Source organism: Bubalus bubalis, chromosome 13 (genome assembly GCF_019923935.1).
Source record: "Bubalus bubalis isolate 160015118507 breed Murrah chromosome 13, NDDB_SH_1, whole genome shotgun sequence".
Taxonomy (NCBI): domain Eukaryota; kingdom Metazoa; phylum Chordata; class Mammalia; order Artiodactyla; family Bovidae; genus Bubalus; species Bubalus bubalis.
In genome coordinates, this window is record NC_059169.1 from 50,553,383 (window position 1) to 50,625,471 (window position 72,089).

Here is a 72,089-nt window from a genome sequence, read left to right on the forward strand (position 1 = left end):
ATGAAGACCTACAAGACCTTTTAGAACTAACACACAAAAAAAGATGTCCTTTTCATTATAGGGGACTTGAATGCAAAAGTAGGAAGTCAAGAAACACCTGGAATAAGAGGCAAACTTGGCCTTGGAGTATGGAATGAAGCAGGGCAAAGGTTAATAGAGTTTTGCCAAGAGAACGGACTGGTCATAGAAACACACTCTTCCAACAACACAAGAGAAGACTACACATGGACATAACCAGATGGTCAACACCGAAATCACATAGATTATATTCTTTTCAGCTAAAGATGGAGAAGCTCTATACAGTCAGCAAAAACAAGACTGGAAGTTGACTGTGGCTCAGATCATCAACTCCTTATTACCAAATTCAGACTTAAATTGAAGAAAGTAGGGAAAACCACTAGACCATTCAGGTATGACCTGAATCAACTCCCTTATGATTATACAGTGGAAGTGAGAAATAGATTTAAGGGACTGGATCTGATATACAGAGTGCCTGATGAACTATGGACGGAGGTTCATGACATTGTACAGGAGACAGGGATCAAGACAATTCCTACGGAAAAGAAATGCAAAAAAGAAAATGGCTGTCGGAGGAAGCCTTACAAATAGCTGTGAAAAGAAGAGAAGTGAAAAGCAAAGGAGAAAATGAACGATATTCCCATTTGAATGCAGAGTTCCAAAGAATAGCAAGGAGAGATAAGAAAGCCTTCCTAAGTGGTCAATGCAAAGAAATAGAGGAAAACAACAGAATGGGAAAGACTAGAGATCTCTTCAAGAAAATTAGAGATAGCAAGGGAACATTTCATGCAAAGATGGGCTCGATAAAGGACAGAAATGGTATGGACCTAACAGAAGCAGAAGATATTAAGAAGAGGCAGCAGGAATACACAGAAGAACTGTATCAAAAAAGTCTTCACGTCCCAGATAATCACAATGGTGTGATCACTGACATACAGCAAGACATCCTGGAATGTGAAGTCAAGTGGGCCTTAGAAAGCATCACTATGAACAAAGCTAGTGGAGGTGATGGAATTCCAGTTGAGCTATTTCAAATCCTGAAAGATGATGCTGTGAAAGTGCTGCACTCAATATGCCAGCAAATTTGGAAAACTCAGCAGTGGCCACAGGACTGGAAAAGGCCAGTTTTCATTCCAATCCCAAAGAAAGGCAATGCCAAAGAATGCTCAAGCTACCACACAATTGCACCCATCTCACACGCTAGTCAAGTAATGCTCAAAATTCTCCAAGCCAGGCTTCAGCAATATTTGAACTGTGAACTTACAGATGTTCAAGCTTGTTTTAGAAAAGGCAGAGGAACCAGAGATCAAATTGCCAACATCTGCTGGATCATGGAAAAAGCAAGAGAGTTCCAGAAAAACATCTATTTCTGCTTTATTGACTATGCCAAAGCCTTTGACTGTGTGGATCACAATAAACTGTGGAAAATTCTGAAATAGATAGGAATCCAAGACCATCTGACCTGCCTCTTCAGAAACCTATATGCAGGTCAGGAAGCAACAGTTAGAACTGGACATGGAACAACAGACTGGTTCCAAATAGGAAAAGGAGTACGTCAAGGCTGTATATTGTCATCCTGCTTATTTAACTTATATGCAGAGTACATCATGAGAAAGACTGGGATGGAAGAAGCACAAGCTGGAATCAAGATTGCTGGGAGAAATATTAATAACCTCAAATATGCAGATAATACCACCCTTATGGCAGAAAGTGAAGAGGAACTAATAAGCCTCTTGATGAAAGTGAAGGAGGAGAGTGAAAAATTTGGCTTAAACTCAACATTAAGAAAACTAAGATCATGGCATATGGTCCCATCACTTCATGGGAAATAGATGTGGAAAGAGTGGAAACAGTGTCAGACTTTATTTTTTGGTCTCCAAAATCACTGCAGATGGTGATTGCAGCCATGAAATTAAAAGACGCTTACTCCTTGGAAGGAAAGTTATGACCAACCTGAATAGCATATTTAAAAGCAGAGACATTACTTTGCCAACAAAGGTCCATCTAGTCAAGGCTATGATTTTTCCAGTAGTCATGTATGGATGTGAGAATTGGACAGTGAAGAAAACTGAGTGCCAAAGAATTGATGCTTTTGAACTGTGGTGTTGGATAAGACTCTTGAGAGTCCCTTGGACTGCAAGAAGATTCTACCAGGTCATCCTAATGAAGATAAATCCTGGGTGTTCATTAGAAGGACTGATGATGAAGCTGAAACTCCAGTACTTTTGCCACCCATACGTGAATTGACTCATTGGAAAAGACCCTGATGCTGTGAAGGATTGGGGGCAGGAGGAGAAGGGGATGACAGAGGATGAGAAGGCTGGATGGTATCACTGACTAGATGAATATGGGTTTGGGTAGACTCCAGGTGTTGGTGATGGACAGGGAGGCCTGGTGTGCTGTCATTCATGGGTCGCAGAGTTGGACACGACTGAACGACTGAACTGAACTGAACTGACTGAACCTATTTCTTAAGGTGGTACAAAATACTACTTAATCAAACAAACGAATATTCCCTGTTATAACATAATGTTAGCCCTTATCAACATGTCCTCTCTGCATAGCTTACTTATTTATATATGCTATACAAGAAGAAATTGATAACAAGGAGGATAAACAGGCTCTTTGGGTGGCTTGGGGAGTGAAGGTGGAAAGGGAGAAACTAACTCTGCTAACTATCAATGAAGTTAAGCGAAAGCAATGATAACATGACTTTGTGTACAATGACATTTTCTAAAAGTCAAAGCTGTTTAAAAGATAAAAAAATGAGACAGTTTGTCAGGCCACTATTGAGGTATTCCTCTGACTTTTCTGGTCTTTAAACAAAGGCTAGATAAACACTTTTAGGGATGGTATTGAGCTAAGTGGCAGAATTAGATGATCTTAAAAAAAAAAAAAAAAAAACTGCATTCTTATATGTAACCTGCACCTGCCTGCATGTAACACTTCCCTCCAAGTTTCATCATAAATTATCTCAAAGGCAGCTAAAATATATATAACCCAACTACAATATTTTCCCTGCTTCAGTCCAAGTTTCATATTGATACCAGAATAATAATTATTCTGGCTAGGACTTTTCAGTACTATATTAAATAGAAAAAGGAAATGCATACTTTGTTGTTTTGTCTTTGATCTTAGAGAGAAAATTTCAGTTTTTCATCATTTAGTTTTATGTTAGTTTGTAGCTTTTAATTTATGAAGCCACTTGGTCCTAGGCTTTTCTTTGTTGGGAAGTTTTTGACTATTGATTCAATTTCCCTGCCAGTGATTGCTCTGTTCACATTTTCTATTTCTTCAGGAATCGGTCTTAGCAGCTTGTATGCTTCTAGAAATTTCTTTCAAGTTATCAAATTTGTTGACATATAGTTGTTCAATGTAGTCTTTAACAATCCTTTTTATTTCAGGGGTATCAATCATAATGTCTCCTCTTTAACTTATAATTTTATTTATTTAGGTCCTCTCTCTTTCTTTCTTGAATAGTCTAACCAACAGTATGTCTACTTTATCTTTTCAAAGACGCAGTGCTTAATTTTATTTATCTTTTCTGCTGTCTTTTTAGTCTCTTTTTCATTTATCTTCACTTTGATCTTTGTTATTTCCTTCTACTAACTTTGGATTTAGTTTGTTTTTCTTTTTCTAGTTCCTTGAGGTACAAAGTTAGGTTGATTATTCGAAATATATCTTCATTTTTAATGTAGGTATTTATTGCTATGAATTTCAGTCCTAATACTGCTTTTGCTGCATCATTAAGTTTTGATACAATGTTTCACTTTGATACAATGTTCTGCTTAGATAAACCATCTTAGGATTCTTGCACTCTGTTTTAAATGGCTAACCAGTCCATTCTAAAGGAGATCAGTCCTGAATGTTTATTGGAAGGACTGATGTTGAAGCTGAAACTCCAGTACTTTGGCCACCTGGTGTGAAGAACTGACTCATTCGAAAAGACCCTGATGCTGGGAAAGATTGAAGGTGGGAGAAGAGGATGACAGGATGAGATGGCTAGATGGTATCACCAACTCAATGAACATGAGTTTGGGTGAACTCCAGGAGTCGGTGATGGACAGGGAGGCCTGGTGTGCTGCAGTCCATGGGGTAGCAAAGAGTCGGACATAACTGAGTGACTGAAAACTGAACTGAACTGAACAGTATTAACTATGTACATAAACTACATTTTACATCTTTCTCCTCCACATTTCATACTATGATGTCACAGGTTGCATATATTTGTACTGTGCCTTCATTAGCAGTTTTACCTATGGGTATTTTTAATTCCTTTGTCTTTTAACTTTACATCACACGTAAGAGTACTCTACACACTTTGTTACAAATAGGTGGGGAAACAGTGGAAACAGTGAGAAACTTTATTTTCCTGGACATGGAGGTCCAAGGGATTGCAAAGAATCAGACACCACTGAGCAACTGAACTGACTGAACACAGCATCATTACAACAGTATAATATTCTGTATTTTTCTGTATGTTTACCTTTACCAATGAGTTTTACACATTCTCATGCTGTCATGTTGCTGTTTAGTACTCTTTCATTTCAACTTGAAATAACTCCCTTTAGCATGTATTATAAACTCCACAAAATTTTAATTATCTGGGAAAGTCTTTATCTCTCCTTCATTTTATTCTTTAACTTTTTATTTTATATTGGAGTATAGTTGATTAACAATGTTGTGTTAGTTTTAGGTGTACAGCAAAGGGATTCAGTTATACATACAAATGTATCAATACTTGTACAATTATTTTTATATCTATGTTGCTACATAATACAGAGCAGAGTTCCTTGTGCTATAAGTAGGCCCTTGCTTTATCTATTTTAAATATAGCAGTGTATAAGGATCTGGGAAGTGACTGTTAGGGTGTTTAGGATTGACATGTGCAACCTTCTACATTTTTAAAGAACAATTTACCAGTTACTTTATTCTTAGTTGGTAGGATTTTTCTTTCAGCATTTTGAATACATCATCCTATTCCCCCGTGGAAAAGTGTGCTGAGAATTTTATGAGTTTCTCTTTTGTATAAAAGCCACTTATATCTTGTTGCTTTCAAAGTTCTCTCTTTGAATTTTTGATCGTAATATCTCAGTGTGTATCTCTTTGGGTTCATCTTGTTTTTGTTTTTGTTTTCTTTTTTTGAGCTTCTTGGATCTGGATGTCCATTTCCTTCCTCAATATTTGAAACTTTAAGGCTATTGTTTCCTTGAAAGCTTCCTGGTTCTTTCCTTCCAGGCTCCTCCGTCCATGGGATTTTCCAGGCAAGAGTACTGGAGTGGGGTGCCATTGCCTTCTCCCTCCTGGTTCTTTATCTGTTCCTTTTCCTTCTGAAGCTCCAGTAATTGTCCCTGATGGTATATCATAATTCCCTTAGGCTTTCTTCAGCTTTTTTCATTTTCCCTTTATCTGAATAATTCCCAATGACATGTCTTTGAGTTTGATGATCTTTTCTTCTGCCTAATTTAGTCTGCTGTTGAATTTCTGTAGTCATTTCCCTTATTATAGTCTTTAGCTCCATTATCTCCATTTGGTACTATTTAAATTATCTACCTCTTTATTGAAATTCTCGCTTTTTCATGCATCATTCTCCTGACCACAGTGACAATTTTTGTGATGGTTATTTTGGAATGTCTGTCAAGTAAATGACAGAGCTTCACTTCATTAAATTGGTTTCTGGAGATTATCTTGGGTTTCTTTTTTAATTTTTTTTTTAGAATATATTAATCTGCTTGTTAATTTTTTTAACTCTGTATTGATGCCTCTGCATTATAGAAAAGAGACAGGATACAAAATTTTTGCACAAAATTCAGTTTTGTTTTTATGCACTAACAATGAACTATCAAAAAAAAAGAAATTTAAAAGACAATTCCATTTACAATTGCACACACACACTTTATAATGTTTAACAAAGGAGGTAAAATATCTGTATTTGAAAACTGCAAGATGTTAAGAAAGAAATTGAATATGACACAAATAAATGGAAAGATACTTCATCCTCACAGATTGGAAGAATTAATACTGTTAAAAAGTTCATACTACTCAAAACAGTCTACAGGTTCAATAAAATGCTTATCAAAACCTACTGAAAATTTTCACACAAATATCAGAAACAATAAAAAAAATATGTGTGTGTATGTCTACATGTGCTCAGTCATGTCCGACTCTTTGCAACCCCATGGACTGTGGCCCTCCAGGCTCCTCTCTCCATGGGACTCTCCAGGCAAGAATCCTTGAGTAGGTTGCCATTTCCTACTCCAGGGGAGCTTCAAAACCCAGGGATTAAACCTGCATCTCTTGCATCTTCTTCATTGGCAGGAAGATTCTTTATCACTGTGTCATCTGGGAAACCCCTTAAAATGTGTATGAAACCAAAAAAGCACAAATAATAAAAATAACCCTGAGAAAGAAGAACAAAGCTGGTGGCTTGCTGCTAAGTCGCTTCAGTCGTGTCCAACTCTGTGTGACCTCATAGACGGCAGTCCGCCAGGCTCCGCTGTCCCTGGGATTCTCCAGGCAAGAACACCGGAGTGGGTTGCCATTTCCTTCTCCAATGCATGAAAATGAAAGGTGAAAGTGAACTTGCTCAGTCGTGTCCAACTCTTAGCGACCCCATGGACTGCAGCCTACCAGGCTCCTCCGTCCATGGGATTTTCCAAGCAAGAGTACTGGAGTGGGGTGCCATGGCCTTCTCCGAAGCTGGTGGCTTAATGCTTCCCAATTTGAAACTGTAACACAAAGCTATAATAATCAGAACAGGCACATAGATCAATTAAACAGAATTATGAGCCTGGGAGTAAATCCGTGCATGTATGGTCAATTCATTCAGAGCAAAAGAACCAATACTGTGGCATGGGGAAAATACAGTCTCTTTAATAAATGATGTTGGAAAAATTAAACAGCCACATGCAAAAGTATAAAACTGGACCATTATCTCACATCATACACAGAAGTTAACTCAAAATAGATTAAAACTAGAATGTAAGACCTAAACCCATAAAATGTCTAGAAGAAATCATAGGCAGTGAACTCTTTAACTTAGGTCTTGTCAATTTTTTTAATCTGACACTAAAATCAAAAGCAACAAAAGCAAAATAACAACAACCAAAAAAAAAAAAAAAAGAAAGAACAAAAAATTAAAGATGCTATATCAAACTAAAAAGCTTCTGCATAGCATTTGAAACCACCAACAAAATGAAAAGATAACCTACTGAATGAAAAAAAAATATTTGCAAATTATATATCTGATCAGTTTTTAATATCCAAAGTATATAAAGAACTTGTACAAATCGACAGCAAAAAGCAAGCCAACCTGATTTTAAATTGGGAGGAAAATTTAAATAGACATTTTTGCAAAGACATAAAAAAGCTTAACACATACATGAAAAGATGATCTACACCATTAATCATCAGGGAACAACAAATCAAAACTGCAGTGAGATTCACTTCATACCTGTTAGAATGGCTATTTTAAAAAATACTAGAAATAAATGTTGGTGAGGATGTGGAACAAAGATAACTCACATATTGCTATTGGGAAAATATACTAGTATGGCTACTATGTAAAACAACATAAAGATTTCTTTAAACAATAAAAATACAAATACCACATGATCAAACAGTTCCATATCTGGGCATTTATCTGAAGATTATAAAAAAAAAAACCACTAGTTGCAAAAGATATATACACCCTATGCTCATTGCAGCATTATTTACAATAGCCAAGATATGGAAACAACATAAAAAAATCCATGAATAGATGGAGGGATAAAGAAATAGTGGAATGTATATAAAATGGAATATATTCATCCATCAAAAGAATGAAATATTGCCCCTTGTGATGACATGGATGGACCTCAAGGGATTATTCAAAGTGAAATGAGTCAAACAGAAAGAAAAATATCTTAGACCTCTCTTATATATGGAATCTAAATATCAGGTTGACCAAAAAGTCTGTTTGGGCTTTTACATAAGATGTTATGGTGTGGAATAAACTAATGCATTGTTTTTAGTTTAAATTAAATCTTCCTTCAAACCTCGTATGTTTTGTAAGTAAGAAAGATTTATTCCAATAGAATAGAGGTTCTTCTACATTTCCTTCTAACATGATTCTGTCTCTTTTATTTCAGCTGAGATAACTGGGGGAATTTGAGTCACACGTCTAATTTCTTCTACGATCACTCTCTGTGATTGAATGCTGTGAGCCTTATTTGTTTCTGAGACAAAAGTTATCTAGTCACATTATTGGTTTTCACTCTGGAGCATGAGGGTTTCACAGAGAATCTCCTCATTTCAGTGCCTTTTGCAAACTGCATAGGCTGAAAATACCCTAAAACACCAAGATACCCAAACACCAAGGGCCTGGTTTCTTTTTGCTTTATTTCTTCCTTCAGTTTATCTCTGCCTCCCCTCATTTGACTATAAGCAGTAAGAAGAAATCAAGACAGCACTTCCACACTTTGCTCCAAGTACACTGATTACAGCTTCTGTTTTCCAAATAACTGAGGACCCAATTCAGCTATGTTTTTTGGCCACAATCGAACAAGTATTTCCTTTCCTCCAATTTTCAGCAATTTGCTCTTAATTATGTTCTAAATCATCAGCATTAGCAATTTTAATGTGTATATTTTTATATTATTTATGATATATTTATTAGAGACAGCATTCTCTAATAAATTTTTCTCCATATCATGTATCCCACTTTGTTCTCATTCTCATCAAGAGGACTTTAATGCCTGTATTTCTAGCAACATTCCAATTTGGCTCAGACAGTAAAGCATCTGTCTGCAATGCAAAAGACCTGGGTTCGATCCCTGGGTTGGGAAGATCCCCTGGAGAAGGAAATGGCAGCCCACTCCAGTATTCTTCCCTGGAAAATCCCATGAATCACGGAGCCTGGTAGGCTACCGTCCATGGGGTTGCAAAGAGTTAGACATGACTGAGCGACTTCACTTCAAGGACAATGTAGAATTTCTCTGCTATATTCCTCACTTTCTGAAACTTCATCTGCAGAATATTTAATACCCTTATTTCTACTAACAGTCCATTCAAGGTATTTAATTTTTCAACCTTTACTCAATAACCAACTCCAAAGCCACTTCCACATTTTTAGGTTATTACTATTGTAACATCCCAATTCTAGGTACCAAAACCTGTATTCATTTCCTATTTGCTGCTATAATAGATAACCACAAACTTAGTTGCTCAAAACAACACAAATGTATTATCCTACAGTTATATTGACCAGTGGTATAATGGTTTCAAGTGTCACATTCCTTCTACAGGTTCTAGAAAAGAGTACATTTCCTTGCCTTTAAAATTTCTATAGTCTGCCTACTTTCCTTGGCTTGTTGCCCCTTCTTCAGTCTTAAAAGTCAGCAGTACAAGATCTTCCCTTTCTCTTTGTTTTCCATTATCACATGATGTTCCCTTTTATTTTTCTTCCTCTAGTATCCTTCTTATAAATGCTCTTGTGATTACATTGAGCCTATTCATATCAGTATCCTTAAGTATATTGGCAAAAAAATCTCTTTTACCATCTATGACAACATATTCACAGGTTTAAGGTATTTGGACATGGGCAACTTTGGGAATCCATTATTCATCTTGCCACAAGAGGATTAATTGTGATTACCTTGTCTCTATTTTACCACTATATTGAAAGTGGGGCTGGACAGCAGTGAGGATGGAGACTGATTAACTTTTTTTACTTGCTAGATTTCTAGATAATAATCTACACTTAAAAGAGAAGTAGTTTCATTGGCTAGATATTCTGAACAATGAAATAAATTCATTGAGTTCAGTAGTACTTGAAGTTTTTTCTAATTTTTTTTCCTTAAGAATGAAACTGGTGAATTCTACATATAAAATAAAGGAAAAAATAAATATCAATCCCCACCAACAAGATTATTAATGAAAAATCTAGTAGATGACTAGGAATCCTTTTAGTCTTTCTGGGTATTTAGTAAAATTAAAATTGTAAGATTTTGATGTAACATATGTTACTTCCAGTTTTGTTCTTGAACAATAACAGCATTGCTCTTCCTATTTGTTCATTGTCTGAAACAATTTGGAAATTCAGCAGAGAATTCTGAGGAAGTCCTAGAATGGGATGATGCATGTTTGAAAAGGAGGTAGGGTCAATAAATACATCTTGCAAGAAAGTATCATGGATCACCCAATAGAATTATTATCATTGAAAAAAAAAATCAATATTCAGCCAGTAAGATTTTGGGTCTTCATTATTACAGAAGTTAACATTACCTTGTTGCTATTATTCAGTCTCTAAGTCATGCCCAACTCTGAAACCCTATGGACTGTAACACACCAAGTTCCTCTGTCCTCCACTGTTTCAGAATTTGCTCAAGTTATGTCCACTGAATTGGTGATGTTATCTAACCATGTCATCCTCTGCTGCCCTCTTCTCCTTTTGTCTTCAACCTTTCCCAATATCAGGGTCTTTTCCAATGAGTCAACTCTTCTCATCAGGTGGCCAAAGTATTGAAGCTTCAGCTTCAGCATCAGTCCTTCCAGTGAACATCAGGGTTGATTTCCTTTAGGAGTGAATGGTTTGATCTCCTTGCTGTCCAAGGAACTCAAAAAAGTCTTCTCCAACACCACAATTCAAAACACATCAATTTTTCAGTTCTCAGCCTTCTTTATATCTAATCTCACATACATATATCACTACTGGAAAAAACCATAGCTATGATTAGATGGATCTTTGTCGGCAAAGTGATGTCTCTGCTTTTAAATATGTTGTCTAGGTTTGTTATAGCTTTCCTTCTAAATAGCAAGCCTCTTTTAATTTCATGGCTGGAATCACCATCCACAGTGAATATAATATGCTATGCAGCACTTAAATTTGTATCAATTTTTTTTTATGTTCATACATAAAATATTACTAATTTTTACTCTAATTCTAATAATTAGGTGTAAAATACTTTATAATTTCTAAGGCAGCCACATACTGGGGATAATGACAGCTTCGGTTCTTTTCAATGCTTCTTCCTTTCACTTTTATTTCTCACCTTGCTTTGCTGAGTAGGCACACCAGAATAATGTTGAATAGGTGTTCTGAGTAATGGGAGTAGTATCAGTTCAGTTCAGTCACTCAGTCATGTCCAGCTCTTTGCGATCTCATGGAGTGCAGTATGCCAGGCTTCCCTGTCCATCACCATCTCTTGGAGCTTGTTCAGATTCATGCCCATTGATTCGGTGAAGCCATCCAATCATCTCATCCTCTGTTGTGCCCTTCTCATCCTGCCTTAAATCTTTCCCAGTATCAGGGTCTTTTCCAAGGAGTCAGTTTTTCATATCAGATGGCCCAAGTATTGGAGTATCAGCTTCAGTCTCAGTCTTCCAATGAATATTCAAGACTGATTTCCTTTAGGATTGACTGGTTGGATCTCCTTGCAGTCCAAGGGACTCTCAAGAGTCTTCCCCAACACCACAGTTCAAAAGCATCAATTCTTCAACACTCAGCTTTCTTTACGGTACAACTCTCACATCCATACATGACTACTGGAAAACCCATAGCTTTGACTAGATGGACCTTTGTTGGCAAAGTAATGTCTCTACCTTTTAATATGCTTTGTAGGTTGGTCATAGCTTTTCTTCCAAGGAGAAAAAGTCTTTTAATTTCAAGGCTGCAGTCACCATCTGCAGTATTTTGAAACCCCTCAAAATAAAGTCTCTCATTATTTCCCTATTTGCCATGAAGTGAATGGGACAGGATGCCATGATCTTAGTTTTCTGAATACTGAGTTTTAAGCCATCTTTTTCACTCTCCTCTCTCACTTTCATCAAGAGACTCTTTATTGCTTCTTCACTTTCTGCCATATCTGTGGTGTCTTCTGTATATCTGAGGTTATTGATATTTCTCCTGACAATCTTGATTCCAGCTTGTGCTTCATCTAGCCCAGTGTTTCTCATGATGTACTCTGCATATAAGTTAAATAATCAGGGTGACAATAAATAGCCTTGATGTACTCCTTTCCCAATTTTGAACCTGTCTGTTGCTCCATGTCTGGTTCTAACTGTTGCTTCTTCACCTACATACAGGCTTATTTCTGAGGTTAAATATATATATGATATCTGAATTAATGATTATTTACCCCCTGCTCTAATAAGTTTTTTTTTTTCAGAAAAAGTCCCTTTTTAATTCTAGATTTATAAAAAAAAACTTTCAAAATAATGAATATGTATATATATATGTGTATTCATATACAGTGAGAGAGAGTGAGAGAGAGTTCTACTTTTTTTCTTTAGCATGTTTTGATATAATCATATGTTTCTTCTTTTGTTGTACTAAATTGCATTCAGTGATCTAATGTTTATTCAACCAACCCCTGGAATAAACTTAACTGGATTACAACATATTGTTTTTCAAATATTCCTGGATTTTATTTGCTCATATTTTCTGTATTTTTCTAGGAAAATATGATAACACATTTATAGATACTTGAAAAACGCAGAGCAAAGTTACATATAGTTCCACTATGTATTACAATTATATTTTAAGTCAATAAATTGAAATTTTTAGTTGAAGTTTCAATGTCAAACTCTCAAAAATTAGTAGAATGAATAGACAGAAGACTAAAATGATATAATTGATTTTAAAAGCCATATGAAACCAATACATCATAATTAAGATTTATATAATTTTTACACAACAGTAGGATAAATGTGTTATTCAGGTTCCCTCAGACTATAAACCAGGAGATACTAGAATGTGTCCATGGACATAAAACAAGGATCGAAATTTTCATGGTCTCTGGGTACTGAAATCATACTGAGTAGGTTATCTTATCAGTGTGGAATTATATTAGAAATCATATCAAAAGATAATTAAAAGGAACCCACATATTTTCAAGTGAAATGTGACATTTACTCAGAGAGATCTTCGACTTAGCCATTACATACCTCAATAAAATTAAAAGACTGAAAAAGCACAGAGGATGATTTGCAGAGAAGAAAGCATTTAAATGAATTTGTTCAAGTTTAATTTAAATTTTTTGCACTCAGTGTCATGAGTGTTTTAAATTAGTAGCATCATTTTTTTCATAGAATTTTCTTTTTAATGCTCTGAGGAAGCTGGTTATATTCCTTTTGCTCCTTGTATCCTATTATTAAATTTTTTTAAAGTCTGGAGCATCTGAGTTGTATCTTGTGTTTTACTTCTAGTACTCTTTTTGTGTGCCTACTATTTTTTTTTTTTTTTCTTCATCAATCTCACCAGAAGCTTGTCAGTTTTATTAGACTTTTCAAGGAAACAACTTAGGCTTTTTTTGACAGCAGCCATGTGTTTGATTTCTGTTTTATTACTTTCTACTCTTATCTTGACTCTTTTCTTTAGATTTGCTTTACGGGTCTTTTATCAATTTCCTAGGAAGTATACTCTGCTAAGGTCATTATTTTTCTTTTCTATATACACATTTAAGTCAAAGGTCAATAAACATTTTCTTATAAATGAGCAGATAGTGAATATTTGAAATTATATGTGCCACACACAGATTTTTGAAAATAGAAATATCTTTGTATTTTTTCACAATCTTTTAAAAGTCTATCAAAAAGATTCTTAATACTTGTATAAAAAGAATAGTATACTGCATATGTTGACACCTGATTTGTCACATTTCCTTCTAAATATTACTAATAGATTCAGCTAACAAGTTTTAAAATACTATATTAATTTCAGTTTGTTTCCAATTTCCTGTAGGTCTGTGAATTTGATTCATGAGTATTTGAAAACCTTTTTCTTAACTTCTTAACATTTTTTTTTTGGTTATCATTGATTTTTAATTTTTAACTTATTCACTTTCTGTGTGATGTTAACTGTAACAAACTTCCAAATCTTTGCTACTTGTGGCATCCTTTGAACAAGTGAAAATTTAATGTATATTTAAAAGGAGAAAAAAAAAATAAAAGGAGAGTGTTTCCTCTAGTTGGATTCAGTGTGCTGTAGAATATTATAGAGCTATCATAATATTATATATCTATAGATTAACCTTTTAAATTTTTAATCTAAGTTTCTATATATTTATCTAAATCTTTCACTATTTGTTTTATCAATTCTTAAGCAATGGTTTAAAGTACTCTCGTATGTTCATATATCTTTCTATGCTTCTGGTTTCTAAAAAAATTTGAGGCTGTGCTACTTTTGTGTGTAAACTAAATTTAGCTTTCATGAGTAATTGAAATTTTCATCCTTATGAAGTAATTTTATTTATTTCTGGTAATTTTGGTTTTTAAAAAATTTTTATTTTTGTTTTGTTTTTTGCTGCCTGCCTGCTACTGATATTAGCAGACTTCCCAGGTAGCACAGTGATAAAAATTCCACCTGCTAATACAAGTGACACAGGAGATGCAGGTTCAGTTCCTGGGTTAGAAAGATACCCTGAAGCAGCAAATGGCAACCCATTCTAGTATTCCTGGATGGAAAACTCCATGGATAGAAGAGCCTGGAGGGCTACAGTTCAGATTAAAAAGAGATATGACAAAGCGCACACACACACACACACACACACCAGTATTACCAAAACAGCTTTTTTTGTTGTTTATAGCATCATCATGCATCACTTTACTTTTTGTATTTTAATTTTCCTGCATCCCTATTTTATATCGTTTCTCCTGAAAATAACATATTTCTAACTGCATTCTTTTATCCAATGTCATATTATTTCAGAATTTAGTAAATTTACATTTATTTTAATTACTAAGGTATATTATATATGGTATCTTATATATTATTCATTTGTTGGTCTTTTTCATTTAGTTATTTCTTGGTGTAGATTTATTCTACTTTATACCTCTTGGAATATGTAGCTTGGTGTTTTCATCAGTTCTGGAATTTTTCAGTCATTATCTCTTCAAAGAAATTTTTGGAGCATAATGAATAAGAGTATAAATAAAACTAAATTAAATATGAGCTAATTTTTAAACTAGATAATCAATAAATGAGTCTATATCTGTATATAAAATAACTCCTCACTCATACATCGTATAAACACAGTCAGATACAAAAACTTAATTTTATAGCTCAATGCATTTTACAAACAACACATCCATGTAAACTGGATTAAACACTCCAGAAATGTCCCCTCTGCTGCCCCTTATATATATTAGATCAAACCTTTCTGAGGGTAACCACTGTCTTGACCTCTACTATAGAACTGCTTTGTTTGATTTTATATTTATTTAAAATGAGTCATGAAGAATGTACTCTTTTTATTTTTAGATTCTTTAGGTCAACATGTTTGGATTTGAATTATTGATTTTAGTAATTATATTTTTAATTTCTAGAATTCTTTTTCAAATGTTTACTCTGTACTAATGCTTTACTTATATCTTTTATTTATTGAAATATTTTTTGTACTAGTTATACTCTCCTACAGATTGTTGCAATGTGGAGAGGTTTTATGGTTTTTGCTTTCATTATCTCTTTATTCTGTTGATTTTAATTCATGTTACCTTATTTGTGTGTGTGCGTGTTTAGTCATATTTATTTATTTATTAATTATATATAGTTTATTTCCTAGAAAATTTTAACTATGGGAATATGCAAAATGTGGGATAAATTTGGATCACTGAAGGAAAAAAAATTACATTTATTTCTGTAAGACACAAAAAAGAAATATTATTCTGTGACTTAGGACAACATTCTGGAATTTAGATTTCTCTGGCCACTCAGTCACAGTGAATTTGAGAAATATCCTTTGTGAAGTCTAGCTCTCTCTCTCTCTCTTTTTTTTTCTTTTCTTTTTTTTTTTACAAATTCTCATGTTGTATTCATTTATAGGTACTGGTTGGAGGTGGTGACACTATTTTTAGTTTAGCCTTAAACTAAGGGCATGAATATTTGAGATGCTATCTCTTGGTCTCTGTTGGGCTATATCTGTTCCATAAGTCTTAGGTAGCTAAAAAAACATATACTTATGTTCACTAAGTTTGGAAAATTCCCTCAAGGAAAATTTGATTTTCATAATCTACTTACTTTTCTAAGTTCCTGCCTTCATGTCTTTTTGTCTGAGGGATTTTTTGTATTTTTTTTTCTGCTAGCACATGGTTACATAAAAAGATGTTTTGTTTTTTTTTTATGATAGAGATGATATTGAACTTTTTTTTTTTAATATTAAGAGACTCAGTCTAGCCATCTAGTGCACCATGTTTATGAAAATGGAAGTCAACATAAATATTTCATAAGGTGTTTTGATCCTTATAGCGAGTTTTCCACTGAAATATCTACTTATATATTATTTCTAGTTTTACTTAGAGAAAATATGACATTTAGTCCAAAAAGAGTCCATATTTCTACTTCTTTTAAATTACTGATTTTTGTGACATAAGTGTAATCGTTTCATAACACATCCATTGCTATAATCTGCTCTGAGATTTAATACATTGAATACACACATGTTAAATGTATACAATTTCCTTAATTATGATTTCCAGGCTTATAGGCTCACACATTTTGTTTTATGCAACATCTATTGCCTTCATTCAGTTCACAAGAAATTGAATTATCTTACTTTTGAGATACATACAAATGTAAATTGGTAAAAAGAAAAAATATTTCCTTTTGCTACAGTTTTGTCATCTTCAGTTTCTACTTTCTTCTCTGATCTTTGCCCTGTGTGTCTCCAGATTTTTGAGTAACCTGATGAACATGAAATCTCAAAGCTGCATGAGGTAAATTAAATATTTAATATCTATAATAGCCAAATACATCCATTTTATCATAGAACTTTCCACACCAATGGTACTGAAAAAATTGTATTAATAGCAAATTGTCAAAAGCTTCTCCCACAAATGTTTTGGAAATGCTTTCAGCCTTCATTTAATACTTACACAATTATTTTTTAAAAATCAGACTTACCAATATTGTACCATCTGAAGTTCAGCTTGAGATTTCTGATTGATTTTTTAAATATATCTCCTAATGTCTTTTTTCCAGCAGATAATTATGGACACTTCTTATTTCCTTCGTGTGATTTTTAATAGTTTTTAACAACTTGTGTTAACCTCATCAAAATTTTATTAAAACTTATTCCAAGGCATGTTAGTATATATTTAACTGGTAAAGTGGAAAATTATAATATATCCAATTATAATTTATCACACTAAGATGTTACATTGCAAAAGTAATTTGTTGTTTAAGATTGGTTTCCAGGGGGAGGAGCCAAGATTGCAGAGGAGTAGGACGGGGAGAACACTTTCTCCCCCACAAATTCATCAAAAGAGCATTTAAACGTCGAGTAAATTCCACAAAACAACTTCTGAATGCCGGCAGAGGACATCAGGCACCCAGAAAAGCAACACAACTCTTCGAAAGGAGAGAGAAGAAATACAGATCCATCCACCAGAACATCGACACAAGCTTCCCTAACCAGGAAACCTTGACAAGCCACCTGTACAAACCCACACACAGTGAGGAAACACCACAATAAAAAGAACTCCACAAACTGCCAGAATACAGAAAGGACACCCCAAACTCAGCAATTTAAACAAGATGAAGAGACAGAGGAATATCCAGCAGATAAAGGAACAGGATAAATGCCCACCAAATCAAACAAAAGAGGAAGAGATAGGGAAACTACCTGATAAAGAATTCCGAATAATGATAGTGAAATTGATCCAAAATCTTGAAATTAAAATAGAATCACAGATAAATAGCCTGGAGGCAAGGATTGAGACGATGCAAGAAAGGTTTAACAAGGACTTAGAAGAAATAAAAAAGAGTCAATATATAATGAATAATGCAATAAGTGAAATTAAAAACACTCTGGAGGCAACAAATAGTAGAATAACAGAGGCAGAAGACAGGATTAGTGAATTAGAAGATAGAATGGTAGAAATAAATGAATCAGAGAGGATAAAAGAAAAACGAATTAAAAGAAATGAGGACAATCTCAGAGACCTCCAGGACAATATTAAACGCTACAACATTCGAATCATAGGGGGTCCCAGAAGAAGAAGACAAAAAGAAAGACCATGAGAAAATACTTGATGAGATAATAGTTGAAAACTTCCCTAAAATGGGGAAGGAAATAATCACCCAAGTCCAAGAAACCCAGAGAGTCCCAAACAGGATAAACCCAAGGCGAAACACGCCAAGACACATATTAATCAAACTAACAAAGATCAAACACAAAGAACAAATATTAAAAGCAGCAAGGGAAAAACAACAAATAACACACAAGGGAATTCCCATAAGGATAACAGCCGATCTTTCAATAGAAACTCTTCAAGCCAGGAGGGAATGGCAAGACATACTTAAAATGATGAAAGAAAATAACCTACAGCCCAGATTACTGTACCCAGCAAGGATCTCATTCAAGTATGAAGGAGAAATCAAAAGCTTTTCAGACAAGCAAAAGCTGAGAGAATTCTGCACCACCAAACCAGCTCTCCAACAAATACTAAAGGATATTGTCTAGACGGGAAACACAAAAACGGTGTATAAATTCAAACCCAAAACAATAAAGTAAATGGCAACGGGATCATACTTATCAGTAATTACCTTAAACGTAAATGGGTTGAATGCCCCAACCAAAAGACAAAGACTGGCTGAATGGATACAAAAACAAGACCCCTACATATGCTGTCTACAAGAGACCCACCTCAAAACGGGGGACACATACAGGCTGAAAGTGAAGGGCTGGAAAAAGATTTTCCATGCAAATAGGGACCAAAAGAAAGCAGGAGTAGCAATACTCATATCAGATAAACTAGACTTTAAAACAAAGACTGTGAAAAGAGACAAAGATGGTCACTACATAATGATCAAAGGATCAATCCAAGAAGAAGATATAACAATTATAAATATATATGCACCCAACACGGGAGCACCGCAGTATGTAAGACAAATGCTAACAAGTATGAAAGGAGAAATTAACAATAATACAATAACAGTGGGAGACTTTAATACCCCACTCACACCTATGGATAGATCAACTAAACAGAAAATTAACAAGGAAACACAAACTTTAAATGATACAATAGACCAGTTAGACCTAATTGATATCTATAGGACATTTCATCCCAAAACAATGAATTTCACCTTTTTCTAAAGTGCACATGGAACCTTCTCCAGGATAGATCACATCCTGGGCCATAAAGCTAGCCTTGGTAAATTCAAAAAAATAGAAATCATTCCAAGCATCTTTTCTGACCACAATGCAGTAAGATTAGATCTCAACTACAAGAGAAAAACTATTAAAAATTCCAACATATGGAGGCTGAACAACACGCTGCTGAATAACCAACAAATCACAGAAGAAATCAAAAAAAGAAATCAAAATTTGCATAGAAACGGATGAAAATGAAAACAGAACAACCCAAAACCTGTGGGACACGGTAAAAGCAGTCCTAAGGGGAAAGTTCATAGCAATACAGGCACACCTCAAGAAACAAGAAAAAAGTCAAATAAATAACCTAACTCTACACCTAAAGCAACTAGAAAAGGAAGAAATGAAGAACCCCAGGGTTAGTAGAAGGAAAGAAATCTTAAAACTTAGAGCAGAAATAAATGCAAAAGAAACAAAAGAGATCATAGCAAAAATCAACAAAACCAAAAGCTGGTTTTTTGAAAGGATAAATAAAATTGACAAACCATTAGCCAGACTCATCAAGAAACAAAGGGAGAAAAATCAAATCAATAAAATTAGAAACAAAAATGGAGAGATCACAACAGACAACACAGAAATACAAAGGATCATAAGAGAGTACTATCAACAATTATATGCCAATAAAATGGACAACGTGGAAGAAATGGACAAATTCTTAGAAAAGTACAACTTTCCAAAACTCGACCAGGAAGAAATAGAAAATCTTAACAGACCCATCACAAGCACGGAAATTGAAACTGTAATCAAAAATCTTTCCAAACAAAAGCCCAGGTCCAGACGGCTTCACAGCTGAATTCTACCAAAAATTTAGAGAAGAGCTAACACCTATCCTGCTCAATCTCTTCCAGAAAATTGCAGAGGATGGTAAACTTCCAAACTCATTCTATGAGGCCACCATCACCCTAATACCAAAACCTGACAAAGATCCCACAAAAAAAGAAAACTACAGGCCAATATCACTGATGAACATAGATGCAAAAATCCTTAACAAAATTCTAGCAATCAGAATCCAACAACACATTAAAAAGATCATACACCATGACCAAGTGGGCTTTATCCCAGGGATGCAAGGATTCTTCAATATCCGCAAATCAATCAATGTAATACCCCACATTAACAAATTGAAAAATAAAAACCATATGATTATCTCAATAGATGCAGAGAAAGCGTTTGACAAAATTCAACATCCATTTATGATAAAAACTCTCCAGAAAGCAGGAATAGAAGGAACATACCTCAACATAATCAAAGCTATATATGACAAACCCACAGCAAACATTATCCTCAATGGTGAAAAATTGAAAGCATTTCCTCTAAAGTCAGGAACAAGACAAGGGTGCCCACTTTCACCATTACTATTCAACATAGTTTTGGAAGTTTTGGCCACAGCAATCAGAGCAGAAAAAGAAATAAAAGGAATCCAAATTGGAAAAGAAGAAGTAAAGCTCTCACTGTTTGCAGATGACATGATCCTCTACATAGAAAACCCTAAAGACTCCACCAGAAAATTACTAGAACTAATCAATGACTATAGTAAAGTTGCAGGATATAAAATCAACACCCAGAAATCCCTTGCATTCCTATACACTAATAATGAGAAAACAGAAAGAGAAATTAAGGAAACAATTCCATTCACCATTGCAACGGAAAGAATAAAATACTTAGGAATATATCTACCTAAAGAAACTAAAGACCTATATATAGAAAACTATAAAACACTGGTGAAAGAAATCAAAGAGGACACTAACAGATGGAGAAATATACCATGTTCATGGATTGGAAGAATCAATATAGTGAAAATGAGTATACTACCCAAAGCAATCTATAGATTCAATGCAATCCCTATCAAGCTACCAACAGCATTCTTCACAGAGCTAGAGCAAATAATTTCACAATTTGTATGGAAATACAAAAAACCTAGAATAGCGAAAGCGATCTTGAGAAAGAAGAATGGAACTGGAGGAAGCAACCTACCTGACTTCAGGCTCTACTACAAAGCCACAGTTATCAAGACAGTATGGTACTGGCGCAAAGATAGAAATATAGATCAATGGAACAAAATAGAAAGCCCAGAGATAAATCCATGCACATATGGACACCTTATCTTTGACAAAGGAGGCAAGAATATACAATGGATTAAAGACAATCTCTTTAACAAGTGGTGCTGGGAAATCTGGTCAACCACTTGTAAAAGAATGAAACTAGAACACTTTCTAACACCATACACAAAAATAAACTCAAAATGGATTAAATATCTAAATGTAAGACCAGAAACTATAAAACTCCTAGAGGAGAACATAGGCAAAACACTCTCTGACATACATCACAGCAGGATCCTCTATGACCCACCTCCCAGAATATTGGAAATAAAAGCAAAAATAAACAAATGGGACCTAATTAACCTTACAAGCTTCTGCACATCAAAGGAAACTATTAGCAAGGTGAAAAGACAGCCTTCAGAATGGGAGAAGATAATAGCAAATGAAGCAACTGACAAACAACTAATCTCGAGAATATACAAGCAACTCCTACAGCTCAACTCCAGAAAAATAAATGACCCAATCAAAAGATGGGCCAAACAACTAAATAGACATTTCTCCAAAGAAGACATACAGATGGCTAACAAACACATGAAAAGATGCTCAACATCACTCATTATCAGAGAAATGCAAATCAAAACCACTATGAGGTACCATTTCACACCAGTCAGAATGGCTGCGATCCAAAAGTCTACAAGTAATAAATGCTGGAGAGGGCATGGAGAAAAGGCAACCCTCTTACACTGTTGGTGGGAATGCAAACTAGTACAGCCACTATGGAGAACAGTGTGGAGATTCCTTAAAAAACTTGAAATAGAACTGCCTTATGACCCAGCAATCCCACTGCTGGGCATACACACTGAGGAAACCAGAAGGGAAAGAGACACGTGTACCCCAATGTTCATCGCAGCACTGTTTATAATAGCCAGGACATGGAAGCAACCTAGAGGTCCATCAGCAGATGAATGGATAAGCAAGCTGTGGTACGTATACACAATGGAGTATTACTCAGCCATTAAAAAGAATACATTAGAATCAGTTCTAATGAGGTGGATGAAACTGGAGCCTATTATACAGAGTGAAGTAAGCCAGAAAGAAAAACACCAATACAGTATACTAACACATATATATGGAATTTAGAAAAATGGTAACAATAACCCTGTGTACGAGACAGCAAAAGAGACCTTGATGTATAGAACAGTCTTACATACTCTGAGAGAGAGGGAGAGGGTGGGAAGATTTGGGAGAATGGCATTGAAACTTGTAAAATATCATGTATGAAATGAGTTGCCAGTCCAGGTTTGATGCACGATACTGGATGCTTGGGGCTGGTGCACTGGGACGACCCAGAGGGATGGAATGGGGAGGGAGGAGGGAGGAGGGTTCAGGATGGTGAACACATGTATACCTGTGGCGGATTCATTTTGAAATTTGGCAAAACTAATACAATTATGTAAGTTTAAAAACAAAATAAAATTAAAAAAAAAAAAAAGATTGGTTTCCAAACATAGTGGCTCAGAAATACATTGTGTGGGTAAGCTTGATGAGGGTGAAAAAAGAGAGTGAAAAATTGGCTTAAAATTCAACATTCCAAAGGTTCCATCACTTCATGGAAAACAGAAGGGGGGAAAAGTGTAAGTAGTAACAGATTTTATTCTCTTGGTTTGCAAAATCTCTGTAGATGGTAACAGCAGTCATGGTATTAAAAGACACTCCTTGGAAGGAAAGCCATAGCAAACTTAGATAGTGTATTAATAAGTAGAGGCATCACTCTGCAAACAAAGATCCATATAGTCAAACTATGGTATTTCCAGCAGTCATGTACAGATCTGAGAGTTGGACCTTAAAGAAGGCTGAATGCCAAAGAATTATTGTTTTCAAATTTTGGTGCAAGAGTCGACTCTTACGAGTCCCTTGGACTGCAAGGAGATCAAATCAGTCAATTCTAAAGGAAATCTATCAACCCTGAATATTCATTGGAAGAACTGATGCTGACATTGAAGCTTCAATATTTTGGCAACCTAATGTGAAGAGACGATTCACTGGAAAATACTCTGATGCTGGGAATGATTGAAGGCAAAAGAAGTGAGTGGCAGAGGATGAGATGGTTAGATACCATCATCAACTCAATGAATATAAATTTGATAAAACTCTGGGAAATAGTGAAGGACAGGGGAGCCTGGCATGCTGCAGTTCATGGGATCTCAAAGAGTCTGATACAAATTAGCGACTGAAAAACAACAAAAAGCTTGAAAAATATTGATGTTACAGAGGGGCTAAAAAAGCCTTTGTCAATAATGTTCCAATATTTCCTATCTGCCATGTTTCTTGGAGAAAGGTTATGAGTATACATGATGCCCAGCTCAAGTGGCACAGTCCTATAGCTGAACCTACTCGGGACTATCAGAAATTAGTTACAATGTAACTTTCTTCCAGTGTCAAACAAACACAGAGGAAAAAGTCCCAAACAGTTAAACTTTACAAGTAGCTCCATTTTTTAATTTTTCTTGCCAATTGTAACATGACTCTCAGGTACCCCAACAAAGTTTGTCTGGCAAGAGTTTAATTCTGAAATATCTCTCTTCATAAGAGAGACAGGTCATTTTTAATTCTGACAACTTGACTATAAACATAGTTTCTAGGCTGGTTTACAGCAGTTTCAGGAATGCCACCCTAAAGCATTTCACTTCCCTTGGAATCTCATTTAGCAAAATACAAACACAGGAACATTTACTTTAAAAATAATTCTACTGAAAAATGGATATTGGTTTCCCAAGTTTCACATGTATCTATATCCACTTGAATACTGTGGATGGAGGAGACCAGTACTAAGTAAGTACAATAGTACAATACAATAGTAATAGTACAATACTAAGGAAGGGAGAAATTTCATATTCTCCATGTTCACATGCCCTGCACTAATGACCATCTTTCAGAACTGACAAAATATAAAAAAAAAATAAAAGAAGACAGTAAGCAGAAAAAAAATATAGAAAGCAAACAAACAAAAATTTGTTAAAAGATAAATAAATTAAAATAAACCTTAGCGAAGTTAAAAAAACAAAAACTGCCATATAACTTTCTCCTAGACTACCAAGCAAGTCACCTATAGTAATTCTGTTTCTTGACTTTTCATTTAAATATGCCAAAGTTCGCATTAATATAAGTAAGATTAGAGAGGTTAAACAAAAGTGTTAGTGGTACATGAGTCTGGAAAAGAAATAAGCAAATGTTATGGAGGTCCTTTAGAGATCTGGAATTTTCCATACTAGTTCTAGATAATAAATGCTGTATCAGTTCAGCAAAATAGTCATATCCAATAATAATTGTAAGATTATCTCTTATTTCAATTATAATGATCATAATTTTTCTACTATTAGTTCTTGGAGACTACACAACTTTCATCATCAATATTTGGATTCTACACTTAACTCCTTTCTATGTTTAACAAGTTTATTGATAGCTCTGTAAAAAGCATGCCTAAAAAATACTACTGTCTACCTTGGAGTTAATGCCTTTGGTAATTCTAGCCATTCAAGTAAATGAAAATTAAAGAGGAACATTACTTCCTTATGCATAGGTTTGTGATAGAAATAATGCCATTGAACCATTACTGATACTTTAGTTAGTAACAATAGTAAGCAAACACTTATTGAGCACCCATGGTTGCTAGACACAATTCTAAGTGCTTTATTTTAATTGTTTTTTAACTTATTAATTAATTAATTTTTTAACATGGAAGTAGAGCTAATTTGAACCCAGGTCTCCTGCATTGCAGGTAGACTCTTTACCATCTGAGTTACCAGGGAAGCCCCATAATTAATTTGCAACACAGTGTTAATTTCTGCTGTAAAGCAAAGTTATTCAGTTATATTTGTATACATACATACATACATCTTTTTTATATTCTTTTCCATTATGGCTTATCTCAGGATATTGCAGGTAGTTCCCTGTGCTATACAGTAGGACTTTGTTGCTTATCCATTCTATATATGAGTGTGTATAAGTGTTTTGTTTTTAATATTCACAAAAATCCTGTTAAGAACTACTGTTATAAAATTTTACACATTAGGAATTTGGTCATTAGGTGTTTAGATAACTTGCTCACAGTCACACAGCTAAAAGATTAAGCTGAGAAATTAAACCAGAGTTTTTGAACCTACAGGCTTTACACCTTACTGCACAGTGAAAATCTCTGACACCCATCATTATTATTTCTGAAAGCAATTTTCTAAGTAGAAATACCATATGATTTTTCACATATAATAAATGTTTTTATTTAGCACAGTAATTTAGTCTCAACAGAAAGTAGTTGTAATTAATTTCAAGGCAATAAGTGGCATCAAATTTTAAATTTGTATCTACTGCATTTCACCATTTCAAGCAATAACTATGAAACATGCTTTAGGAAAAGTATCATTTCTGTATCTGACTATGAATACAGTACAATTCTTCTCCTGACCATTAAGTTTCTTGCTTTTAGATGGCCCTTTTACCATTTGATTTTATTTACTTTCAAAGTGACATTTCAACAGAGGCATCCACTCTCATTTCCATGCTCCTTTGACATTTCTGTGACTTAGAGTGCAAGAAAGTGCTTGCCAAAGACTTGCTAGATTGATGTTGGGAGGAAAGAAAGAAAAATTCTGCACATAGCAGATGTTTCTTTTCTACTTGTTGTGCCTATTACTTCGAAAAACTGACATTACTTAAAAACAGATTTCAGATGTTCTATCTTTTTGGCAGCAAGAGTGAATGTGTGTTGCCCAACTAGAAGTGTGAATATTGTTTAAAGAGGCAAACTGAAGATGGATGATGAAGCAATGAATAAATTCTCAGGAATGCTTTGCTTTTTATCCTTCAATAAGCAGTTTAATACAAGAAAACCCTAAGTTGACTGGGCGAGTAACTTAGTTATGCAACTCACTTTGACCTTGTCAATATATGGCTACTACTCTTAATAATACTTAACTGATCTATTTTCATTCTTTTCTATCTAATTTAATAAACTGCCCATAGGAATATTTCAGATGTTACATACAACTGCTTAGAAATTGTGTGTGTGTGTGTGTGTGTGTGTGTGTGTGTGTGTGTGTGTATAGCACATTTTCAAAGTCATAGATGAATAATTTAGCCAAAAGCCATTGTGAAATTGTCACTATCTTCACAAGTTTCTGTTAAAACATAAGGCATCTTAAACAAATTATTACAAACATGCACCTCTCTGCAGGTAGACTAATTTGAAAAAAATTTTGCTCTAGGGGAATCAAATTATTAAAGGACATGTGTTTCCAGGATAAATGCAACCTTATTCAGAGCCTTGAACAACTGAGCTTGAATTGGCTTGAATTCCATACTTGCGCCCTAACACATGTATTTGGACAGGGAACAGAATACTCAACTGAACTATTTTTTAAATTTTTATTGAAGCATAGCTGATTTACAATGATGTTTCAGGTATACAAAATAGTTTCAGGTATACAAAAAAGTGCATCAATTATACATATATTCACACTTTTTTTAGATTACTTTCCTATATAGGTTATTACAAAGTACTGAGTAGAATTTCCTGTGCTATGCAGTATATTGTTATTATTTATCTGTTTTATATATAGTAGTGTGTATATGTCCATCCCAGCCTCCCCATTTTTCCCTCCCTTCCTTTCCTACCTGGTAACCATGAGTTTGCTCTCTATATCTGTGACTCTATTTCTGTTTTATAAATAAGTTTATTTATATCATGTTTTTTAGATTCCACGTTTAATTATATCATATGATATTTGTCTTGCTTTGTTTGAATTACTTTACTTAGTATGATGATTTTTAGGCCTATCCATGTTGCTGTGCATGACAATATTTCATTCTTTCTTTTTTAAGGCATGTGTGTGTATATATATATATATATATATATATATATATATATATCACAACTTCTCTATTCATTTATATATCAATGGACATTTAAGTTACTTCCATGTCCTGAATATTGTAAATAGTGCTACAATGAACATTGCAGTGCATTCATCTTTCAAAATAGAGTTTTTCAAATATATGGCCAAAGTGGGATTGCTGGACCATTTGTTGTTGTTGTTCAGTCACTGTCAGTCTGACCCTTTGAGACCCAATGACTTAGTCTGCCAAGCTCCTCTGTCCATGGGGCTCTCCAGGCAAGAATGCTAGAGTGGATTGCCATTTCCTTCTCAAGGGCATCTTCCCAACCCAGGGATTGAACCTGTCTACTGCGCTGGCAGGCAGATTCTTTACCATTGACCATCAAGGAGGCCCACTGGATCATACAGCAGCTCTATATTTAGTTTTTAAAGGAACCTCCGTATTTTCTCCATAATAGCTCTACCAACTTACATTCCCACCAGCAGTGTAAGAATGTTCTCTTTTTCTCCACACCCTCCCTAGCATTTATTGCATGTAGATTTGTTTACCCCCTTAATGTATCACTGCCTTCTCATGGCAAAGGGTTGTGCATAACTCAATGAAGCTTTGAGCTATGCCATGCAGGGCCAGCCAAGATGGACTAGTCATAGTGGAGAATTTTGGAAAAAAATGTGATCCACTGGAGGCAGGAATGGCAAACCACTCCAGTATTCTTGCCACAAATATCCCAAGAACAGTATAAAAATGCAAAAGGATAGACACTGAAAGACATCCCAGACTGAAAGTTGTCCAAAATGTTACTGGGGAAAAGCAGAGAGCAATTCTAATAGCTCCATAAATAATGAAGTTGCTAGAACAAAGCTGAAAAATGCTCAGTTGTGAATATGTCTGGTGGTGAAAGTAAAATCTGATGATGTAAAGAAAAATATTTCATAGGAACCTGGAATATTAGGTTCATCATGATGTCTAGTTACTCAATCATGTCCAGCTCTTTGTGACCCCATGGACTTAGCCTACCAAGCTCCTATGTTCATGGGATTTCCCAGACAAGAATACTGTAGTGCATTGCCATTTCCTTCTCCAGGGGATCTCCCCAACCCAGGGATTGAACCCAAGTATCCTGTGCCTCCTTCATTGGCAGGTGGATACTTTACCACTGAGCCACCAGGGAAGGCAAGTTGGATGTGGTCAAGCAGAAAATGGCAAGAATAAACATCAATATCCTAGGAATGAGTGAACTAAAATAGATGAGAACAGGTGAATTTAATTCAGATGACTATTATATATACTACTGTTTGGAAAAATCTCATAGAAGAAGCAAAGTTGTCCACATAACCAACAAAAGAGTCCAAAATGCAGTACTTGTGTGCAATCTCAAACATGACAGTATGAGATCCATTAATTTCCAAGGCAAACCATTCAACATCACAGTAATCCAAGTTTATGCTTCAACAACTGATACCGAAGAAGCTGAACAGTTCTATAAGACTTTCCAGGACTAACAACAACAAAAAAAAGATATTGTTTTCATCATAGGGGATTGAAATGCAAAAGTAGGAGATCAATAGATACGTGGAATAACAGGCAAGTTTGGCCTTGGAGTACAAAATGAAGCAGGACAAAGGCTAATAGAGTTTTGCCAAGAGAATGCACTGGTCATAGTAAACATCCATTTCCAACAACACAAGTGATGACTACACATGGGCAGCACCAAATGGTCAATACGAAAATCAGATTGATTATATTATTTGCAGCTGAAGATGGAGAAAATCTATACTCAGCCAAAACAAGACCTGGAGCTGACTGTGGTTCAGATCATCTGCTAAGGAAGATTCAGGCTTAAACTGAAGAAAGTTGTGAAAAACACTAGGCCACTCTGGTATGTCCTAAATCAAATCCCATATGATTATATAGTGGAGGTAATGATTCAAGACATACAATCTGGTAGACAGCATGCTTTTAACTCATCCAGCATTTCACATTTTTTTTGGACTACAGAGAAAGCAAAGGAATTCCAGAAAAAAAAAAAAAAAAAAACAAAAAACAAAAAACATCTATTTCTACTTCAATAACTAAGTTAAAGCTTTTAATGTGTGGATTATAGTTTCACAACAAACTGTGGAAAATTCTTAAAGACATGGGAATACCACACCACCCTATCTGTCTCCTGAGGAACCTGTATGTGGGTCTAGAAGCAGCAGTTATAACTGGACATGGAACAATGAACTGATTCAAAATTGGGAAAGGAGTCTTTCAAGGCTCTATATTATCACCCTGCTTATTTAATTTGCAGAGTATATCAGGTGAAGTGCTAGGTGAGTTACAAGGTGGAAGAACTCTGTCTACCAGACTCAAGGCATGAGATCTGGTAGACAGAGTACTGGAAGAACTATGGACAAAGGTTCATAACAGTATATAGGAGGCAGTTACTAACACCATTCCAAAGAAAAATAAATGCAAAAAGGCAAGTGGTCGTCTGAGGAAGCTTCACAAATAGCTGAGGAAAGAAGAAAAGTGAAAAGCAAGGGACAAAGGGAAAGATATGCCCAACTGAATGTAGAGTTCCAGAGAATAGCAAGGAGAGATAAGAAGGACATTTGGCAAAACTAATACAATTATGTAAAGTTTAAAAATAAAATAAAATTAAAAAAAAAAAAAGAAGGACTTCGTCAATGAACAGTGCAAAGAAATACAGGAATACAAGAGAATGGGGAAGACTAAAGATCTCCTCAAGAAAATTGGAGATTTCAAAGGAATATCTCATGGAAAGATGGGCATGATAAAGGACAGAAATTATAAGGACCTAACAGAGGCAGAAAGGATTAAGAACAGGTGGCAAGAATACACAGAAGAGCTATACAAAAAGATCTCAATGATCGAGATAACTGCTATGGTATGGCCACTCACCTAGAGCTAGACATTCTGGAGTGTGATGTCAAGTGGAATTTAGGAAAAATTACTATAAAGCTAGTAGAGGTGATGAATTCCAGCTGAGATCTTTAAAATTCTAAAAGATGATGGTATGAAAATGCTGCACTTAATATGTCAGCAAATTTGAAAAGCCCAGCTGTGGCCACAGAACTGAAAAAGATGAGTGTTCCTCCCAATCCCACCAAAGGGAAGTGCTAAAGAATGTTCTAATTATTGGACAATAGCACTCATTTCCCATGCTAGTAAGATAATACTCAAAATCCTTCAAGCTCGACTTTAGAAGTACTGGAATTGAGAATTTTCAGACGTACAAGCTGGGTTTAGAAAATGCAGAGGAACCAGAGATCAAATTGCCAACATTTTATAGAGAAAGCAAGGGAATTTCAGGAAAAAAAACAAACACACACACACACACACACACACACAAACACATCTATTTCTGCTTCAATGACTAAGCTGAACCCTTTTCCTGTGAGGATCACAACAAACTGTGGAAAATTCTTAAAGACATGGGAATACCAGACCACCTTACCTGTCTCCTGAGGAACATGTATGCAGGTCCAGAAGCAACAACTACAACTGGACATAGAACAATGAACTGATTCAAAATTGGGAAAGGAGTACTTCAAGGCTGTATATTACCACCCTACTTACTTAACTTATATGCAGAGTACATCACGTGAAGTGCTGGGTGAGTTACAAGCTGGAATCAACATTGCCAGGAGAAATAACAACCTCAGATATGCAGATAATATCATACAAATGACAGAAAGAGAAGGGGAACTAAAGAGCCTCTTGATGAGGGTCAAAGAGGAGAGTGAAAAAATGGCTTAAAACTGAACATTCAAAACACTAAGATCATGGCATCTGGTCCCATTCAGTTCAGTTCAGTGGATAAGTCATGTCTGACTCTTTGCATTCCCTGATTCGCAGCACGCCAGGCCTCCCTGTCCATCACCATCTCCTGGAGTTCACTCAAACTCACGTCCATCAAGTCAGTGATGCCATCCAGCCATCTCATCCTCTGTTGTCCCCTTTTCCTCCCGCCCCCAAACCCTCCCAGCATCAGACTCTTTTCCAATGAGTCAACTCTTCGTGTGAGGTGGCCAAAGTACTGGAGTTTCAGCTTTAGCATCATTCCTTCCAAAGAACGCCCAGGGCTGATCTCCTTTAGAATGGACTGGTTGGATCTCCTTGAAGTCCAAGGGACTCTCAAGAGTCGTCTCCAACACCACAGTTCAAAAGCATCTGTTCTTTGGTGCTCAGCTTTCTTTACAGTCCAACTTTCACAGCCATACATGACCACTGGAAAAACCATAGCCTTGACTAGATGGACCTTTGTTGGCAAAGTAATGTCTCTGCTTTTGAATATGCTATCTAGGTAGGTCATAACTTTTCTTCCAAGGAGTAAGCATATTTTAATTTCATGGCTGCAATCACCATCTTCAGTGATTTTGGAGTCTCCCCCTCAAAAAAAAAAAAAAAAAAAAAAAAAGTCGGACACTGTTTCCACTGTTTCCCCATGTGTTTCCCATGAAGTGATGGCACCAGATACCATGATTTTTGTTTTCTGAATGTTGAGCTTTAAGCCAACTTTTTCACTATTCACTTTCACTTTTATCAAGAGGCTTTTTAGTTCCTCTTCACTTTCTGCCATAAGGGTGGTGTCATCTGCATATCTGAGGTTAGTGATATTTCTCCCCAGCAATCTTGATTCCAGCTTGTGCTTCTTCCAGCCTAGCATTTCTCATGATGTACTCTGCATAGAAGTTAAATAGCAGGGTGACAATATACAGCCTTGACGGACTCTTTTACTATTTGGAACCAGTCTGTTTTTCTATGGCGAGTTCTACCTGTTGCTTCCTGACCTGCATATAGTTTTCTCAAGAGGCAGGTCAGGTGGTCTGGGATTCCCATCTCTTTCAGAATTTTCCACAGTTTATTGTGATCCATACAGTCAAACGCTTTGGCATAGTCAATAAAGCAGAAATAGATGTTTTTCTGAAACTCTCTTGCTTTTTCCATGATCCAGCAGATGTTGGCAATTTGATCTCTGGTTCCTCTGCCTTTTCTAAAACCAGCTTGAACATCTGGAAGTTCACGGTTCATGTATTGCTGAAGCCTGGCTTGAAGAATTTTGAGCATTACTTTACTAGCGTGTGAGATGAGTGCAATTGTGCGGTAGTTTGAGCATTCTTGCCATTGCCTTTCATTGGCATTGAAATGAAAACTGGCCTTTTCCAGTCCTGTGGCCACTGCTGAGTTTTCCAAATTTGCTGGCATGTTAAGTGCAGCACTTTCACAGCATCATCTTTTAGGATTTGAAATAGCTCAACTGGAATTCCATCACCTCCAATATCTTTGTTCATAGTAATGCTTTCTAAGGCCCTCTTGACTTCACATTCTAGGATGTCTGGCTCTAGGTGAGTGATCATACCATTTCTTCATGGCAAATAGAAAGGTAAAAAACAGAAGCAGTGCCAAATGTGATTTTCTTGGGCTCCAAAATTACTGCAAACTGTAACTGCAGCCATGAAATTAGAAGACATTTGCTTTTGTAATGAGAGCTATTCGAAATCTAGGCAGCATATGGAAAAAACAAAGGGATCACTTTGCCAACAGAGGTCTGTATAGTGAAAGCTATGATTTTTCCAGTAGTCATGTAGGGATGTGATATTTATGACAATAAAGAAGGCTGAGCATGGAAGAATTGATCTTTTGAATTGTGGTGCTGGAGAAGCCTCTTGAGATTCTATTGACAGGAAGGAGATCAAACCAGTCAATTTTCAAGGAAATCAACCCCAAATACCCTTTGGAAGGATTTATACTAAAGCCGAGGCTTCAGTACTTTGGCCACCAGAAGTGAACTGTTGATTCATTTGAAAAGACCCTGATGCTGGGAAAGATTAAAGGCAAAAGGAGAAGAGGCTTAGAGGATGAGATGGTTGGAGGGCATCACTGACTCAATGTACATGAACATGAACAAACTCCAGGAGAAAATGAGGGACAGGGAGGCCTGATATGCTGAAGTCCATGGGCTGATAAAATGTTGGAAATGACTTAGCAACTGAACAACAACAACACTGACATCAGACTTTTTGACACTGGCCATTCTAACTGATGTAATGTGATACCTTATGGCAGTTTTCATTTGCATTTCTCTAATAATTAGTGATGTTGAAGCATATTTTTATATGCTTCATATTTTTGGCCATCTATATATCTTGCTTGGAGAAATATCTATTCATATCTTCTGCCCCTTTTTAAAATCAGATTTATTGCTTTTTTGACATGAGCTGTTTGTATATTTTGGAAATTAATCTCTTGTCACATGGTTGGTTGCTGTATTTGCAAATATTTTCCTCCATCCCATGGCTTGTCTTTTCATTTTGTTTATGGTTTCCATTGCTGTGCAGAAAGTTTATTGGTTAGGTTCCATTTGTTATTTTCATTTGTATTCCCATTACTCTGGGAGAAAATGCATTGCTGTGATTTATGTCAGAGAGTGTTCTATGTTTTCTTCTAAGAATTTTATAGTGTCCAGCGTTACATTTAGGTCTTTGATCCATTTAAAGCTTATTTTTGTGCATGGTGTTAGAGAATGTTCCAATTTGATTCTTTAACATGTAACTGTCCAATTTTCCTAGCATCACTTACTGTATTTTCTCCATTCAGTATTCTTGTCTTCTTTGTCATAGATTAATTAAGCATATTTGAGTGATTCCCTCCGTCCCCAGTCTTTCTTTCCTGTTCTATTGATCTATATTTCTGTTTTTGTGTTGGTACCATACTCTTTTGATTACTGTAGCTTTTTAGGAGAGTCTGAAGTCAGGAACTCTCATTCTTCTAGCTCCATTTTTGTTTTACCTCAGCATTGATTATGCTCTCTAGTTTCTTCTGTGTTTTCATATAAATTTTAAATGTTTTATTTGAAAAATGACATTGGTAATTTGAAAGGAATTGCACTGATTCTGTAGCTATTTCAAGTAATATAGATATCTTCACGATATTTATTCTTTCCATCCAATAATATAATATATCCTTTCATCTGCTTAGATCATCTCTGATTTCTTTCATAAATATCTTATATTTTTTAGAGTATAAACATTTTGTCTCTTTAGGTAGATTTATTTCCAGGCATTATATTATTTTTGATGCAATGGTAAATGTTATTATTTGCATTATTTCTTTTTCTGTTCTTTCATTGCTAATGTATAGCAATGCAAGAAATTCCTGTGTATAAATTTTGTAACCTGCAAATTTACTGAGTAAATTGATGAGCTCCAGTATTTGAGAGAAGGCAATGGCACCCCACTCCAGTTCTCTTGCCTGGAAAATCCCATGGATGGAGGAGTCTGGTGGGCTGCAGTCCATGGGGTCGCTAAGAGTTGGACACGATTGAGTGACTTCACTTTCAATTTTCACTTTCATGTATTGGAGGAGGAAATGGCAACCCTCTCCAGTGTTCTTGCCTGGAGAATCCCAGGGATAATGGAGCCTGGTGGGTTGCCATCTATGGGGTTGCATAGAGTAGGACATGACTGAAGTGACTTAGCAGCAGCAGCAGCAGTAGTTTTCTGGCATTCTCTTTAGGAATTCCTCTGTATAGTATCTTGCAATCTGCTAATAATGACAGTTTTACTTGTATTCCAATTTGGATTCCTTTTATTTCCTTCTCATCTCTGATTGCCATGACTAGACTTTCAAAACTTGAATTGAATTGATGACAATAACATCCTTGTCTCATTCATGATCTTGAAGGAAATGCTTTCAGTTTTCCAACATGAAGAATGATGTTAGCTGTAGGTTTGTATACAATGGCCTTTACTACATTGAGATGTTTCCTTTCTGCCCACTTTCTAGAGAGCTTTTTATCATAAATGTGTGTTGAATTGTGTCAAAAGCTTTTTCTGCATCTGTTGAGATAATCATATGTTTTTTATTCTTCAGTTTGCTAGTGTGGTGTATCACATTGATTGATTTGCTGATATTGAAGAAACCTTGCATCCCTGGGATAAACCCCACTTGATCATGGCGTCTGATCCTTTTAATGTATTATTGGATTTGGCTTGCTAGTACTTTGTTGAATGTTATTGCATCTATATTCATCATTAATATTGACCTGTAATTTTCTTTTTCTGTGATCTCTCTCTGGTATTGTTATGAATGCGATATTGGCCTCATAGAATGAACTTCAGTTTCCTTTCTTTTGTAATGTTTTGGAAGAGTTTCAGAAAGATAGGCATTAATTGTTCTCTAAGTGTTTGATCAAATTTGCATGTGAAGCCATTTGGTTCTGGATCTTTGTTGTAAATTTTTTAATCACTTTCAATTTCAGTACTTGTAAACAAACTGTTCATATTTTATGTTTCTTCAAGTTTGAGTCTTAGGAATGTTTTACCTTTCAAAGAATTTGTCCATTTCGTCTTTTTTTTTTTTCCTATTTTGTTAGCATATATAGGACTTTCCACGTGGCTCAGTAGTAAAGAATACAACTGCAAATGCAAGAGACACAAGAGATGTGGGTTCAATCCCTAGGTTGGGAAGATTCCCTGGATGAGGAAATGACAACCCACTTCAGTATTCTTGCCTGAAGATTCTCATGGACAGAAGAGTCTGGCAAGCTACAGTCCATGGGGTTGCAAAGAGTCAGACATGACTTAGCACACATGCAAAGCAAGCAGGTTGTTTATAGCAGTTTATTATGATCCTTTGCATTTCTGTGGTGTCCTTTGTAACTTCTTTTTCATTTCTAATATTATTCATTTGAACCCTCCACTCTTTTTCTTGGTGTGTCTAGCTAAAGGCTTATCTATTTTATGTTCTCAAAAAAAAAAAAAAAAAACAGCTTTTAGTTTCATTTATCTTTGTTATTGTTTTGTTCATCCCTATGTCATTTGTTTCTGCTATGATCTTTATGATTTTCATTTTGGTTTCTTTGGGTTTTGGTTCTTCCTCTTTCTTTAGTTGCCTTAGCTGTACAGTTAGTTTGCTTATTTGAGATCTTCCTTGTTTCCTGAGGAAAGATTGTATTGTTATAAACACTCCTTTTAGGACTGTTTTTGCCACATACTGGGGCTTCCCTTGTGGTGAATCCAACTGCAGTGCAGGAGACCTGGGTTCAATGCCTGGATTGGAAAGACCCACTGGAAAAGGGAAAAGCTACCCAGTCCAGTATTCTGGCCTAGAGAATTCCATAGTATGTGTAGGACATAGGGTCACAAAGAGTCTGACATGACCGAGTGACTTTCACATCACATCATACATCACATTGCCACATACTATAGGGTATGGATCATTATGCTTTCATTTTCATTTGTCTCCATTTTATTTTTAATTTCCTATTTGATTTCTTCAGTGATCCATTTGTTGTTTAATGTATTATTTAGCTTCCTCCTGTTTTGCTACATTTTTTTTCTTGTAGTTTATTTCTAATCTCATAGCATTGTGGTTGGAAAAGATGCTTGATATGAATTCAGTTTTATTAAATACACTGAAATTGATTAGTGACAGAAGATGTGATCTGTCCTGGAGAATGTTGGTGTGCACTTGAGAAGAAAGTGTATTCTGCTACTTTCATATGAAATGTTCTACAAATATCAATTGACTCCATCATGTCTACTGTGTCATTTAAGGCCCATCTTTCCTTATTGATCTTCTTTCTAAAGAATATCTTTCCATTAATGAGAGTGGGATATTAAAGTCTCTTGCTTCACTGGTAGCTCAGTGGAGAAAGAATCTGCCCTCTATGCAAGGAGATGCAGACTGAATCTCTGAGTCAGGAAGAACCCTTGGATGAACAAACAGCTCATTCCAGTTTTCTTGCCTGGAAAATTCCATGACAGAGGAGGTTAGTGGGCTACAGTCCACGGGGTCACAAAGGGTCACTAAAGACTGAGAGACTGAGCACACTAATATTGTGTTACTGTCAAATTCTCCTTTTGTGGCTGTTAGTATTCACCATATATATTGATGTGCTCCTATGATGGGTGCACATACATTTATAATTGTTATATATTCTTCTCATATGAACCCTTTGATTATTATGTCATGTCCGTCATTGTCTCTTATCAATTCAGTCGCTCAGCTTTGTCGACTCTGTGAGCCCATGGATGGCAGCACACCAGGATTCCCTGTCCATCACCAATTCTTGGAGTTTGCTCAGATTCATGTCGATTGAGTCAGTGATGCCATTCAACCATTTCATCCTCTGTTGTCCCATTCTCCTACTGCTATCAATATTTCCCAGCAACAGGGTCATTTCTAAAGAGTCAGTTCTTGGCATTAGGTGGACAAAGTATTGGAGTTTCACCTCAGCATTAGCTTTTCCAATGAATATTTAGGCCTGATTTCCTTCAGGATTGACTGATTTGAACTCTTTGCAGTCCAAGGGAAACTCAAAAATCTTCTTCAACACCACAGTTCAAAAGCATCAATTCCTTGGTGTTTGTTTATTCATAGTCCAAATATCACATCCATTTATGACTACTGGAAAACCCATAGCTTTGACAAGATGGAGCTTTGTTGGTAGTAATGTCCGAGAGGAGCTACCCCATGCCCGAGGTCAGGGGTGGTAGCCTAGAGGAGTAACCCCACATCCAAGAAGTGGTGGCTGCATGAGTGCAGGAGGGCTGAGAGGAGCTACTCCACGTTCAAGGTCAGGAGGGGTGGCCGTCCAAGGTAAGGAGCAGTGGCTGCGCTTTGCTGGAGCAGCCGTAAAGAGATACCCCACGTACAAGGTAAGAGAAACCCAAGTAAGATGGTAGGCACTGATAGAGGGCATCAGAAGGCAGACACAGTGAATAATAATCACAGAAAACTAGTCAAACTGGTCATATGGACCACAGCCTTGTATAACTCAATGAAATTAAGCCATGCCATGTGGGGCCACCCAAGAGGGATGGGTCATGGTGGAGAGGTCTGACAGAATGTGGTCCACTGGAAAAAGGAATGGCAAACAACTTCAGTATTCTTGCCTTGAGAACCCCATGAACAGTATGAAAAGGCAAAATGATAGGACTGAAAGAGGACCCCCCCCAGGTCAATGGGTGCCCAATATGCTACTGGAGATCAGTGGAGAAATAACTCCAGAAAGAATGAAGGGATGGGGCCAAAGCGAAAACAATACCCAGTTGTGGATGCAACTGGTGATAGAAGCAAGGTCCGATGCTGTAAAGAGCAATATTACATAGGAACCTGGAATGTTATGTCCATGAATCAAGGCAAATTGGAAGCGGTCAAACAGGAGATGGCAAGAGTGAACATCGACATTCTAGGAATCAGTGAACTAAAATGGATTGGAATGGGTGAATTTAACTCAGATGACCATTATATCTACTTTTGTGGGCAGGAATCCCTTAGAAGAAATGGAGTAGCCATCATGGTCAACAAAAGAGTCCGGAATGCAGTACTTGGATGCAATCTCAGAAATGACAAATGATCTCTGTTCATTTCCAAGGCAGATCTTTCAATATCATGGTGATCCAGCAGATGTCCCAACTGGTAACACTGAAGAAGCTGAAGTTGAAAGGTTCTATGTAGACCTACAAGAACTTTTGGAACTAACATCCAAAAAGATATTCTTTTCATTATAGAGGACTGGAATGCAAAACTTGGAAGTCAAGAAACACTTGGAGTAACAGGAAAATTTGGCCTTGGAGTATGGAATGAAGCAGGGCAAAGGCTAATAGTGTTTTGCTAAGAGAACCCACTGGTCATAGCAAACACCCTCTTCCAGCAACACAAGAGAAGACTCTACACATGGACATCACCAGATGGTCAACACTGAAATCAGATTGATTATATTCATTGCAGCCAAAGATGGAGAAGCTCTATACAGTCAGGAAAAACAAGACCAGGAGCTTACAGTGGCTCAGATCATGAACTCCTTATTGCCAAATTCAGACTTAAATTGAAGAAAGTAAGGAAAACCACTAGACTATTCAGGTATGACCTGAATAAAATTCCTTATGATTATACAATGGGCGTTAGAAGTATATTTAAGGGACTAGATCTGATACAGTGCCTGATGAACTATGGACAGAGGTTCGTGACATTGTACAGGAGATAGGAATCAAGACCATTACTATGGAAAAGAAATGCAAAAAAGCAAAATGTCTGTCGGAGGAGGCCTTACAAATAAATGTGAAAAAAATAAAAGTGAAAAGCAAAAGAGAAGAGGAAAGATATAAGCATCTGAATGCAGAGTTCCAAAGAATAGGAAGAAGAGATAAGAAAGCATTCCTCAGTGATCAATGCAAAGAAACAGAGGAAAACAACAGAATGGGAAAGACTAGAGATCTCTTCAAGAAAATTAGAGATATCCAAGGAACATTTCATGCAAAGATGGGCTCAATAAAGGAGAGAAATGGTATGGATCTAACAGAAGCAGAAGATATTAAGAAGAGGTGGCAAGAATACACAGAAACTGTATAAAAAAGAACTTCATGACCCAGTTAAACACATGGTGTGATCACTCACCTAGAGCCAGACATACTGGAATGTGAATTCAAGTGGGCCTTAGAAAGCATCACTATGCACAAAGCTAGTGGAGGTGATGGAATTCCAGTGGAGCTATTTCAAATCCTGAAAGATGATGCTGTGAAAGTACTGCACTCAATATGCCAGTAAATTTGGAAAACTCAGCCGTGGCCACAGAACTGGAAAAGGTCAGTTTTCATTCCAATGCCAGTGAAAGGCAATGCCAAAGAATGCTCAAACTACCGCACAATTGCACTCATCTCACACGCTTGTAAAGTAGTGCTTAAAATTCTGCAAGCCAGGCTTCAGCCATACATGAACCGTGAACTTCCAGATGTTCAAGCTGGTTTTAGAAAAGGCAAAACAACCAGAGATCAAATTGCCAACATCTGCTGGATCATTGAAAAAGCAAGAGAGTTCGAGAAAAACATCTACTTCTGCTTTATTGACTATGCCAAAGCCTTTGACTGTGTGGATCACATAAACTGTGGAAAATTCTGAAAGATGGGAATCCCAGAGCATCTGACCTGCCTCTTGAGAAACCTATATGCAGATCAGGAAGCAACGGTTAGAATTGGACATGGAACAACAGACTGGTTCCAAATAGGAAAAGAGTATGTCAAGGATGTATATTGTCACCCTGCTTATTTAACTTCTATGCAGGGTACATCATGAGAAACACTGGGCTGGAAGAATCACAAGCTGGAATCAAGATTACTGGGAGAAATATCAATAACCTCAGATATGCAGATGACACCACCCTTATGGCAGAAAGTGAAGAGGAACTAAAAAGCCTCTTGATGAAAGTGAAAGAGGAGAGGAAAAATTTGACTTAAAGCTCAACATTCGGAAAACAAAGATCATGGCATCTGGTCCCATCACTTCATAGGAAATAGAGGGGGAAGCAATGGAAACAGTGTCAGACTTTATTTTGTTGGGCTCCAAAATCACTGCAGATGGTGATTGCAGCCATGAAATTAAAAGACACTTACTCCTTGGAAGGAAAGTTATGACCAACCTAGATAGCATATTCAAAAGCAAAGACATTACTTTGCCAACAACGTCCATCTAGTCAAGGCTATGGTTTTTCCAGTGGTCATGTATGGCTGTGAGAGTTGGACTGTGAAGAAAGCTGAGCACCAAAGAATTGATTCCTTTGAGGTGTGATGTTGGAGAAGACACTTGAGAGTCCCTTGGACTGCAAGGAGATCCAACCAGTCCATTCTAAAGGAGATCAGTCCTGGGTGTTCATTTGGGACTGATACTGAAGCTGAAGCTCCAGTACTTTGGCCACCTCATACGAAGAGTTGACTCATTGGAAAGGACTCTTATGCTGGCAGGGATTGGGGTCAGGAAGAGAAGGGGATGATAGAGAATGAGATGGCTAGATGGCATCACCGACTCGATGGACATGAATCTGAGTAAACTCCGTGAGTTGGTGATGGACAGGGATGCCTGGCGTGCTGCTATTCATAGGGTCACAAAGTGTCAGCACGACTGAACAACTGAATTGAACTGAACTGAACTGAACGTTGGCCATAGATTTTCTTCCAAAAGAAGCAAGTGTCTTTTAGTTACATTGCTGCAGTCACCACCTGCAGTGATTTTGGAGACCAAGATAATAAAGCCTGTCACTGTTTCCATTGTTTTTTCATCTATTTGCCATAAAGTGATGGGATCAGAAGCCATGATCCTTGTTTTTTGAATGTTGAGTTTTAAGCCCGCTGGTTCACTCTCCTCTTTCATTTCCTCAAAAAGTTTTTAGTTCTTCTTCACTTTCTGCTATAATGCTAGTGTCATCTGCATATCTCAGGTTATTGATAGTTCTCCTAGCAATATTAATCCAGCTTGTGCTTCATCCAGCCTGCCATTTGGCATGATATACTCTGCATATGAGTTAAATGAGCTTGGTGACAATATACAGCCCTGACGTACTCTTTTTCCTATTTGGAACCAGTCTGTTGTTCCATGTCTAGTTCTAACTGTTCCTTCTTGACCCGCATAGAAGGAGGCAGGTTAGGTTGTCTGGTATTCCCATCTCTTGAAGAATTTTCCACAGTTTGCTGTGGTCTACAGAGTCAAAGGCTTTGGTATAATAGATAAAACAGAAGTATATGTTTCTTTTGCATTATTTTGCCTTTTGGATGATCCAGCAGATGTTGGTAATTTGATCTCTGGTTCCTCTGCCTCTTCTAAATCCAGCTGAACATCTGGAATTTCACTCTTCACATGCTGTTGAAGCCTGGTTTGAAGAATTTTGAGCATTGGTTTGCTAGCATATTAGATGAGTGCAATTGTGAAGTATTTTGAACATTCTATCGCATTGCCTTTCTTTGGGATTGGAAATCAAAACTGACTTTTTCCAGTCCTGTTGCCAGTTGTGAATGTGAATGGAGATAGAAGTAATCTCCGATGCAGTAAAGAACAATATTGCATAGGATCCTGGAATCTTAGGTCTATGAATCAAGGTAAATTGGAAATGGTCAAATAGGAGATGGCAAGAATGAACATCAACATTTTAGGAATCAGTGAACTAAAGTGGACTGGAGTGGATGAATTTAATTTAGATGAACATTATATCTATTACTGTAGGCAAGAATCCCTTAGAAGAAATGGAGTAACCCTCATAGTAAAAAAAAAAAAAAAAAAAAAAAAAAAAAAAAAAGAGTCTCAAATACAGTACTTGGGTGCAATCTCAAAAACAACAGAATGATCTCTGTTGGTTTCCAAGGCAAGGCATTCATTATCACAGTAATCCAAGTCTGTGCTCCAACCAGTAATGCTGAAGAAGCTGAAGTTGAACAGTTCTATGAACACCTACAAGACCTTCTAGAACTAACACCAGAAAAGATGTCCTTTTCATTATAGGGGACTGATACACAAAGATATCAGGCACATTTGGCCTTGGAGTACAAAATGAAGCAGTACAAAGGCTAACAGAGTTTTTCCAAGAGGACACTCTGGCCATAGCAAACACCCTTTTCCAACAGCACAAGAGACAACTCTACACATTGACACCACCAGATGGTTAATACTGGAAATCAGGTTGATTATATTATTTGCACCCAAAGATGGAGAAACTCTATACAGTCAGCAAAAACAAGACCAGGAACTGACTGTGGCTCAGATCATAAACTCTGTATTGCCAAATTCATGCTTAAATTGAAGAATGTAGGGAAAACCACTAGACAATTCAAGTATGACCTAAATCAAATAGATTCAAGGGACTAGATCTGATAGACAGAGTCCCTGAAAAACTATGGACAGAGGTTCGTGACATTGTAGAGGAGGCAGTGATCAAAACCATCCCCAAGAAAAAGAACTGCAAAAAGGCAAAATGGTTTTCTGTGGAGGTCTTCAAATAGCTGTGAAAAGTGAAGTGAAAGGCAAAGGAGAAAAGGAAAGATACACCCATTTGAATGCAGAGTTCCAAAGAAAACAAGGAGAAATAAGAAACACTTCCTCAGTGATCAATGCAAAGAAATAGAGGAAAATAATAGAATGGGAAAAGCTAGAGATCTCTTCAAGAAAATCTGTGATATCAAGGGACCATTTAATGCAAAGAAGGGCACAATGAAGGACAGAAATGGTATGGGCCTAACAGGAGTAGAAGATATTAAGAAGAGGTGGCAAGAATGCACAGAAGAACTATACAAAAAGATCTTCATGACCCAGATAACCACAATGGTGTGATCACTCACCTAGAGCCAGACGTCCTGGAATGCGAAGTCAAGTGGGCCTTAGGAAGCATCGCTATGAGCTAGCTAGTGAAGTTAGTGGAAGTGATGGAATTCCAGTTGAACTATATCAAATCCTAAATGATGATGCTGTTAAAGTGCTTCACTGAATATGCCATCAAATCTGTCTCTTATAACAGACTTTATTTGAAGTCTGTTTTTCTGACATGAATAAAGCTATTCCAGCTGTCTTTAAATTTCATTTGCATGAAATGCCTTTATCTATTTTCTCAATTTCAGTTTGTTTTGATTCCTAAATTTGAAGTGGGTCTCTCTTGTAGACAGCACATATACAGGTCTTGTTTTATATCCATTCAGCCAGTCTGAATTTTGCTCCCTTGATAGTTCAGTTGATAAAGAATCTGCCTGCAATGCAGGATATCCCAGTTCAATTCCTGGGTTGGGAAGAGCCAATGGAGAAGGGATAGGCTACCCACTCCAGAATTCTTGGGTTTCCCTTGTGGCTCATCTGGTAAAGAATCCTCCTGCAATGTGGGAGACCTGGGTTCAATCCCTGGGTTGGGAAGATCCCTTGGAGAAGAGAAAGGCTACCCTTCCATATTCTGGCCTGGAGAATTTCACTGACTGTGTAGTCCATGGGGCTGCAAAGAGTTGGACATTACTATGCAACTTTCAGTACATTTGAGCCAGTCTGTTTCTTTTGGTTGGAACATTTTATCTATTTACATTTAAGGTAATTATCAACATAAATGCTCTTATTGATGTTATGTTTAATTGTTTTGGACTTGTTTTTGTAAGACTTTTTCCCCTTTCCTCTTGTGTTTTCATCTCCTTCTCTTATGATTTGATTTTATCTTTACTGATTAATTTGGGTAGCTTTTTCTCTTTTTTATGTCTACTTGTAGATTTTTGGTTTGTGGTGCTCTTTTGATATAGTGGTCTATACATATATGTTTGATTTAAATTGCCTATTATTTCATTTCAAATGATTTTATAATAACCTGCATTTGTACTCTCCTCTTCTCATGATTTCTGGTTTTGATATCATATTTGTGTGTGAATAATTTCATACCTTTACTTTATGTTTGTCTTTACTGTTGATCTTCTCCATTTGTTATTTTCTTAATTCTACTTGTATCCTTTTCTTTTCTGCCTAGAGATGTTCCTTTAGGTTTTGTTGTAATGTTAATTTGGTGGTGTTGAATTCTCTTATTTTTCACTTGACTATAAAGCTTACAATATCGCTCTTGAATCTGAATGCAAGCCTTGCTGAGTATTCTTGGATGTTTTAATATTTTTTTCCTCTTTCAATCCTTTAAATATATCATGACACTTCCTTCTGTTCTTCAGAATTTCTGCCAATAAAATCAGCTAATAACCTTATGTAGCTTCTCTTGTATATTATATGTTGCTTTACCCTTGCTACTTTTAATATTTTTTCTTCATCTTGAAGGTTCAATTAATATGTAGTTTGGTATGTTCCTCCTTGAGTTTATGTTTTAGGGGGATTATATATGCTTTCTAGACTCAAGTGAGTGTTTCCTTTTCCATGTTAGTGGAGTTCTGGATATAATCTCTTCAACTATTTTCTCAGGTCTTTTCTCTCTTTATTCTCCTTCTGGCACCCCTATAATGCAGATGTTGGTACATTTAATGATGCCCCAATGATCTCTTAGACTGTTTTTATTCCTTTTCATGCTTTTTTTCCCCTTTATTCTGTTCTGTAGCAGTGTTTTCCACCATTGTGTCTTCCAGGTCATTCATCCATTTTTATGCCTTAGTTACTCTGCTATTGATTCCTTCTTATGTATTTTTAAGTCTGTTGGACTCACCCCATGGTTCAGTGGTAAAGAACCTACCTGCAATGCAGGAGATGCAGCCTCGAGTTAGATTCCTGGATTAGGAAGAACTGCTGGAGAAGGAAATGGCAACCCATTCCAGTATTCTTGCCTGAAAAAATCCATGGGAAGCCCGTTTTAATTTTAGTTACTGTATTGCTCATGTTTGCTTTTCCTTTAAATCTTCTAGCTCTTTGTTAATCTTCTCTTGTAACTTTTTGGTTTGTGTCTCCATTCTTTTTCTGAGATCTTGGATTATCTTTACTATCATTACTCTAAATTATTTTTCAGGTAGGTTACCTATCTCCTCTTAATTGTTCTTGTGAGTTTGTATCTTGTTCCTTCATCTGTAATATATTTCTCTGCCACCTCATTTTCTCTAAATCTGTGTTTGTGGACTCCTTTCCTTTCCACTGGCTGGAAGATTATAGCTCTTCTTGCTTTTGGTGTCTGTTTCTGGTGGTTGAGATTGAAACCAAGATTTGTGTAGGCTTTCTGGTGGGATGAACTGGTGCCATCCCACTGGTAGGTGGGTCTATGTCTTGTCCCCTTGGTGGGCAATTCCATGTCAAAGAGTGTGTTTATAGTTGACTGTGTATAGTATGGACATGGGTGGGTCTGTATTCCTATCTGTTGATGGGTAGGTCTGTATTCTTACCCTGCAGATTGTTTTTCCTGAGGCATTCCAGCAATGGAGCCTGTAAATTGTTGGGTATGTCTAAGTTTTGATGCTGAGATAGAAACCTTTAGGAAAGCTCACACAAATCACTGTTCTCTGGGGCCTCTGCCACCAGGATCCTTGCCTCCCCACTGAGCCATATTAATATCCACCTTATTAGGAGACACTTCAAGACTCATGCACAGGTTTAGCCTTGAAGCTTATGGAGTTACTACTGTCTATAGCTCAGTGAATATGAAACCTTGTGCAACCCTCTAGAAATGGAATCTCTGTTTCCCCTAGTCCTTTTGATATACACTGAAGCCCCACTGGCCTTGAAAGCCAAATGCTTTGGGGATTGTTCCTCCTATTGCCAGACCCTCAGGCTGAGCCTAATGTGGGGCTCTGGACTCACTCTTGGGAAAGAACTTCTGTGATATGATTATTTCCCAGTTTGTGGGTTGCCCACCTGGAAGATTTGAGATCTGATTATGTAACAAAAGCACCCCTCTTGCCATCTCATTGTAGCCTCTTTATCTTTGAATGTAAAATATCTTCTGGTAGGTCCCAGTCTTTTTCATTAATGATTGTTCAGTGATTAGATGACTGTGCTGTGTTCATGAGAGGAGATGAGCTTTTTTTTTTTTTTTACTCCATGCTCTTTTATGAAATCAAAAGACTGCTTTTAATCAAGATGCTTACTGCCTCTTTCCTCAGTATGTGTTGACCATTATCCCCATGATATGGTGTGTGCATATATAGCAGCCCTTGTGCACTCCTTGGACAGCAAGAGTAGGTCCTGGGCCCTGCTTGCAGACTTCCTAGGAACTGGTACCCTCTGCACATTCATGGAGCACTGAAGGTAAGGCCCACTGCCTGATCATGGATGTCCTAGGGGCTGGTGCTATCTATGCTTTCCTGAATCAGTGGAAGCAGGGCCTGTTGCTTGCTCATGGGTCTCCCAGCAGTAGTCTGTTTTCACCTCTGGAGCCTGAAATGGCAGCAGCAACTTTCACTCATCGCTGAAGCTCCTGTGGTTGGTGTTCTGTTGTCTGGAAGTCTCATAGGAAAAGAAGCTCTTATGGTAGTCTTGCCCTATTCCTTATAATTCCTGAATTATGGCACCTTGCTTCTTTCACAGGCCAAGGCTTCTGAGTATAACTTCAGCTTCCACAGCCCAGCCTATTCAGGCAGTTTCTGCACAGCCAACTTTGGTCTTCTCCCTGGGTTTTACTTATGAAGGCTGAGCTTTAGCATCCAGTCCCTAACTGAAATGATAGATAAATGTCTCAGACTGGGAAAAGCAGGGCAAGGGTACCAAACTTCTGTACAGGTTACTCTCCATTTTGCCTTCAGGTTGCTGTGCTCTTCTCCTAAGCTTTAAAACTCCTCCTCCCTCCAGTCTGATTTCCCTGCATTGGGGAAATTTCCCCAGGAACAGGAACCTTTCTTCCTTCACAGTTCCCTCCCTGGAGTACAGGCTCCACCTTGATTCCTTCTCTCTTTTTTAAATCCTACACAGTTATATGGAGATTTTCTTATCTTTTCAGAATTCTGAGGTCTTCTGTCAGCAGTTAGTTGCTGTTCTGTGTTATTTGTTCCATTTGTAAATGTATTTTTTAATTTTTTTCTGGGAAAAGGTGAGCTCCATATCCTACCCCTCTATCATGTTGAAACTCCCACACATAACTGAATTCTATAACTCTTAAAGTAGACTAAAGTATCTATCCATCGATTTTTCAAAATTTATCAAGTCTCATGCAAATTTTCTATCCCTATGGTCTGTTCAATTCAAGATCCAAAAAAAGTGTTTAAAATTGGCTATGATGGTAAAACCATTAAATATTCAAGGGTAACTAATGAAAATACAAAAATGCCTTAGGAAGAATCCCAGTTAATTTTTCATGAATCTTCCTGTGGATTATCCAATTTTCCCAAAGTTATCAGATGAGAGATACTTTGTTTAGTACATAAAGCTGGACTATGGACAACATTAAAGCCATAATGTCATCTGTTTTTAAGAAAAGTCTGTAGGTATCAGTTCAGTTCAGTTCAGTCGCTCAGTCGTGTCTGACTCTTTGCGACCCCATGAATTATAGCACACCAGGCCTCCCTGTCCATCACCAACTCCCAGAGTTCACTCAGACTCATGTCCATCGAGTCAGTGATGCCATCCAGCCATTTCATCCTCTGTCGTCCCCTTCTTCTCCTGCCCCCAATCCCTCCCAGCATCAGAGTTTTTTCCAATGAGTCAACTCTTCGCATGAGGTGGCCAAAGTACTGGAGTTTCAGCTTTAGCATCATTCCTTCCAAAGAAATCCCAGGGCTGATCTCCTTCAGAATGGACTGGTTGGATCTCCTTGCAGTCCAAGGGACTCTAAAGAGTCTTCTCCAACACCACAGTTCAAAAGCATCAATTCTTCAGCGCTCAGCCTTCTTCACAGTCCATTTCTCACATTCATACATGACCACAGGAAAAACCATAGCCTTGACTAGACAGACCCTTGTTGGCAAAGTAATGTCTCTGCTTTTCAAAATGCTATCTAGGTTGGTCATAACTTTGCTTCCAAGGAGTAAGCGTCTTTTAATTTCATGGCTGCAGTCACCATCTGCAGTGATTTTGGAGTCCAGAAAAATAAAGTCTGACACTGTTTCCACTGTTTCCCCATGTGTTTCCCATGAAGTGATGGGACCAGATGCCATGATCTTCGTTTTCTGAATGTTGAGCTTTAAGCCAACTTTTTCACTCTCCACTTTCACTTTCATCAAGAGGCTTTTCAGTTCCTCTTCACTTTCTGCCATAAGGGTGGTGTCATCTGCATATCTGAGGTTATTGATATTTCTCCTGGCAATCTTGATTCGAGCTTGTGATTCTTCCAGTCCAGTGTTTCTCATGATGTACTCAGCACATAAGTTAAATAAGCAGGGTGACAATATACAGCCTTGACGGACTCCTTTTCCTATCTGGAACCACTCTGTTGTTCCATGTCCAGTTCTAACTGTTGCTTCCTAACCTGCATACAGATTTCTCAAGAGGCAGGTCAGGTTGCCTGGTATTCCCATCTCTTTCAGAATTTTCCACAGTTTATTGTGATCCACACAGTCAAAAGCTTTGGCATAGTCAATAAAGCAGAAGTAGATGTTTTTCTGGAACTCTTGCTTTTTCCATGATCCAGCAGATGTTGGCAATTTGATCTCTGGTTCCTCTGCCTTTTCTAAAACCAGCTTGAACATCTGGAATTTCACAGTTCACGTATTGCTGAAGCCTGGCTTGGAGATTTTTGAGCATTACTTTACTAGCATGTGAGATGAGTGCAATTGTGCGGTAGTTTGAACATTCCTTGGCATTGCCTTTCTTTGGGATTGGAATGAAAACTGACCGTTTCCAGTCCTGTAGCCACTGCTGAGTTTTCCAAATTTGCTGGCATATTGAGTGTGGCACTTTCACAGCATCATCTTTCAGGATTTGAAATAGCTCCACTGGAATTCCATCACCTCCACTAGCTTTGTTCGTAGTGATGCTTTCTAAGGCCCACTTGAATTCACATTACAGGTTGTCTGGCTCTAGGTCAGTGATCACACCATCGTGATTATATGGGTCATGAAGGTCTTTTTTGTACATTTTTTTCTGTATATTCTTGCCACCTCTTCTTAATATTTTCTGCTTCTGTTAGGTCCATACCATTTCTGTCCTTTATCGAGCCCATCTTTGCATGAAATGTTCCTTGGATATCTTTAATTTTCTTGAAGAGATCCCTAGTCTTTCCCATTCTGTTGTTTTTCTCTATTTTTTTGCGTTGATCGCTGAAGAAGGCTTTCTTATCTCTTCTTGCTATTCTTTGGAACTCTGCATTCAGATGATTATATCTTTCCTTTTCTCATTTGCTTTTTGCTTCTCTTCTTTTCACAGCTATTTGTAAGGCCTCCCAGACAGCCATTTTGCTTTTTTGCAATTTTTTTCCATGGGAATGGTCTTGACCCCTGTTTCCTGCACAATGTTACGAACCTCAGATGACTGATGTTGTTTTTTGTCATATTCTTTCTTACCATCTTCTTGTTTCTCTCCTCATTTTCTTCTTTACTTCTTCTTGTTATTATAATTATTATTTAATAAGTAGTCTTCAAAGTCTTTTCAATAGGAATACAATGACTTTTTTTTAATTTATGCAGATTAAAGCCTTGTAAATAAAGTGTTATAAGAACTTTTGAGAAGTTGATAAACCTTACAAAATTTGCCACACCTTTGGAATGCAAACCTACTTTATGAAAATGATTGCCATTTTTCGATACAGAGCCCAAGATCTGTATGTGGGCAATGTGGGATAAAATCACCAAACATCCTCATATTCAAAGTTAGAATAATTTATGGGATTTTGGAAACCCATGCAAAATCTAGTGCCAGGAAAGGTTTAGGAGTATACTGAAATTCAATTTTATTAAAGAACAAATAAGATTTGGTTGGTGGGTTAGCTTTTTAAAATATTTTAAATAATTTTGGAATAGTATTGTTTAAGTAAAATTTTTTTTAATTTTATTTTATTTTTAAACTTTACATAATTGTATTAGTTTTGCCAAATATCAAAATGAATCTGCCACAGGTATACATGTGTTCCCCATCCTGCACTCTCCTCCCTCCTCCCTCCTCATACCATCCCTCTGGGTTGTCCCAGTGCACTAGCCCCAAGCATCCAGTATCATGCATCGAACCTGGACTGGCAACTCGTTTCATACATGATATTTTACATGTTTCAATGCCATTCTCCCAAATCTTCCCGCCCTCTCCCTCTCCCACAGAGTCCATAAGACTGTTCTATACATCAGTGTCTCTTTTGCTGTCTCGTACACAGGGTTATTGTTACCATCTTTCTAAATTCCATATATATGCATTATATGTATTGGTGTTTTTCCTTCTGGCTTACTTCACTCTGTATAATAGGCTCCAGTTTCATCCATCTCATTAGAACTGATTCAAATGTATTCTTCTTAATGGCTGAGTAATACTCCATTGTATATATGTACCATAGCTTTCTTATCCATTCATCTGCTGATGGACATCTAGGTTGCTTCCATGTCCTGGCTATTATAAACAGTGCTGCGATGAATATTGGGGTACACGTGTCTTTTTCCATTCTGGTTTCCTCAGTGTGTATGTCCAGCAGTGGGATTGCTAGATCATAAGGCAGTTCTATTTCCAGTTTTTTAAGGAATCACCACACTGTTCTCCATAGTGGCTGTACTAGTTTGCATTCCCACCAACAGTGTAGGAGGGTTCCCTTTTCTCCACGCCCTCTCCAGCATTTATTACTTGTAGACTTTTGGATTGCAGCCATTCTGACTGGTGTGAAATGGTACCTCATAGTGGTTTTGATTTGCATTTCTCTGATAATGAGTGATGTTGAGCATCTTTTCATGTGTTTGTTAGCCATCTGTATGTCTTCTTTGGAGAAATGTCTATTTAGTTCTTTGGCCCATTTTTTGATTGGGTCATTTATTTTTCTGGAGTTGAGCTGTAGGAGTTGCTTGTATATTTTTGAGACTAGTTGTTTGTCAGTTGCTTCATTTGCTATTATTTTCTCCCATTCTGAAGGCTGCCTTTTCACCTTGCTTAGAGTTTCCTTTGTTTTCCAGAAGCTTTTAATTTTAATTAGGTCCCATTTGTTTATTTTTGCTTTTATTTCCAATATTCTGGGAGGTGGGTCATAGAGGATCCTGCTGTGATGTATGTCAGAGAGTGTTTTGCCTATGTTCTCCTCTAGGAGTTTTATAGTTTCTGGTCTTACATTTAGATATTTAATCCATTTTGAGTTTATTTTTGTGTATGGTGTTAGAAAGTGTTCTAGTTTCATTCTTTTCCAAGTGGTTGACCAGATTTCCCAGCACCACTTGTTAAAGAGATTGTCTTTAATCCATTGTATATTCTTGCCTCCTTTGTCAAAGATAAGGTGTGCATATGTGTGTGGATTTATCTCTGGGCTTTCTATTTTGTTCCATTGATCTATATTTCTGTCTTTGTGCCAGTACCATACTGTCTTGATAACTGTGGCTTTGTAGTAGAGCTGAAAGTCAGGTAGGTTGATTCCTCCAGTTCCATTCTTCTTTCTCAAGATCACTTTGGCTATTCGAGGTTTTTTGTATTTCCATACAAAGTGTGAAATTATTTGTTCTATCTCTGTGAAGAATGCTGTTGGTAGCTTGATAGGGATTGCATTGAATCTAAAAATAGAAATCATCCCAAGCATCTTTTCTGACCACAATGCAGTAAGATTAGATCTCAATTACAAGAGAAAAACTATTAAAAATTCCAACATATGGAGGCTGAACAACACGCTGCTGAATAACCAACAAATCACAGAAGAAATCAAAAAAGAAATCAAAATTTGCATAGAAATGAATGAAAATGAAAACACAACAACCCAAAACCTGTGGGACACGGTAAAAGCAGTCTTTAGGGGGAAGTTCATAGCAATACAGGCACACCTCAAGAAACAAGAAAAAAGTCAAATAAATAACCTAACTCTACACCTAAAACAACTGGAAAAGGATGAAATGAAGAAGCCCAGGGTTAGTAGAAGGAAAGAAATCTTAAAAATTAGAGCAGAAATAAATGCAAAAGAAACAAAAGAGACCATAGCAAAAATCAACAAAACCAAAAGCTGGTTCTTTGAAAGGATAAATAAAATTGACAAACCATTAGCCAGACTCATCAAGAAACAAAGGGAGAAAAATCAAATCAATAATATTAGAAACAAAAATGGAGAGATCACAACAGACAACACAGAAATACAAAGGATCATCTGAGAGTACTATCAACAATTATATGCCAATAAAATGGACGACGTGGAAGAAATGGACAAATTCTTAGAAAAGTACAACTTTCCAAAACTCGACCAGGAAGAAATAGAAAATCTTAACAGACCCATCACAAGCACGAAAATTGAAACTGTAATCAAAAATCTTTCAGCAAACAAAAGACCAGGTCCAGATGGCTTCACAGCTGAATTCTACCAAAAGTTTAGAGAAGAGCTAACACCTATCCTGCTCAAACTCTTCCAGAAAATTGCAGAGGATGGTGAACTTCCAAACTCATTCTATGAGGCCACCATCACCCTAATACCAAAACCTGACAAAGATCCCACAAAAAAAAGAAAACTACAGGCCAAATCACTGATGAACATAGATGCAAAAATCCTTAACAAAATTCTAGCAATCAGAATCCAACAACACATTAAAAAGATCATACACCATGACCAAGTGGGCTTTATCCCAGGGATGCAAGGATTCTTCAATATCCATAAATCAATCAATGTAATACACCACATTAACAAATTGAAAAATAAAAACCATATGATTATCTCAATAGATGCAGAGAAAGCCTTTGACAAAATTCAACATCCATTTATGATAAAAACTCTCCAGAAAGCAGGAATAGAAGGAACATACCTCAACATAATCAAAGCTATATATGACAAACCCACAGCAAATATTATCCTCAATGGTGAAAAATTGAAAGCATTTCCTCTAAAGTCAGGAACAAGACAAGAGTGCCCACTTTCACCATTACTATTCAACATAGTTTTGGAAGTTTTGGCCATAGCAATCAGAGCAGAAAAAGAAATAAAAGGAATCCAAATTGGAAAAGAAGAAGTAAAGCTCTCACTGTTTGCAGATGACATGATCCTCTACATAGAAAACCCTAAAGGCTCCACCAGAAAATTACTAGAACTAATCAATGAGTATAGTAAAGTTGCAGGATATAAAATCAACACACAGAAATCCCTTGCATTCCTATACACTAATAATGAGAAAACAGAAAGAGAAATTAAGGAAACAATTCCATTTACCATTGCAACAGGAAGAATGAAATACTTAGGAATATATCTACCTAAAGAAACTAAAGACCTATATATAGAAAACTATAAAACACTGATGAAAGAAATCAAAGAGGACACTAATAGATGGAGAAATATACCATGTTCATGGATTGGAAGAATCCAAAGAAGACATATAGATGGCTAACAAACACATGAAAAGATGCTCAACATCACTCATTATCAGAGAAATGCAAATCAAAACCACTATGAGGCACCAGTCAGAATGGCTGCGATCCAAAAGTCTACAAGCAATAAATGCTGGAGAGGGTGTGGAGAAAAGGGAACCCTCTTGCACTGTTGGTGGGAATGCAAACTAGTACAGCCACTATGGAGAACAGTGTGGAGATTCCTTAAAAAACTGGAAATAGACCTGCCTATGATCCAGCAATCCCACTGCTGGGCATACACACTTAGGAAACCAGAAGGGAAAGAGACACGTGTACCCCAATGTTCATCGCAGCACTGTTTATAATAGCCAGGACATGGAAGCAACCTAGATGTCCATCAGCAGATGAATGGATAAGCAAGCTGTGGTACATATACACAATGGAGTATTACTCAGCCATTAAAAAGAATACATTTGAATCAGTTCTAATGAGGTGGATGAAACTGGAGCCTATTATACAGAGTGAAGTAAGCCAGAAAGAAAAACACCAATACAGTATACTAACGCATATATATGGAATTTAGAAAGATGGTAACAATAACCCTGTGTACGAGACAGCAAAAGAGACACTGATGTATAGAACAGTCTTATGGACTCTGTGAGAGAGGGAGAGGGTGGGAAGATTTGGGAGAATGGCATTGAAACATGTAAAATATCATGTATGAAACGAGTTGCCAGTCCAGGTTCAATGCACGATACTGGATGCTTGGGGCTGGTGCACTGGGACGACCCAGAGGGATGGAATGGGGAGGGAGGAGGGAGGAGGGTTCAGGATGGGGAACACATGTATACCTGTGGTGGATTCATTTTGATATTTGGTAAAACTAATACAATTATGTAAAGTTTTAAAAAAAAAATAAACACAGATGTTGTGAGATCATGGGAAGAATGAAAGCACTTTGAGAAGAAGAGGTCTCATGGCCAAATAATCATGATACAAATCATAATGAAATAATGATTCAAACTCAAGAGAAAAAAAAAAAAAAAGCATCAATATAGTGAAAATGAGTATACTACCCAAAGCAATTTATAGATTCAATGCAATCCCTAAAAATGTTTAATTCTACAACATGAGCAATGCTGAAAACACCTGCCATGTTAATGATATTTGAGCTTTAGGAAAAAGTGTGATGCATGTAAGAAATAAAAGAATTCCAATTTTGAAGACTAAGAATGGTTTACGATAGTTTTTCTCAAGGAAATTGACTAGCAGTGCCATACCTATTAGCAGCAAACCATCCATAAAGGTAGTCACTCAACAGCAATATTATGGGATTGGGAAATTAAACAGTTGAGTTAGATTTACCTGTAAATGTCTTCAAATGTCTCTCTTCTTGCTGAAAAGAGAGATTTGCCATCAGATTAGATTAAACAACTCAATATAGATTTTTAAAAACAATTGAATGAGGACAGCTTTGATGAGGGACATACTGTACTTTCTAATAATAAAACAGGTAATGGCAAAAATGATTTTTTGGAAAAGCAAGAAATGTGCCTACATTTTACCACAGATTAAAGGTACAATTCATACCAGATATACGATCATGGCATCCTGTACCATCACTTCATGGCAAATGATGGGGAAACGATGGCAACAGTGACAGACTGTATTTTTTGAGAGCTCCCAAATCACTGCAGACAGTGACTGCAGCCATGAAATTAAAAGATGATTGATCCTTGTAAGAAAAGCTATGACCAACCTAGAGAGCATATTAAAAAGCAGAGACATTACTTTTCAGACTAAGGTTCATCTAGTTAAAGCTGTGGTTTTTCCAGTAGTCTTGTATGGATGTGAGAGTTGGACTATAAAGAAAGCTGAGTGCTGAAGGACTGATGCTTTAGAACTTTGGTGTTGGAAAAATCTTTAGAGTCCCTTGGACTTCAAGGAGATCCAACTAGTCAATCCTAATGGAAATCAGTCCTGAATATTCATTGAAAGGACTGATGCTGAAGTTGAAACTCCTATACTTTGGCCACCTGATGAGAAGAACTGAGTCATTGGAAAAACCCTGATTCTGGGAATGATTAAAGGTGGGATTCGAAGGGGATGACAGAAGATTAATAAGTTGGATGACATCATCAACTCGATGGACATGAGTCTGAGTAAGCTCCAGGAATTGGTGATGGACAGGGAAGCCTGGTGAGTTGCACTCCATGGGGTCGCAAAGAGTTGGACAGGACAAGAGTGACTGAGCTGAACTGAACTGATTATATTCTAAATTAAGCCTGACAGAACTCAAAGTACTGAATATGTTTAAAATAATTTTACATTAATATTACATATATGTGTGTGCCCATATGTTTGTATGCTGCTGCTGCTGCTAAGTCGCTTCAGTCGTGTCTGACTCTGTGCGACCCCATAGATGGCAGCCCACCAGGCTCCCCCATCCCTGGGATTCTCCAGGCAATAGTACTGGAGTGGGTTGCCATTTCCTTCTCCAATGCATGAAAGTGAAAAGTCAAAGTGAAGTCACTCAGTCATGTCCGACTCTTAGCGACCTCATGGACTGCAGCCTACCAGGCTCCTCCATCCATGGAATTTTCCAGGCAAGAGTACTGCAGTGGGGTGCCATATGTTTGTATAGATATACTATATTTATTAAAAGTTATTACCTTGATGTACAGAATAACAGTTGTAAAGTATAAACCCAATCAGTTCATGCTTATTAAACTTTAAAATCAAACAAATCTGTTGTGTTTTTATGAAATCACATGTAACAATTTTCAAGATGGCAACACCTGTTTAATGTTGCAAAATAAAATAGCTTGTCTTGGTTATATTCCCATTGAAGAGTAAAATAAAGCATATATAAAGATAAATTTAGACTTTTGTAGAACAAATTTCATTTTCTCAAGAATTAAAATATTATCCAACTTTGACCAAAACTCACATTATTTACCAAAACCATTTTTCACATTTGGCAAAATGTTATGCATATTAATTTTCCACAAGTAAGTTGGAAAATAAAATCCACTTAAATAACTGTATAATAGCTACAGCTATGGACAACACATACCATTCAAATCTTGCTTAAATTAAATATAAATTACATAATAATGAAATTCAAAGATAAATGAAGTATTTCCTTACTTTAGGCAATCAGAAATTGAAAGATACAAGCATATCTCAAATGAAAGAAGTATGGCATTAAATCAAGATACTACAAGAGTATAAATATATAAAAAAAGAGCAAACTGCAAATCTGAATATTTAAAAATATAGTAATTAGAAAAAATGCATTGCATATCACATATCATCAGTCATTAGCTCAGCAATTGACAGATGGTTGATCTGTACATAATGGATAAGTGAATGAGTAAATTTATTGTATCAAAAGATACTTGAGGTATTTGCATATGTAGAAATCAGAGACGACCATTCCCAGAACTATAAGATGGAGAGCTAGATGTTTTATGGGAGGCAATAGAAACAGATAATGGCAGAAAAATTCCTGATACCTGGAAAATTATTGGATTGGGTTTTGAGTTTTGGCTTTCAGAATCATGGAATTTTAGAAAAGCCTGAAATGACTCTGAGAGAGAGAGAGAAAACAAAGCAAGCTGATTAGTAAGAAATCAGGAAAGAACATTTGAAATATACCTTAGATACTCTATTTATAACTTTGGAGAAAATAGTTACTTTTACTCGTATTATACTATCCCACTCAAAATTGAACCAAACCTGTCCCTCCACCTCTAACACACACATGCAGCACTTTAAAAGCAGTATTGCTGCTACTTCCCTTGTTTAGAGAGATAAGGTTGGGTAAGATCTTCAGTTGTAGCAACCAGCTAGCAACTGTGAGGGATATCATCTACATGCTCATTACATCTAATGAAAAAATGGGGACATATTGGGCAATTAGTGATTTCTTTCAGTTTCATAATCAACAATTGGACCACTCATTTGGAAATTAAGCAAATAATAAATACATTTTATGATTTAAGTCAATTTAAATTCTGCAGTCCCTGTTTGTAGTCAAATGCTTCAGATAAAATACAGAATAAGTATATGTGTACATTATTTGAAAATTAAAGGTTTAAGAAACTCTTATGGAAAAATTTTTGAAAATAAATTTTCTAAAATGCAGCGCTGGAGGAAGACAACAAAATAATTTAAAATGAGTATGAAATCTATTTTAAGGTAATTAAAAATCTTTGATAATTTCCATATTTCTACATATCTATAAAGTATCTACCTTGAACCAGGCTTTTTTTTTTTTTTTACTGGACAGATGGTTCCCAAATTAAGTTAAAAATTTATAATTACATATAATTACATATATTACATATAATTATGTAATATATAATTACATATATTTTTAATTTGATTTTTGTCTCTCTCCTTGTTGGATTATCTGTCCAGTAAACAAACAGTATAGAGAAAATATACTTAAATAAGATATATACTAGCATATTAAAAGAACAAAACAGCAGAAAAATTAAATACTGAAGAAAATAAAAAAATTATATCTTAAATAGCTAGACATTATAGGCTTGGTAATTTCAATATAATAGCTATTATTATAGGGAGACTTATTTCATTATTAGTCTTGCATCAAGCATTTGATAGAGTGTTAATGCCATTTCAGATTTTGTATCATTATGCGATTCAATGTTTGAACACACACAATGTCAACATAATACATATCTGCAAATATGGCATAGAACAAAATGCTTATTCTATAAATAATTATAGCAATGAATTGTGTTTTTAAAAATCATTTATTCAAAACATCACAAAAATATGCTGTAGAACATACCCATAAGCACATTGCTGTTTAAAACACCTAAGAATAATAAACAAAGTAATAAAAATTGACATAAAAACATTAAGCATAACAGAGAAAGAATGATTTCAACCATAGTCATTAATCCTTTCATTGGATACTAAATATGAGAATATTAGCTTATTATAAGTACATTTCACTTGAGTAATTAATATCAATTTTCAAACATCATTAACTTCAGTGATAATATAGATTTAATTTTTTACCTTCAGAAGTCATCACTCACAATCAGATAATAGTAAAAATGAGAATTACAAAAAGTGATGCAAAAGATTATGCATATTTTATTCTTATTTTGAGTTGGTCATTGTGAACAACCAGGAGAAAGTCCGGTTAACTAATTAATTGTTCTGTAACAGTAACTGATTTATTTTTTCTTTGGAATGATATTAAAAGTGACCCAAGCTACAAGAAAAACATGGTAGACACATTTTTCTCACTTATTGTCTCAGGTAAATGTTGATCTTTGCCCAGTTACTTTTTTGTGGGGTTGGGGTGGGATTTGGAGAAGGTGAAAATAAAAATGACTGTCAGGGCATCCAAAATAGAGCTACTGATCAGCTGCATGTCTTAGCTGAAAGCTTGACAGAACCACTAGGGCACACATATAACTCTAGCCATACTGAAGTTCTTGAAAATACTCTAATGCTTGCTTCTCTAAATGATGCTTCTATGTTAATATTTCTCCCTTCTATATGTGATAAATTCTGATATCTTTCTAGACTCATCTCATAAATCATTTCTATGAGATGTTCATTAAATTGTAACTGAGTTAAATGTTTCCCTACTTAAGTTTCCACAGCCCTTTTCTCAGACTCTTTTCACTACTATTTTTATTATATTGCTCTGCTCAACATACTATTCCATGCTGTGTAATGCAAACTATTCTTTATTCAACTTAAATCTATGAATCTTTCTGCTCCCTACCAGATAAATGAATTATTCTTCAACTCCTCTTTCTCCTGAAGGTGATTTAGTACACATTTTGCATAGAAATTATATGTTGTCTAATAAGAGTGACCTGATTTACCTGCATTCAGATAAAACAAACCTATCCACATAGCAACTTATCTTCTTCTCCCTGCCTTTCAAAACACTGAGGCCCTGTCTTCTGATCTCCATGCATAGGTCAATCTGTACCTGCACCTTTAATTCACCTAATCTCAGGAAACTCTACTATCAAGCTAATTATTTTCATCCTTCAGGAATTCTGAACTCTGTTACTTACCTTGATCATTTTTAACATCACTTAAATATGCTGTTTCATAGATATCGTTTGTGCCCTTGATAACATAAATATCATTGTTCACAGACATATTTCCCCTCTATTAATTGATCTCTGAAGAGCATTCAATGTCTTTCAACATTGCTCTGTCATGAAAGACACCCTTTCTGTAGTCTTCTGTGGTAATAACATCACACTCCTCTTACTTTTTTGTAGTAGCTTTTGATAACAAATTCTCTATTTCCTTTGCATGCTAATACTTCTGTATGGAGCCATTATATATTGAAATTATACAAAGTTCTCCTCTAAACTTTTCTGAAACTGTCCTCTCCTGTGGTAATACCTTATATCTCCTCTAGTGAAAATGCTAGAAGTTTAGTTGTGTCCAGCTCTTTGTGCCACAATGGACTAGACTTTTAGACAGCTTCTTCACTATCCTCTTTCAATTTCATCAAGAGGCTCTTTAGTTCCTCTTTATTTTCTATCATTAGAGTGACATCATCTGTATATCTGAGGCTGACTGTTGATGTTTCTCCCAGTAATCCTGATTGTAGTTTGTGATTCATCCAGCCTGCCATTTTGCATGATGACTCTGCATAGATGTTAAATAAACAGGGTGAAACTACACAGCCTTCTTGTACTCCTTTCCCAATTTTGAATGAGTCAGTTAGTTTTATGTAAGTTTCTAATCATTTCTTCTTGACTCACATACATGTTTCTCAGGAGACAGGTAATATGGTCTGGTATTCCCATCTCTAAGAATTTTCTATAATTTGTTGTGATCCACAAAGCCAAAAGCTTTTGCCTAGTAGATGAAAGAGACATTTTTCTGGAATCCCTTGCTTTATATTTGATCCAATGAATGTTAACAATTTGATTTCTGCTTCATCTGACTTTTCTAAATCCAGCTTGTACATCTGGAATTTCTCAGTTCACATACTGCTGAAGCCTAGCTTGAAGAATTTTGAGCATAACCTTTCTAGTATTCAAAATGAGCACAATTGTCCGGTAGTTTGAACTTTCTTTGGCATTGGCCTTCTTTGGGATTGGAATGAAAACTGAGGTTTTACTGTCCTGTGGCCCCTGCTGTGTTTTTCACATTTGCTGACATATTGAGTGTAGCCAAATAGATAGGGAAACAATGGAAACAGTGAGAGATTTTTTTTTCCCCTTGGGCTCCAAAATACTGCAGATGGTGACTGCAGTCATGAAATTAAAAGACACTTGCTTCTTGGAAGAAAAGCTATGACCAACCTGACAGCATATTAAAAAGCAGAAACATTATTACTCTGCTAACAAATATCCATTAGTCAAAATTATGGCTTTGCAGTAATCATGTATGGATGTGAGAGTTAGACTATGAAGAAAGCTGAGAGCCAAAGAACTGATGCTTTTGAACTGTGGTGTTGGAGAAGACTCTTGAGAGTCCCTTGGACCACAAGGAGATCCAACCAGGTAATCCTAAAGGAAATCAGTCCTGAATATTTATTGGAAAGACTGATGCTGAAGCTGAAACTCCAATACTTTGGCCACCTGATTTGAAGAACTGGCACAGTGGAAAAAACCCTGATGCTGGGAAAGATTGCAGGTAGAAAGAGAAGGGGATAGCAGAGGATGAGACGATTGGATGGCATCAACAACTCGATGGACGTGAGTTTGAGTAAACTCTGGTAGTTGGTGATGGACAGGGAAGCCTGGCGTGCGGCAGTCTACGGGGTCACAAAGAGTCAGACATGATTGAGCGACAGAACTGAACTGAGTGCAGCCCTTTAACATCATCATTCTAGCTCAGCTGGAATTCCATAACCTCCACTAGCTTTGTTCGTAGTAATGCTTCCTAAGCCCCAGGATGTCTGGCTTCACAGTCCAGGATGTCTGGCTTCACAGTCCAGGATGTCTGGCTCTAGGTGAACAACGACACCATCTTGGCTATCTGGGTCATTAAACTTTTTTGTGTGGTTCTTCTGTGTATTCTTGCCACTTCTTAATCTTCTCTGCCTCTGTAATGTCCTTATCATTTCTGTCCTTTATTGTGCCATTCTTGCAAGAAATGTTCCCTTGATATCACTAATTCTCTTGAAGAGATCCATAGTCTTTCCCATTCTATTGTTTTCCTCTACTTCTTTGCACTGTTCATTTAAGAAGGCCTTCTTATCTCATCTTCCTATTCTCTGGAAATCTTCATGCATTAAATTATTTTTACCTTAATGAACAGAATCATTGTTCATTCAGTTTCTCAAACTGCAAACTTGAAAGTTAACTTATTTTTATATTTACCATGTTTATTATAAAGGATACAAATTAAAAGTCAGATAACCAAGCACATAGGGTGAAATCAGGAAGGGTTCTGAGGGGCTCCTCAATGTAGGAGCTCTGTATCTGTAGAGCTGTGGTGTGCCTTCTCAGAATGTGGTTGTATTTACTAACCAGGAAGCTCATGAGTTCTCATTGTTCATGGAGTTTTTGAAAATTAACTTTGATTTCTCCTTCTCACAATTCCTCCCTATTTTAATCTATCAGCAAGTCCTGTGGTTTCAAATATCTCTTAATTCCATTCACTCCCTTGATGTCATTTTCATCCTCTAATTTAAGCTACCATTATTTTCCATATATACTATTTTCATAACCTCTTCACTGGCCTTACATTTTTTATTAAAGTATATATTGATTTACAATATTAGTTTCAGGTGTGCAACAACATTTTATAGACTATATCCATTTAACATTATTGTAGAACAATGGCTATTTCCCTATGCTATACAGTATATCCTTGTTGCTTGTCTATTTTATACATAGCAGGTTCATGCATTTTAATCCCATATCTCTATGTTACCACTCTCTCCTCCATTTTTCACTGTGAACAACAACAGGTTTGTGTTTATACATGAGAATTTTATTTTTTTAGATTCTACATGTAGGTGATAACATAGAACATTTGTCTTTGCCTAATTTATTTCACTCAGCTCACTACTCTAGGTCCATACATGGATTTGCAAACTTCAGAATTTTTATTTTTTTTTGTTGGAAGAGTATTCCACTATGAACATACACATCACATCTTTATCCATTTATCTGTTAATGAACACTTTTATTGCTTGCTTCTATTATTATAAATAATACCAATTTGATCATTTGGGTGCATATAACTTTTTGATTTAGTGTTTTCATTTTTCCAGATATATACCCAGGGCTGGAATTGCTGAATCATGTGACAGTTCTAATGTTAGTATTTTGAGGAATCTTTGTACTTTTTTTCATAGAGGATTCACAGATTTACCTTCCCACAAACAGTGTACAAGGGTTTTCTTTTCTCCACATCCTATCCAACATTTATTTGTAGACATTTTGATGATAGAAATTCTGACAGGTGTGAGGTGGTATCTCATTGTGATTTTAATTTGCATTTCCTTAATGACTAATGATATTGAGCATCTTTCAGGTTATTCATCTGTATGTTTTCATATCTTAATATTTATTCATATCTTCAGCACATTCTTAATTGAGTTGTTTGTTTTTTGATAGTAAGTTTTATAACTTGTGTGTATACTTTGGATATCATCTCTTGGTCATTCTTATGATTTGCAAACACTTTCACCCATTCAGTAAGTTGTCCTTTTATTTTGTTGATGGTTTTCTTTGTCATGCAAAATTTTTAAGGTGAATTAGGTCTCATTTGTTTATATTTGCTTTTGTTTCTTTTGGTCTAGGAGATGGATACCAAAAATATAACACTATTTTTATGTCAAAGATTGTTCTGTCTATGTTTTCTTCTAAGAGTTTTATAGTTTCAGGTATTACATATAGGTCTTTAGTCCATTTTGAGTTTATTTTTGTATATGATGTGAGAAAATGTTCTAAGGTTGAAAGGTTGTTGTTGAATCACGCGAATACACCAGGATTCTTGGCTCCCGGAGGAGAAGAATTCAATCCGGGGCCAGAGACAAGGCTTGATTGCTCAGAGCTTTTGTGTAATAAAGTTTTATTAAAGTATAAAGGAGATAGAGAAAGCTTCTGACATAGGCATCAGAAGGGGGCAGAAAGAGTACCCCCCTGCTAGTCTTCAGCTGGATGTTATATAGTCACTAGCAGTCTGTTAATGAAAGAAAGGAATGTCTTATAATTCAGAATAGCACCAGGCCCCTCGCCCATAAGATGCATTTTGGGATAATCTTGGCACCAAATGGTTTATCTTGGGCCATAAAATAATTAACTCGAATCTTAAAGAAGGGCAGACCACCATACAAATAGTTTCGTTTACATAGATTAGGGGAACAATATCTGAGTATAACATACTGGTTTGTCAAGTAGGTTTTGGGCCAAGAGGCGAACCGACTGGGAGACAGAGTTTGGGGTAAAGGCGTAGTACATTAGCATAGCTTAAGACAAACATTTCCATAAGAAAAAGGCATTGGTTATCTCTAGGCTCAAGAATAGCTAACTTCAGGTGAAACCAGGTGTCATTATGGCAACACAGTATTTTAAGAGAAACCTCTCTTTAAATTTGTATAGAGAAGGAAAAAAATATTGCTAGTTTGTTTCCTCCTGCTGCTTAAGAGAGATAAAAATTTCTGACACTTGCAGGCTATTTCTTCTATTTGGAGACCCCTGGCCTTCCTGCCTGTTACCCTCTCATTCCCCCCTTTTCTTTTAGGAGAATTATGTTGCCTAGAGAAAAGGGGCGTCGTTCTCATTCCATAACTACTTCCGAGCTGACAAGGGGCGTTGTTCCTAAATTGGTGAGGCAACATATTCTCCTAATCCTCATATTGAGGATATCTGATTCAGGGTCCCCAAATAGTAGTTGGAGGAAGCTACAGCAGTAGCAGGAGTTTGAGCAACCATTTGTGACTTAAAAGCTTTCATGCGGCTAGAAACAAATCTAGTTATACAATTACAGATCCAGGGAGCAAACAGCAAGAACAAAACAACCAGAATCATAATTAAAAGTCACATTATGTCCATAGTTAAAGTGCAAAGTGTTGCACCAGTCCATTTTAGGGTTGGTAGATGTCATCAGATGAAGAAGAGGCATCGCATGTGATTGTTGTCGAAGGTATTCACAGACTTGGGGAAAGTCTTTTCTTTGAAGTGGGGATGTCCACCACGGGAAGCCTTCCACTGACGAAGAGGGGAGTGCTCCGCAGACCCAGCAGTTTATCCTTTAGATCTTTCCGAGCTGCATAGTTTAAAGTTAGGAATTGAGAACAATCGTGATCAGGTGTTTCATTTTCCTTCTCAGGAAGGAAAGTGGCAGGATTTAAATTTCCACAAACTTTAAGCTTAGTTACTGGTCCTTCTAACAACAATGACTGATACTTAAGAAGCCTACTGTCTGTCATCCAAATATTAACCTTAGAATTTAAGATTCCACTCACATCATGAGAAGTCAGGACAGTAAGGTTTCGTCCATTAATTATTTTTAAAGCTTCAGGTGCTAATAAAGCCGCTGCCCCAATTACTCTTAGGCAGTGGGGCCACCCACGTGAAACTACATCTAATTCTCTGCTTAGATAAGCTACAGGTTGCTGGTGAGGCCCTCGGGGTTGTGTCAAAACTCTCAATGCCACACCTTTTCTTTCAGTGACAAACAAATTAAATTCTGACCCTGTGGGCAAGCTCAGAGCTGGAGCTTGCAGGAGAGCAGTCTGAAGAACCTTAAAAGCCTTTTGAGTTTCTGGAGACCAAACCAGTTTGTCGGTTTGGGCCTGCTGAGTTTCAGCTATAAGTTTATATAAAGGCCGGGCAAGTTCCCCGTAACCCGGAATCCAAATGCGACAGTAACCTGTGATTTTCAAAAATCTTCTCAATTGTCTTAAAGTCATAGGTAGGGGATGATTTAGTATAGGTTTAATTCTCTCAGGGCCTATGGCCCTAGTCTCTTCTGATATGATTAGGCCCAGATATCTAACTGATTGTTGACAAAGCTGAGCCTTTTCTCTTGATGCCTTGTAACCACAGTCCGCCAGAAAGTTTAAGAAATCTTCAGAGGCTCGCGAACAAGCTTCCTCTGTCTCAGCACAGAGCAAAATATCATCTACATATTGTAACACCACTGTTTCAGAGCTATTAAAGTTTTGTAGATCTCGTGACAAACTTTGTCTGAATAAGTGAGGACTGTCTCGAAATCTCTGGGGCAAAACTGTCCAGGTTAATTGAGAAGCTGGCTGCGTAGGGTCTTCAAAGGCAAATAGGAATTGACTTTCTTTCGCCAAAGGCACTGAATAGAAGGCATCTTTTAAATCAATTACTGAGAAATATTTGGCCCGTTCAGGAATTTCAGACAATAGAGTATAAGGATTAGGCACTACGGGGTGTAAAGGAACTACAGCCTCATTTATTATTCGTAAATCTTGAACTAGTCTCCATTTACCATTCGATTTTTTTATACCCAAAATAGGAGTGTTGCAAGGACTGTTACAGGAAATTAATAGTCCCTGTTTCTTTAAATTTTCAATGATGGGTTTTAACCCTTCTTTAACTTCAGGTTTCAGTGGATACTGCTTCTTATGTGGAAATACGTGCGGGTCTTTGAGCTTAACAACTACAGGAATAGCATTTTGAGCTCGACCCACAGATTTTTCATCTGCCCATACTCTAGGATTTACATTTTGTTCAACTAAAGGGAGAGAAAGGGAGGGCTCCATATTCATGAAAACAGAGGCATGGACCTTGCTCAGTATATCCCTTCCCAAGAGGGGTGAGGGAGATTCTGGCACAATCAGAAACTCGTGTGAAAACAGCACAGAATCCCAGTTGCAAGATAAAGAATAACTGAAATAATACCTTTTGGCTCATCCAGACAGTCCCATTACGGAAGCGGAACGGGAAGAAGTGGGCCAGGGGCTTCAGTGAGCACAGAATAAGTTGCCCCAGTATCTAAAAGGAAATCGACGGATTGGCCCACCACAACTATTAATACCCGGGGTTCCTCAGGTGTAATTAGGACGGGAGCTTGTGTGGGGACCCCCGAGCACCTTCAGTCCTGATTGTCTTGAGAGTCCAACCCGGGAGACCTACGCCTCTGGGGGCAGTCTCTCTTCCAGTGTGGTCCTTTGCAGACCGGACATGGAGCCGGGGGCGGCTTAGATGTCTGAGGGCAATCCCGCTTGAGGTGCCCCTCCTTTCCACAGTAGTAGCAAGCCCATCTCTTTTCACCTGGGCCCCTCTGGGCACTTTTCTCAGGCTGTTTAAGAACGTTTTTCATAGCCATGGCGAAGGCTTCCGCCTTTTTCTTTGTCTTTTTTGCCTTTCTTTCTTTTCCTCATATTCCCTACCATAATAGACTGTCTGAGCCAGTTGTAACAGAGTATCTAAAGACTGATTTGGTCCATACGCCTGTTTTAATAGCTTACGGCGGATATCTGGAGCCGACTGAGTGAGAAATCTATCTTTTAAGATCACTTTTCCCTCTTCACTTTCGGGATCAATCTCAGTGAATCTGCGAAGGCCTTCTCTCAGTCTATCTAGGAATTTACCAGGAGCTTCTTTTTCCTCCTGTTCTATATCTGCCAATTTGTCATAGTTTAAAGGCTTAGAACGTGCCTGTCTAAGTCCTTCAAGAATACATCTAACAAAATGATTCTGATCTCATCTTCCTTTAGCTGTGTTGTAGTCCCAGTCTGGTTCTATAGTTGGGACCGCCTGATTCCCAGTGGGGAGGGCCGCTATCTCGTTCTCCCTCTTCCCTACTGATTCATTACCAAGCCATTCATCTCCATAAGCAACCGCTTTTCCCAAAACTCGAGTCTTTGACTCGGGAGTCAGCGTTTGTCCCAAGATATACATCACATCCTTCCAAGTGAGGTCATAAAGCAGAGTAACACCTTTAAAAGCTCTAATATATTTTTCTGGGTCATCTAAATAGTCTCTCAGATCCTCCTTGATTCTTTGTATTTTTTGATAAGAGAAAGGCTTATTAACTCTCACAGACTGATTATTTCTCTCGGTGGGTGTTTCATAAAGAGGCAACAGCTTCTGTGGCTGTTCCTCAGTCTCTCTGGCTGCTCTGCGCATATGATCCCAGGGATAGATTGGAGAAACCTGTTTTTCCTCTTCTCTTTGTCTCCTGTCCTCCATCTCATCTCTTACTTCGATGGTCTGAGTTTCTACTGAAACCAGAGTAGTCTGTGGTCGTACTGAGACAGGAGTTGTTTGGACCTCCATGTGGGCAGTTTGAATCCCAGTTTGGAGTCCCCAGCACGGGGGCAAAGTAAGAGGACAGGAGGGAGCTGAAGGTTTCACGCCCAAATCTATACCCTTAGGACATAAGTCTGGCATATTTCGCAGAGAGTAAAAGGGCAACACATATGCTACTTCTACCCATTTCCCTTGTTCCTTACAGAACCGGTCTAATTGTAGAACAGTATTATACTTAAGAGACCCTCCAACCGGCCACCGTTCGCTGTCCTCCAATGGATACCGTGGCCATGCAGTATCACATAGGAAGACCAAGTGTGTCTTCTTTAAGCCCTGGGGATCAAATCTATCCCAGTTTTTCAGGATACAGTTCAAAGGAGTGAGGCTGGAATTGTTAGCTCCCATCTGTAAGAGAGAAAAAAAGCGACCAGCGCCATTTTTTCTACCGGAGGCGTCCCTCCCTGCTCTAGATGGGGGTGTAGACAGACGTTACACCACAAGCTTTTCCTTCCTGGTCGGACTTAGTCTGTCCCTTACCGACGCAGGCGCCGTACTCGTCCCTCCCGGTTCTACCACCGAGATGGGGTGGGGATGTACCAGGGGTAGACTTGATAGCATCCCTACTTGACGTCCAGCTCTTCACCCTTAACCTTTTTTGCCTCTGATGTCACCTGGGGTGAATCAGAGTAACCTTCCGGAATGTCTCCCAAGCTAAAACCGCTGTGGGAAACATTCGTCACCTGAGTGCCTGTGCACGACCCTGAGTATTTCCTGACTACAATAAGACCGACGCGAACATAAAACTGAGATGTTCTTTCCAAGCATCACCACACCAGTATAACAGCCTCCTCTGATCCACTAAGAGCCTGCGGCGTTACCAAAGGAAAAAACCCATCACAGTCCCAATCTGAGTAACCTTTAACCTCAGAGATGTTTTGGGAGCTAGAGCTCCATCTAGCTTCCGAACTTTCGATTCTTAGCGAGGCTAGGCGATTTCTTGAATACCAATCCAAGTTTGGGACCTAAGCCACAGTATACAGTAACAATATAGATCACAAGTCTCTTGAAAGTCTATGATCCGATAGATTAGGTTAGTACTTCTAATTCTCAAGGAGTTATGAAATGGTCAAAGAGACCGAAAAGTTTGACCGAGAAAGGAGAGTTCGGTCCACACGCTTTGCCCATTTCTGGTCGGTTCTCGAAGGAGACATTGGGTGCCTCTTGGCATTGGCAGGTCAGTATAACGCCCCGACAGGTTTCTCCCATAAGCCGTATGAGATCACTGTGGAACCGCAGAGCAGGTCCCCTTACTTGCTTCACGCAGGGCCTGCCATTCATTCACACAAGCACACAGTAGAGTTAGTAAAGCACAGCAGAAAACGTGTTCGCTAAGAGAACAAAGAACTAAAGCTCCAAGCATCCTTACCTTGTCCTGAAGGATCCCGGACGAGCCCCCAAGATGAAAGGTTGTTGTTGAATCACGCGAATACACCAGGATTCTTGGCTCCCGGAGGAGAAGAATTCAATCCGGGGCCAGAGACAAGGCTTGATTGCTCAGAGCTTTTGTGTAATAAAGTTTTATTAAAGTATAAAGGAGATAGAGAAAGCTTCTGACATAGGCATCAGAAGGGGGCAGAAAGAGTACCCCCCTGCTAGTCTTCAGCTGGATGTTATATAGTCACTAGCAGTCTGTTAATGAAAGAAAGGAATGTCTTAAAATTTAGAATGGCACCAAATGGTTTATCTTGGGCCATAAAATAATTAACTTGAATCTTAAAGAAGGACAGACCACCATACAAATAGTTTCATTTACATAGATTAGGGGAACAATATCTGAGTATAACATACTGGTTTGTCAAGTAGGTTTTGGGCCAAGAGGCGGAACCGACTTGGAGACAGAGTTTGGGGTAAAGGCGTAGTACATTAGCATAGCTTAAGACAAACATTTCCATAAGAAAAAGGCATTGGTTATCTCTAGGCTCAAGAATAGCTAACTTCAGGTGAAACCAGGTGTCATTATGGCAACACAGTATTTTAAGAGAAACCTCTCTTTAAATTTGTATAGAGAAGGAAAAAAATATTGTTAGTTTGTTTCCTCCTGCCGCTTAAGAGAGATAAAAATGTCTGACACTTGCAGGCTATTTCCTCCGTTTGGAGACCCCTGGCCTTCCTGCCTGTTACCCTCTCAAGGTCATCCTATTACATGTAACTGTCCATTTTTCCCAGCACCACTTATTCAAGAAACGATCTTTTCTCTATTGTATATTCTTGTTTCTTGTCATAGATTAATTGACCATAGGTACACTAGTTTATGTCTGGGCTATCTATTCTGTTCCATTGACTAATGTGTCTTTTTTTTGTGACAGTACATGCCACTTTTCTTTTCCAATAATTTTATTTATTTATGTACTTTTGGCTGTGCAGAATCTTTGTTTCTGTGTGAGCTTTTCTCTAGCTGTGTTGAGTGGGGGCTATTCTCTAGTTGTGGTGCATCAGCTTCTCATTGCAGTGGTTTCTCCTGTCGCAGAGCATGGGCTCTAGGGCATACAGCCTTCAGTATTTGTGGTACATGGACTCAGTAGTTGTGTTTCCTGGGCTCTAGAGCACAGGCTCAGTAGTTGTGGCACATGGGCTTGGTTGCTCCATGGCATGTGGGATCTTTTCCAGATCAGGGAGCTCAGGGATAAAACCTGTGTCTCCTGCATTGGCAAATAGAATCTTTACCACTGAGCCACCAGGGAAGCCCTACCATACTCTTTTGATTACTGTAGCTTTTTAGTACAGTAAATCCTAAAGTCTTCACCAAAATACTATTATAACTAATAAATTCAGTCAAGGTGTAGGATACAAGATCGATGATTAGAAATCTGCTGCTTTCTATACTTTAATAATTAGCTATCAGAAAGAGTAATAAAGCAAACCATCTAATCCCATTTAAAATCATATAAAAGAATGACATACCTAGGAATAAACTTAACTAAGAAGGTAAAAGACCTGTACTCTGAAAACTATAAAATATTGATGATGGAGTTTGAAAATGACACAAGGAAAAGAAAATATATGCCATGTTCTTGAATTGGAAGAATTCATATTGTTAAAATGTCTGTACCACCCAAAGCAATCTATTGATTTAATTCAATCTCTAACAAAATACCCAAGACCTGTACTCTGAAAACTATAAAATATTGATGATGGAGTTTGAAAATGACACAAGGAAAAGAAAATATATGCCATGTTCTTGAATTGGAAGAATTCATATTGTTAAAATGTCTGTACCACCCAAAGCAATCTATTGATTTAATTCAATCTCTAACAAAATACCCAAGACCTGTACTCTGAAAACTATAAAATATTGATGACGGAATTTGAAAATGACACAAGGAAAGGAAAATATATGCCATGTTCTTGAATTGGAAGGATTCATATTGTTAAAATATCTGTACCACCCAAATGAATCTATTGATTTAATTCAATCTCTAACAAAATACCCAAGACATTTTTCACAGAACTAGGATAAATGGCCTTAAAATTTATAGGAACCACAAACAATTTGGAAAAAAAAAAAAAAAGAAGAAGAACAAAGCTGAAGATATCATGCTTCCTTTCATTTTTCATTCTAAATCCAAACTGGAAAAACAAAGATTTTTTTTTTTTTTTTTTAAACTGCTAATCTAACCACATTAGCTCATACTTAAAATCTTTGTACTTCCTGTGACCCAGAAGAAAGCCCAGTATTTGTAAACTGGTGTATTTTGCCTTGTTTAAGCTATGTTTTTGTTACTATTTTTAACAACCTTGTATCCTTTCTAGCTTTATTGAGGTGTATTTAATATACAGAAAACTGGGCATATTTAATGTGCTTCTTTGATGAATTTGGACATATGCATGCATTCCTCATACCATTACCATAACCAAGGTAATATACATGTCCATAATGTCCAAAAGATTTCTTGTGTTCCTTTTATTTTTTTCTCTAGTGCGTGTGATAAGAAAATAATGAGATCTACCCTCCTAAGTTTGTAAGTGTTGACACCACATTGTCTGAGGTGTCTTATCCTGACCTCTGCAGTTTCATCTTAGAGTACCCCTCTCCAGTTCAGCAGAGCTCTAGTTACACTGTATTCTCTCTGTTCATTAAATATTCCATGTATCATCCTACTATGTGTTAGTACCTATGTCTTCTACCTTTTATTTAGTAAATCTCTACTCATCTCCCACAT